At 35.5% G+C, this 72,089-nt stretch overlaps 3 protein-coding genes and 2 long non-coding RNA genes across 7 annotated transcripts; 4 read left to right on the top strand and 1 right to left on the bottom strand.

Annotated features, from left to right (window-relative positions):
- Positions 1-9,999: 9,999 nt before the first annotated feature.
- On the bottom strand, positions 10,000-10,773 carry LOC127150859 (uncharacterized). Its single transcript, XM_051089549.1, has 2 exons — positions 10,647-10,773; positions 10,000-10,532 (listed from the first exon to the last, which is right to left on the bottom strand). The coding sequence occupies exons 1-2, from the start codon at positions 10,771-10,773 to the stop codon at positions 10,000-10,002; spliced, it is 660 nt and encodes a 219-aa protein (XP_050945506.1).
- Positions 10,774-12,643: 1,870 nt separating this feature from the next.
- On the top strand, positions 12,644-15,822 carry LOC107991719 (uncharacterized). Of its 3 annotated transcripts, XR_007823601.1 has the most exons (6): positions 12,719-12,876; positions 13,063-13,183; positions 13,590-14,185; positions 15,004-15,070; positions 15,381-15,452; positions 15,673-15,822. It is a non-coding gene; the product is annotated as an uncharacterized LOC107991719 (long non-coding RNA). The 3 variants fall into 3 exon arrangements; XR_007823600.1 differs by lacking the exon at positions 15,673-15,822 and having other exon boundaries at positions 12,644-12,876; positions 15,381-15,464; XR_001763959.2 differs by lacking the exons at positions 13,590-14,185; positions 15,673-15,822 and having other exon boundaries at positions 12,699-12,876; positions 15,381-15,464.
- A 14,970-nt stretch (positions 15,823-30,792) lies between these two features.
- On the top strand, positions 30,793-32,602 carry LOC127150831 (transcription factor MYB20). Its single transcript, XM_051089519.1, has 3 exons — positions 30,793-31,099; positions 31,204-31,333; positions 31,875-32,602. The coding sequence occupies exons 1-3, from the start codon at positions 30,967-30,969 to the stop codon at positions 32,512-32,514; spliced, it is 903 nt and encodes a 300-aa protein (XP_050945476.1). The 5' UTR covers positions 30,793-30,966; the 3' UTR covers positions 32,515-32,602.
- Positions 32,603-36,597: 3,995 nt separating this feature from the next.
- LOC127150860 (uncharacterized) lies at positions 36,598-43,662 on the top strand. Its single transcript, XM_051089550.1, is given in 5 exon segments — positions 36,598-37,522; positions 37,607-37,675; positions 38,498-41,246; positions 41,249-41,601; positions 43,615-43,662. Coding segments are annotated over 3 exon segments (2,598 nt in total). The 5' UTR covers positions 36,598-37,522; positions 37,607-37,675; positions 38,498-39,049.
- Positions 43,663-43,774: 112 nt separating this feature from the next.
- LOC127150832 (uncharacterized) lies at positions 43,775-45,919 on the top strand. Its single transcript, XR_007823431.1, has 3 exons — positions 43,775-44,699; positions 44,784-44,852; positions 45,675-45,919. It is a non-coding gene; the product is annotated as an uncharacterized LOC127150832 (long non-coding RNA).
- The last annotated feature ends 26,170 nt before the right edge of the window (positions 45,920-72,089 follow it).

Genomic DNA, 72,089 nt, shown 5'->3' on the forward strand with positions numbered 1-72,089 from the left:
CCTTTTCAAATCTTTTTTAAACCATCAATAGCATACATGGAAATTTGGTCATTCGGTTTCCATTTGTTTTAAATTTCGAACATCATTAATCACATGTAAGTGATTTACTTTGAGTATTATTTTTTAAAATAATAAAATTTCGATATTAGAAATTTATTACGGGTCTTTTCAAAAATATAAAAAAGCAGCAAAATATTTACACTCTATAGAACAATTTCAAAAACGGAAAAAGCCCAGAAGCCCACCGTATAAAATGCCAAAAATGCCCCGTCAACTACGCCGTCAATAACGTGCGCGTAATATATTTGCGATCGTTTAGATATGGTTCAATATATAAGCGATCGTTTAGATATGACTATAATTTATACGCGATCGTTTAGATATGGTTATAATTTATACACAATCGTTTAGATATGACTACAATTTATGCGCGATCGTTTAGATATGGCTACAACGCGATCGTTTAGATATGGTTACAATTTATACGCGATCGTTTAGATATGACTACAATTTATACGCGATCGTTTAGATATGGCTACAATTTATACGCGATCGTTTAGATATAGCTACAATTTATACGCGATCGTTTAGATATAGCTACAATTTATACGCGATTGTTTAGATATGGTTACAATTTATTTTTTCAATTTTATCGTTTAATTTTGTTACATGATCGTTTAGATTTGGGGACCCAAATTTAAATGATTTTTTTAAAAAAATTTGGTACACGATTTTTTTAATTCTTTTGGTTCACGATCATTTAGATTTCTTTACACGATCAATTAGATTTATTTATACGATCGTTTACTTTTTTTACACAATCGTTTACATTTGGCTACTCCAATCCAAATGATTTTTTTTCAAGATTTTTTATACACGATCTTTTATTTTTTTACACGATCGTTTACTTTTTTTAAACGATCGTTACATTTGGCTACTCTAATCTAAATGATTTTTTTCAAGATTCTTTATACACAATCTTTTATTTTTTTACACGATCGTTTACATTTGTCTACTTCAATCTAAATGATTTTTTTTAAGATTCTTTATACACGATCTTTTGGATTTTGCTATTTTGTTGTACACAATCTTATACACAGTCGTTTAGATTTGGTTACCCAAATGTAAATGCGTAAAAAAAAAAAAAAGAAGAAAGACAATGGAAAGAAATCGCAACGAAAAAAGAAGAGGAAAAGTAGAAAGACGATAGAAAGAAATCGAAGCAAAAAACGAAGAGGAAAAGAAGAAAAACGATGGAAAGATTAAACGATATAAATAAAGAATTGAAAAATAAGAAAGATGATGGAAAGAAACCGCAGAAAAGAAAAAGAGAAAAGAAGAAAGATGAAATCGTAGAGGAAGACGAAATAACATAAGGAAGATGAATCGCGAGGAAGAAAAGAAATATGGAAGGGCAAACCTGGAATATTTAAAAATGGCTAACTTTATGGGCTTTGTTACACGGGCCGTAAATAGTTTACAGTTTTGTTATATTTATGTAAGTTTTCCAATTTATTATGGTTATTTAATATATTATATAAAGAGTTTTTTTTTTAAAAAAAATAACAAACCAGTAAAATATTTACATCTAGAGAACAATTGGAAAATAGGAAAAAAGTCCATAGATTCATAATGGAAGTACCAAAAATATCTCAGTCAACACGCGATTAATCGACCACACGTCCATGTGAGTAACCTTCTTCTAAACGATTGTGTATTATAGTCCTAAACAAATGATGTACGATCGTTTAGATCATGATACACAATCCTGTAATTCTTTTTAACGGTGGAAAAAAGACTTCAATTTTAAACGATCCTGTTGACCATGCTAAATTATCGTGTTGACTATGGTAAGTGATCATTTAGATCATATCAATATGATCGTGTAGTTCTTTTTAAACGATGGAAAAAATGCTTCAAATTTAAATGATAGTGTTGACCATGGTAAACGATGGTTTAGATCATGTCAAAATAATATTTAAATGATCTTAATATTCCCGAATATGAGGAAGATGGAGTAACTTCAAAGAATATTGATGAAAACAGTGAAGATGAAATAGAAGATTTAAACAGAAAAATAAATCATTTAAAAATGAAGAAAGAAAATGTGGAAGATGAGACGAAGAAATTTGGGAAGATAAGATGAATAAATCACAAATAAGAACAAAGAAAAGAGATGAATCGTTAACAAGATTCAAGCATAAATATGAAAATTATGAAAAATATTGTATCGGTTTCATGGGCATTTGCTTTTTGTTACATGTAACGTAAATATTTGTGTGTTTTTGTTACGTTTATAAAGAGGTCTTTTCAAAAATATAACAAAGCATCAAAGTATTTACACTGTATAGAACAATTTCGAAAATGGAAAAAGCTTAGAGGCCCATCGTGTAAAATACAAAAAATGCCCTGTCAACCACGCCGTCAACAACGCGCGTGTAATATATTTGCGATCGTTTAGATTTGGTTATTGTTTGGTACGCGATCGTTTAGATATGACTACAATTCATCTTTTAAATTCTATCGTTTAATCTTGTTACACGATCGTTTAATTTGGTTACGTTTAAATTTTGTTACACAATCGTTTAATTTGGTTACCTTTAAATTTGGTTACATGATTTTCTTTAATTCTTTTGGTATACGATCGTTTAGAGAATCTAAACGATATTTTTTTTTACCCAATCGTTTACTTTTTTTACACGATCGTTTACAAATGGCTACTCAAATCTAAATAATTTTCTTTTCAAGATTCTTTATACACAATCTTTTCTACACAATAGTTTACTTTTTTTACACAATCGTTTATATTTGACTACTTCAATCTAAATGAGTTTTTTCAAGATTCTTTATACACGATCTTTTATTTTTTTTACACGATTGTTTACTTTTTTACACGATCGTTGCCCAAATTTAAACGACGTAAAAAAAGAGGAAAAGAAGAAAGACGATGGAAAGAAATCATAGCGAATAAAAAGAAGAGAAAAAGAAGAAATACGATGAAAAGATTAAACGAAGTAAAAAAAGAATCAAAAAAGAAGAAAGACGATGGAAAGAAATCACAGCAGAAGAAAGACAATGAAAGAAATCGCAGGAAGAAGACGATGGAAGAAATCGCGAGGAGAAAAAGAAAGATGGAAGGACAAACTTAGAATATTTAAAAAATGGCCAACTTTATGGGTTTTGTTACGTGGACCGTTGATGTTTTGTTACATTTATGAAAGTTTTCCTTTATAAAATAACTTGTCTTTAATTATTTTCGTATTAGACAAACAAATAAAAAAATGGGTTGACAAGAAGAATAGCAAAATTAGATATTTACTTTGGATAAATGACAATTTTATTTTTAAATTGACAAAATAGCAAAATAGAAAATTTTTAAATAATAAATGGGAGAACAATGTCTTAAATGCCCCTACCTAATTGACAAATGTGATTTCTAAATACATTTGTAACAGAATTCACAAATACCCTATAATTAATACAAACTATACACCCAACATCCACAAATACCCTATAATTAATACAAACTATGCACCCACACTTGGGACATTACTGCTCGAGGATGGAAGTTTCTTTAACGACGAGGAGAGCACGCCCTGGTACGGCAACGTGCTGCGGAGAAGGATGGATGGTGCAACAAGCTCCATGCGAATGGGAGATCGTGACAGCGGTGACTGGATTCGTGGAGATGCGACAACTACGATCGGAGCTTCGTGGACAAACACTGGTTGGAGTAGACACAATCCACTCGCTTTAGATTTGAACGTCGCGATGCAGAAAAGATGGCCGACAGAAAGGGGAGCGACTCGGGGTGTGGCGGCTTGGGCTAGCGACGAACAGAAGCTTGACGGAGAACTAAGGTGACAGTGGCGGCTTTGACGGACGAAGGGAGATTATCACCGGAGATCTCGGTGGAGAGAAGAGAGGTAGGGGCGGCGACGACCGTGTGATTTCGAAGAAGAAGAAGATGAGAGTGGGGGGAGGGCGCGACTGAGATGAATAAGATGATGATGAATTTAGGGTTTTATAAAAATATATAATAATAATAAGAATAAAAATAATAATATAATTCATATTTTATATATATACTATATTATTACAAAATTTATATCTTTTTTTTTTTTATTTTTTCCTTTTCCTTTCCAAACTTAAATAACTTTAACACCCAACAAAATAAATTATCTAATATTAATGGGTTGTACATTATCTTTGGCATAATTTTAGGAATTCAACTTAAAAATCTAAAATTAATACACTGTATTTTGTATCCTAATAATCAAGAGATGTTAAAACTAATGACATATCTTTAGGGATTGTTCAAACAATATAATTTTTTTTATTTAGTTAAGAATTATTATTTACAAATACACTGTATTTGTGATATGTGATACTTTTTTTTTATTTTTTTATCTCAACAAATACACCGATATGACATAATCTTAAGATTCTAATGTTAGGAATGCAAAATTAATGATTTTCATAAATAATTTAGAAAATAAAATTGTTAAAATTAAGAAAATGTAAACTTAATTTATTATGTGTGGTTTTTTGGTAAATAATTTAGAAAATAAAAAATGATGTTGTTCTTTCCTCAAATCAATATCCTTTCCTCCTTTCTTTTCTCAAATCTCGGTTCTTTTCTCCGTTCTTTCCTCAAATCAATATCCTTCAAATTTTTGTTCGTGCGACCATGTCAAATTGAATCTTTTAATTTATTTTTCTTTAATTTCTTAATTTTTATCATAATAATTAATTATTGCATTATATTGGCATGATTTTAGGGAGGGGTTGAATTTTAAATTTAAACTTAACTAATTTACAAAGATAATTATTTGCATTATATTTGTCATGATTTTAGGGAAGGATTGGCATGTGGTGAGTAAAAAATTGAACCTTTTAAATTCTTTTTCGTTAATTTCTTAATGTTTATCCTAATAATTAATTATTGCATTATCTTTGGCAGGATTTTAGGGAAGGATTCAATTTTGAATCTATAATTTTAAAAAGAAAAAAATTGAATATTTGAAATTCTTTTTCGTTAATTTCTTAGTTTCTATCCTAATAATTAATTATTGCATTATTTCTTACATGATTTTAGGGAGGGATTCAATTTTGAATCTATAATTCAAAAAAAAAAAAAATTAAAGTTATTTTTCGTTAATTTGTTTATATTTATTGTGATAATTAGGGGATGTTGAAACTAATTGAATATGTTTAGGGATTGTTGAAAAAATATAATAATTTTTTGATTTAGTTAATAATTATCATAAGTGGGTGTGTTTATAAATACATTGTATTTGTGATATATGGTATTTTGTTTGATTTTTTTATCTCTAACAAATACACTGTATTTGTATATAGACAATTATCATCCGTGGAGGGATAATTTTAGGCCAAAAAAGTTGAAAAATATTTATGGCAGTTAATTTTACCATAAATCATAAAAAATAACAATTTGCTATTTTTCTATTTTCTATTCTCATATTTGCTGTTTCCACGGGTTCCCTGACAAATTTTAATATTTGTGCAACATTGGATTATATTTGGCCCGTTTGTGAAGAAAAACCAAACCATTTCGTAATATTATTGGATCATGGAAATGACCCAATATAAGCTCTTATTGGGTTGGGCTTAGGCTTCAAAGTCAAAATGGTTTTGCGTCCTTAATTTCTTTAGAGATGATTATATTTAGAAAGATTAATGGATTTAACCTAGTTTATAACTAATTTTTCATAAATTTTCTAAAACTCTTTTATATTTCATGACTAAATTTTGCCAACATTTTAGGACATTTTTGACATTTTGATATTCTCATATTTTAATGTTGTAAAATTTTTATTAAATAAAAAATATACAACTTTTCTTTTTATTAATTGTAAAAGGATTTTATTTTTTAAAATATCATTAATTACATTTTTGAAAAATGTCTAAACAAATGTCAATAAAAGACACGAATGTGAATTTAGGACAACTCTTTTTCTTTTAAACATTTTTTTCTTCCATGTATCAAATTTATGCACAAATTATGTATTTATAAATGATATCTTTTTAATATAAATTTGTGTTAATAATTGTGGTTGCTGTTTTATTAGAGGTGGAAAAGTACATTTATTTACTATTTCTTGAGAGATGAATAATAAAACTTGATCTGTAATTTTACTATTAATATTACTGTAACGCCCCAAAATTTAAGGTAATTTATATTGATTATCTTAAGTTAAAATTTTTGAAATCTTGGATGTTATTTAATTTCTGATATTTAATTGGAACCTATTAAATATTTTGGGAAAAAAATATCTAATTGTTTGTATTTGAGAGAATGTGATTAATTATGTTTGATTGTATAATTAAATGTTAATTGAAGTTAGAATAATTATGAGGTAGATATTATGTTTATGTAAGGTTAGTTGTTTTGGACAAAGAAATTTTATGGGGAGAGAAAAAGAAATTTAAAATAATAATTATATAATGGAAAATATAATTATTATTTGAGAAAAGATAATTATGATATTTATTTAGAGAAAGGTTATGTGATTGGTGGAAGTATTGGTTTAAAAAGGGAGATTTGGTGGGTTTTAAATGAAGAGAGAGAAGATTTGATTGTTTTGAAATAAAATAAAGAATCAAAAAAAGGGAAATTAATAATAGATTTTTTTTAATAGGCTTTGGGAACATCAATCATCTTCTTCATTGAGAAAAAGAAAAGTAAACCCTAAAATTTTTCAACCCTAGCCGCTGTTCTCCTCCAAGCATCGTTCAATTCTTCTCACTGAGCCAATCTTAGTTTTGCAGCCAATCCTTATGCCGCCCCCGTTTGTTCGTCCGCGTCTCCGCCATCTCTACCTCGGTTCGTCTTCGCCTCCATCACTCGTGAAGCTCCGTCGCTACCGTCGGTCTGTCCATTGATCGTCGAACGACAGCTGAGCCACGTAAGCCACCGCGTCTGACGGTCACCGGCCCTTCACCATCCATTCATCGCCGCCATCAATCGCAAACCCGAGTCGACCCGACAGCAAGCCGTCTCCCAACCACCCGAGTCGCACCCCCAGCCGCCAAGCCGTGCGTGCGCGAGTCGCGTTTTCCAGCCGCCCGAGCCGCCTTAGTCGAACCGCGCCTCCCCTCTGCGAGCCGCACCTGCCTCCCAGCCGAGCCGCCAAGCTTTTTGTGAGCCACAAGCCTGTTTTTAGGTCATTTTCACCTGTTTTAGTAAGTTTTGGGTATGCCCAACTAAGTTTAATTTTTGGACCTAAATAATTTAATTTTTTATTAAATTAAATTATTATTTATCCTAAAGGACCGGTTGGACCAATTGGAGTTTGGGCTATGGAACCCTTCTAGTTAAAGGAAATTGTTGCAACCTTGATATTGGGTAAGCTGATTCAACTTGAGTTTTTGGACCTTAATTCCTTGGGGGTCAAGTTATTAATTGGTATTTTCTAACTATTTAGGACTTCATTGCTTGGAAAACGTGTTCTACTGTTAAAATTCGACCGAGCTAATCTTCACGTAAGAGATTCTACTACTAGACCCCCGAGCTTTAATTAAAGAGACCACATGTATGCATGGTTATGTACCGATGATGGATAGACACATAATTTAAGGTTACAGACAGAGACTGACATTGTATTTATGACTGCTGGTTGACTTTGTGGCTAGAGCTGATAGTACGGTGATGTTATCACCTGTTATCACCTGTTATCACCTAAGTTTTTTTGATACGATATGACATGTTATGTTATGATATGATATGATGATGATATGTTATGTGCATGCTATGGATAAGGTGTATGTTAGCTTTATCTATTTAAGTTGTACCCACATGGGTGTCCCTCGAGATCACCACCTTTTTATGACTGTGTAGTCCGACGGGATTACCAGTCCATAACGACATTGACATTGAAATAGACATGATTTAATTGATTCGAGGGGATCACTTACAGCCCGATCGTCTTAGGTGTTCCTTTGGGTTCACCAAAGACCAGTTTTCCTATGGGATCACAGATTGCACGTGTTCGGGAACGTGCTAGTTCAGGGGTACCACTCTTCAGGACTCTAATAGAAAGTTAACAAGCACCTAGCGAGACTAGTAGTGGGTCTCTTACTGAGTATATTTTTGTACTCACCCTTTCTATTTCTATTTTTCCAGGTAGAGGCAGAGGCAAAAGTAAGAGCAAAGGCAAGCTGGCGAATGACCAGAAGTGACCGTGGCGAGCCATAGGGACACGTTTTCTTCCGCTTATGTCATGTGTCAGATTTCAGTGTTGATATTTCCTTTCTTTCCATTTCTGTTTTAGTTATTTCCTTGTTTTTTCCTTTAAAACTAGTAGGGTCCGAGATAGTATTTTGTTTTAATTTATTCCCATACACTCTATTTATGAATTTATTAACAAATTGCAGTTTTGTTTTATTTTCTATTTAATTTAAATAAACTTTATTTCTTTTCTTTTAAAGTAAAATCCTCTACTTAGTGTGAGAGGTTAGGTCTTTACAGTTACTTTAAGATAAAAATTACAAAGAAGTTCGAGCCCATAAATCTTCATTTAATTTGACGATAACGATGTTTAAAGATTTTATTATAGTTTCTATGAAGAAACTAACTATGGGATTCTTTGGAAAGACAAGGGAAGACATATTACACTTAGTTCACACAAGTTTTTGTTATTATAACTTATTTAAATTTTTCATGGAAGTTTCTAAATAAATTTAAATATCCAAAAGAGTATTTGGAAATTTTTTATCTTACTCATGAAAAGTATATAGATTCATTTTCAAATTTATAAAACTAAAAACTGAATAAGAACAAGTTTAGAGCATCTAATAAAATTTGTTGCATATAGATGTCTATGTTAATTCCCTGAAGAAAAAAATAACTTATACTAACCAGTCATAATATGACTAATTATAGTTTAATTAAGGGGTCTTTTAAAAAATATAACAAAGCGGTAAAATATTTACATATATATAACAATTTTGAAAGTGGAAAAAGCTTACAGACCCATGATAAGAAATACAAAAAATGGCCCCATGATTAGTTGGCACCTAGTACACATAGTATATTTTGTAAACAATCGTTTAGATTTAGCTATTCTTTGGTACACGATCATTTAAATTTGATCATTTAAATTTGGGTTGCCAAATCTAAACGATTTTTTCAAGATTTTTTTGGTACACATCGTTTATATTTAGTATACGATTATTTAAATTTGCGGCACGATCGTTTATATTTGGTATACGATCGTTTAAAATTTAATTGTTTAAATTTAGCCAAGTTTAAACGATTTTTTTTCAAGATTCTGTAATACACGATCGTTTAGATTTGACTATTTTGGTAACCGATCATTTAGATTTGTTTAAATTTGGATGGCCAAATCTAAACGATTTTTTTCAAATGACGTATCCTGAAATTTTGTATAGGGGGCACTATATAATAAACATACTAAAAAATGTAAAAAAAAAAAATATTAATAGATTCAAAGATTAATTAATTTAATACGTACTACAATTGTCCACTATGAGTTTTCATGTTTTGAAATTGATCCATGATAAGTTTATTATCTAACTTATCCAATAAATCTTTCTCAATGTAAGTTATAAGACAATCATTCATCAATTGATCTCCCATTCGATTGCGCAATCGAGTCTTCACAATATCCATAGCAGAAAATGTTCTCTCTATAGTAGCTGTTGCAACCTGTAAAATCAACGCTAATGCGAGCAACCGATAAACTAATGGGTAGACCTTATCTCTTTTCATAACGACCATTTTCACTGCAAGATCACCAATGCTTTTTAGTTCAACAAACTCTGAACGCATATCAATAATGTAATTTTAAAGGTAATCCTCAAGCATAGAGATCTCTAAAAGATAAATAATGACCAGAAATTTCTATCAAAACTGAGCAAGTCTCTAGAGTTCAATAGCTGAAAAGTCTCTTGGATAAAACTGAGCAAGTCGATTCAGTTTTTGTCTATCAAAAGTAGCAAATGAATTACTCGGATTCAAACAACCCATATAGAGAAGCAAATTTTCATGCTATGTTTCTCTCGTAGAATATCTCGATGTTTCACTGATGCTCCAATAACATTCACTACATTTTTAACAATAAAACCGACAATTTCTACATGATTTTTTGCAGTATTTACAAGAGCTAATTGAAGTTGATGAGCAAAACAATGAATGTAAGAAGCACATTCATTTTCTTTCAAAATAAGTGATTTCAAGCCATGGAACTCACTTTGCATATTACTTGCTCCATCATATCCTTGTCCTCGCAAATTGGTAATACTTAACCCATGTTGAGAGAAAAAATCATCAATAGCTTCCTTAAGTGATAGGGCACTTGTATTATTGAAATGAGTGATTCTAATAAATCGTTCAATCACATGACCTTCATCCACATATCGTAATACAACCGACATCTGCTCCTTTAAAGATATATCTCTTGATTCGTCTATCAAGATAGAAAATTGTTTGTCACTCACATCTCTTATAACTATATTAGCAATTTCTGTTGCAATGCAGTTTACTATATCTTTTTGAATATCAGGTGTAATCAATTTCAAATTATTTGGAGCATTTTTCAAAGTTGCGGCTTCAATATCCTTGTTATGGTTGCACAACTATTGCAATAGTTCAAGAAAGTTACCTTGATTCTTTGAATCATCAGTCTCATTATGTCCACGAAATGAAAGACCTTGTCGTAATAAAAATCGAGTACAATCAATTGATGCGCCTAATCGAGTTCGATACTCAGCTCGTACTTGGTCAGACATCCTATTTAAAAAAGTCTCAATATGTTGCTTTTATTTTAAAAGAGCCTCTCTCCAAGCTTGGTTGTGTGCACTATTAGGACCACCAACATGAGTTTTCAATCTCTCTTTTTTCTTCCAATTGGAAAATCCTTCACTAACAAAATATTCCCCTTCTGATTCTTCACTTACTTCTGGTTTGAACAAGTAGCAACATAAACAAAATGCAGCATCCTTAGAAATACTACATTCTAACCAATTGGGATATTCTTTAAACCAAGCTGGATTAAATCGTCTTGACTTTGCCCCAAACTTCTTGAATGGAAAAGTATGATTTCAAGGTTGACAAAAACCTTTTTGTAGATATGCTCTATAAACTTGATCTTGAATATTATAATTATATTCTGAAATTCTAGTTCTTAGACTAGGATCTTCAAGTAGTTCTCCTAAATTGATTTCTTTATAAGATCTATCAGAATCAGGAATATGTATCTTTATGATGACTCTATAGTTTCTACAATTGTTTTTCTTTTAAAATATCTCTCAATGTTGATATGTTAACTCTACAAAATTAGTATTAAACAATATAAGTATTATTATTTATCACATAGATTGAAAAAGTATTAAAACTAAAAATAGTAAGAAGAATTTGAACTTACTGGCGAATTGATATGGTACGTATATTCTAACGATGGACGAAATTTTTTTTTCTTCAAGCCTTTAATTCTGAAATAAAATAAAATAAATATATACATAAGTAATGTAAACGTGAATTTAAAAATTACATCAAAAAAAGAAAAGAAGAAAGAAAGAATAATACCTTTTTCATGGAATATTGTTGAGAGAGTGAAAGTTTAAATCACCAACTTTGTTGTATTTTTTTCTAAATATTTGTTAGATAACAAACGACGGCGGCTAGAAAATAAGCTATGATTTTATCTTAGTTAGGTTTTTTTTCCTCTTATTAATATTGACATTTGGAGAAATAAAATTATTGAGAATTGGAAAGATATTTGATATCTAGGGAAATAAAATTAATAATGTTTGGAATAAGATATATTTTGTGACAATTTAGGAAATAATTTGATATTTGGGAAATAAAATTATTGAACTTTGGAAAGATATTTAATATTTGGAAAAAAAATTAATGATGTTTGGAATAAAATATATTTTGTGCAATTTAGGAACCAATTTGGGAAACAAAAATATTGATATTTAGAATAAAAATTAATTAATAAAAATAATTGTAATTTGCAGGATTCAAACCTCTAAATTAGAGGTTAAAATGCAAGCACGTGCCCTCACTAGCCCCTTAATAAAGTCGCTCCTATTTTTTTTCAGATTCTAATCTTTCCAATATTCCATGACTTTTTCACGATATTTTATATTTGACACATTAAACAACCAAATAATAGTTTGAAAAAAAATAGATCTTTTATAGTTGGTATACGATCTTGAACCAAATAAAAGAAAAATTGAAGAAAAAGAAGAGAAAAAGACGATGGAAAGGAAAATAAAAATTGCAGAAGAAAGAAGATGGAATGAAGGACAAATCTGAAATATTTAAAAAAATAACTGGCTTAATAAACTTTTTGATTTTGTTACCGAAGCCGTAAATATTTTGATGTTTTTGTTATATTTATAAAAATTATCCATTAATTAATGTTCAATTATGAAAATTATGAATGATTACCGCTTTTTCAAAATATTTTAATCCCTATTTTGTGAACTCAACCGATTATTATCATTTGATTCAAAATATTATGTGTAGGTATGTAATTTGCAATTTGATTGTTTATTAGATCATAGACTAAAAATTATGGCATTGAATAATTTGAGAGAGATGAAGTGATATATATAGTTCCTTAGGCCCCATTTGGGGGAAGGAAAGAAAAAGGGGGAATTTATCCTTTCCCCGTTTGGTGAAAAGAGGGGGGGGGGGGGATGGGTTAAAAATTGTCCCCCCATTTTCCATCTCTTTCCCCTTTAATCATTCTCTTTCCCCTCTTTAATCCTTCTCCTTCCGTCGATTTCTCCATCTCTTTCTTGCATTACTGATTCACTTTCTTCTCCCCTCATCTCACCGATCCATACTCTTTTTTGTCTGTCTTCTCCATAGTTCAATCGGTAAGGTTTTGATCTACTCCTTCCCGATATTTTTCTCATTTGGTCGACACCTATATCAACCCCATTCCGTTCGATCAGTTGGGCCAAGAATGGTTTTCGATGCTTTGCTTTTCTTTTTCTCGATTTATCTCCTTTCCTTCACTAAATCGATCCGAGCATGACTTTTCTCTTCAATTTTCTCCTCAGATTTGAAGGGGTTTCAGTTTTTGTAATGCCTTACTGCTCGGATTAGCCATTGACCCTACATTTCGGTTGTTCAATGAGATGTTGATGCTACACGATCGTCGCCTAAGTTGATCCGAGAATGGTAGGGTTGAGATATACATTCTGACCCATTTTTCTAAATGTCGATGATGAGGACGATCTTCCACATATTTCTTTGTTGTTCTTAGTTGTCTATTCTGTTTACATGTTCCTGATGAAATTGATTTTATTTTCCTTATGATTATGTGCAAAAAAAATCGGTCATAGCTCAATATCCATGTGTTTTCTGTTGGGTTTTCGATTTTGGTATGCCTTTCGGTTTTTCCATGTGCTCTGTTTTACACAAATTATTTTTGCTTATTTCTGTCCTTTGATCTGGTTCTGTACTCCATCATGAGCATCATTTTGTGTTTTGTAGCGTGCATAGGTATTTCGTTTTGTGAAATTTTTTTAGTACTATGTTCTATTATACTTTTTCAAATTTGTGGTGTTTTTTTCCATTCGTCTAGTGGCTTACGGTTTATTGTCACTACAAGAAATTGGGACTTTTCCAATGTAAAAAAGGACGTCGGCACAAAAGACGTCGGCATAAAGAACGTCAGGAATAAGGGTATTCCCAATGCTGGACAAACGCGTTGTGAAAGCAGCGTCGAAGAAAATCCTATTCCCAACGCCATGCACAATGCGTCAGGATTGGTATCGAGAAAAAGGGTATTCCCGATGCGTCAAACATGCGTCGGCCAAACGGCATCGGAAATAAGGCCAAATTAAATTTAAAATACACCTTATCCCCGACGTCATGCACAGTGCGTCGGGAACGGCGTCGGGAATAAGGGATTTTTTCGACGCACTATTGCGCATCGAGAAAACCTTTTAATGAGCGTTGGGGATACCCTTATTCCCGATGCCGTAAAGGGGATCTCCAGACGTTTTCGTTCTGCATCGGGAGATCCCTTTATAAACCTTTCAGTTCTGTTTTACACAGAATTAAAAACGAAAGGGAAAGGGTGAGAGAAACAAAGATTTGTCGCCATCCGTAGCTCGCCACCGTCCGTTTCGTCGTCGTTGTCGTCCCTTGCCGTTTCGTCACCGTCTGCCACCTTAGGTAAGTTTAAATATAAAGTTTGTTTAGTTTAAATATAAGTTTTAGGGTTTTTTTTTAAGAAAATTGTTTTAGGATTTTGTTTTGGAATAGATTTTTGTTCGTTAAATGTATTTTTGTATAGAATGTGTGTAATTTGTGGTTGAATTGAAATTTGAACGGTTTAGGGTTTAGGATTTATAGTTAAATGGAAAATTGAATGGGAGGGGGTTTATAGTTAAATTGAAATTTGAAGGGTTTAGGGTTTAGGGTTTATAGTTAAATTGAAAATTGAATTGGAGGGGGGTTTAGTTTGTTGGTGCGGGTTCAACATACTGATGATTATGGATTAAATTATGAATGATATTGAGTTTTTGGTGGTTTTGGAACATCAAGTTTTTCTGCTTAAACCTTTACCCCAAGTCTATTGAGACTATGAATAACGATTCTTTCTTAAGTCTTTAGAAAAGTTGTTGTATTATGGATGCAATATACACTTCTCTTGTACATTTGGAACATTTTGTTATTATTGTTAACTATTACATAATTGAGTTCTATGATTGACAAACCTAGGGATGTAGGATTTAATCTTGATCCCTTACCATTCCATGTTAAGCACCACTTACCTTATCAAACTCATAAGCAACACACGATCTAATTAAAGCCATGAAAATTGAAGCAAATAAAGTTGTTCTTTTAATGTTCTACCTTCAGTTTGTTAATTCCCCAACATGGAAGAATTTTTTTTCCCAAGTTTTCTTAGATCTCAAATTTATGGATTTCATCTGTTTTTAGCTTGCTGTGAAGTTACGTGTGAGGTTCTCATTTTTTCTCTTCTGCAGTAATGAACAAGTTGCTAACTCATCGATGGATTCAATTAAGACATTGGCTACATTTCCACAGAGGATGGTAAATATATAATACTAATGGCTATTATTTATCTGCTCTATATGGTTAATCATCCTTTATGTTATTGTTAGGGTGTTGATATAATATTAACTTTACCTTCACTTCCAACTCAAGCTTTTGGGTCAATAACGTCGTTTACTTTCCATTTAACATTAATTTTTGCTTATTGGATTTTTCTTTCAAATTTCAAGCACACAAGTGAGAGGCAAGTGCTAGAGTATTGATCCATCATTTTAAGCTTTGTGTCAATCAATGATTTAAGAGTTACAATAAGTCTCTTTGCAAAACTAACTGCAATTTTTTTCTGTAGGAAATCATCATCCCATCGAATAAAACAGAAGCAACACACCTAGAGACTGTAGCTTCAACATGTTCATCTCTGGTATTGTAGCGAGTACTATGACTTCGCGATATTTATAGCACTTAATACTTGCTGAACTATTGTTCTTACCAAAATTCCTCCAATGTCCAATCATGTTCTCTTTTGCTATAGTTTATGTTTATTCATTGTTTCTTTTTAGCATCATTACTTATAAGAAGAGTCCCCCATCTTGTAGTTTACTTGATAGTAATTCGTGCTGATTGAGATTAAAATTTCTTAGGGAAGAGTTCGAGTCATGGCATTGGTAGTGAAGTTATTTTCAGTTTCTAGTTCTGTGGCATCGACAGTATACAATGCAAATTTACTAAGCCTACTGGAAAGTGAAATCAATAACCTACAGCCATTACTAAACGTTTTTTTGTATTATGAGAACTACTTTTTTTGTATTAAACTTACTAATATTTTTTTAACTTATTCGTATTATTAATTTTAATTCTTTTTCAGTTGTGTTTGTATTTCTTAATGTATTAATTTATATTTGAGCAATCCGAATGTCGTTGTAAATGTTTGAGCAAAATATTTTAGGGAAAAAAAATTAGAAATTACATATTTAAAAGAAATATATAAAAAGAAATTTCCGACGCAATGAAACGTCGGGACTAAGATGCATAAGGCACGTCGAGGAAGGGTTTTCCGACGCATAAAAGACGTCGGAAAAAAATGTCAAAAGAGGCATTTCCAATGCCGCGTCATGCGTCGGCATAAGGTCTGTCGGGAGAGGAACGCCCGACGCCACTTTGGCTGACGCATGTCACGGCGTCGGGAGAGGCATTTTCAACGCTGTGTTGGTATGGCGTCGAGAATGCCTCTCCCGACTCATTTCTCCCGACGTTGTTCCTGACGCCGTGAAAAACGTCCACATATCCTTTCCTGACATTTTTTTCACTTTCTCCGACATTTTTGTGCATCGGGAGTACCCTCGTCTCTTGTAGTGTATGGATGTTTATGTTTATTTTTTGTTTATTATGTTGTTTTTGTGTATTGGTTTACTGATTGTGTTTTATGTCGTTTTTCTTACGGATTAATTTGTATGTCCTTCCATATGAAATTATGTTATTTCTGTGTATTAGTTTAATCATTGTTGTGTATGTCGTTCCGTATGTTTATCATATTCTTTGTATGTATTGGTTTCTTCGTTTTTGTGTGTGTCATGCCTTTCATATCACCGCATTTGATGACATTCCGTATGAAGTTCAGTTTCCTAATATGAAACGTACTTCTTTCCTCTGAGGGAAAAAAAAACATAAATTTCCCTATTTCTATTCGGTTTTTCTACATAAGTCATTGTTGCACGTACGTTATAACAATTTCGTATGTCTTATGGTTACGCAACGGTAGGTCTTCAAGCAAAGGTATGTGACGAACTCCGTTTCATTTATTTAACATTTTCACCCATACATATAAACTACATTAACAATTTAGAATGAATGTTTCTTATTTTTATTGCAGTGCATGGGAGTACGTAGCGAGACAGAAATTAATGTTCTACAGTCCCTACGACCTCTCGCATAAAAAAAGGTCCTTATCGTGCATTTATGTCATTCCTTTGTTTTATTTCATATGTTTAAGTGCATAGACACGTTATAAAGATGTAGTCATGCTTCTGTAATGTACAAGGGACATTGACTTAAAATATTTTTTTTATTTACACTATGGTTTTCGTTGATGTTTTATGAATGTGTTTCCATTAATGCATGTTGCACAAGTTTCGATAATTCACCTTCCGTGGCACATTATGTTATTTACAGCAACAAATCGTCGAAAACAATAGTAAATGACCACTTCATAACTCAAAGCTCGATCATAACAAAGTTTCACAAAATACGTAATTGTGAACTTATTTAATATTTTGACCTAAAACTAAGTAAACATAGAACCAAATTTTAAGTCAATACACAAAGAATTAAAAAATATTTGTAACATAGCGAGTGTATTTGAAATTATGAGACGAAAAAAATTAAAAAAAACCGATCGACATATGTTTGATCACGTTTTTCAAATGAATAAAGGACAATAAGTTTAAAAATATACTTTTGAATTGTTATCCTAAATATATTAGTGTAAATGCAAGCGGGTTCTTAAAAAAAAAACAATGAGGAAGTATGTAATTGGTCTATTAATAAGATTCAACACTTCTTTTTAATAAAAAATACAAAACAAATGCGTTTTAAGTGATAGTTTTCTTAAACATATAAAAAGAAACCATTAAATGGTAACAAATGCATTTTAAATGCAAAAATGGTACAATAAGCTTACGAATGAATTGTATAAAAGATGATTTTCGATGTAAGAAAACGCGAATCCTAGTAGGTGGAACAAACTATCACATGTCCCTTTCTTTCACGATTTTTGACAATTAAGCATGAAAATAACCTAAATAATGGAACAACATAACTAAAAGTCTTAGAAAAATTAAGCATGAAAATAACCTAAATAATGGAACAACATAACTAAAAGTCTTAGAAAAATTAAATCCAACAACTTGAGGGTAGCAACAAGGCAAGCTTTGTAACAAGCAATAGAGTCATTAGTATTATACTTTGTGTAAAAGACCCACTTACAACTAACAATATTCATGTAAAGGGATTTGGTTACTAAGGACCAAGTACCTTGTGCTTAAAGAGCATTGAACTCGTCGGTGATTGTAAAGTGCCAAACTCAAAAGCGTGAAGCTTCGATGTAAGAAATTGGATCAATGTGTGTGCTAGTGTACGCACAAGTTCAATAGGAAGGGTTTAAATACACTTGACTTGGCTTGGGTCTAGATGGCGTGGTTACTGATAGGGACACGTTGGTCAGGTTGTATAGGCAAATAAAGGGCTAATAGTGGTGAAATAAGTGGAAAGTTTTGATATGGTACACCTTTAGGCTACACATATATTTTGTTTATATCGACGTAGATGGAAAGTTTAGGCTATTGTTAAAAGTTTGGGTTGCACATATATATGTTGTAATTAAGTATGTAATGACCAACTTATATATGTATGGTTCATTGATATATATATATATATATATATATATATGCAATTTCTTTGATGGAAAGTTTGAGTTGATTTCAATTGTTCAATTAATGTGTATTTTAATGTTGTTGAACTTCAAAACATGTGCATGATAAATTGTATGGATATTTTAAAATATATAATTTTTCATTTGAAAAAAAATGACATGCAAAGCGTGTCAATAATAAACAAATTCTTGACATGTAGAAAATGTCAACAAACCTTATATACTTGATACTCATAAACTGTCACGTATAATTTCACTTGACGCGTAAAAACTGTAAAAAAAAAATCCTTATTCTTGACACCGGATTACTTAACGCATAAAAACTGTCAAGTATAATTATATACTTGACGCTTTTTACCTGTCATTATACTTGACGCTTAAAAACTATAAAGTAAACTTTCTTATTCTTGACATTGGATTACATGACACATTGAAAAACGTCAAGTAAACAAATACTTGACAGGTAAAAAGCGTCAAGTAAACCAATTTTATAGTAGTGGGTGTAGAATATTCGTCCAGAGTTATATGATATCCTATAACACAAAAGACCATCAGGAGTTTGTATTTTTTTAAAAAAAGAAACCTTTAATTAGTACTTTTATTATTATTTTTTTAATCTTCATAACCTAAAATTTTGAATCCAAATCAATTATAATTAAGCAAATTGTACTCATCATTCAAATGCTCAAACTTGTATCATGACAATTAAAATATTAAAAGTTCTATCTCATAATTGAAATTTTGTAATTCATTACGTAACACATTTGATTACTTCTAGTACAATAAAAAAAGTCACAAAGTAATTTTTCCATATAGAGTGTGTAAAACAAAATAGAAGATTCACCAAGCATTTTAATGATTAAAGTAATGAGTATAAAATTCCAAGGCCAAGTGAGTTGTCATCTTTTAATGGACATTAGAAAATCTTCGATGTAACCTTGAAGATATTTTCAGTGAAAATTTTCCCTACCTATCTTGACGAAAACCATAGAATTCAAGTCATTCCAAATTTAAAGAAGGCTCGAAAACCTTGAATCAAAGTAAATATGGATAAAGAACCATGCAAGATCAAGAAAAGACTATCAACAAGCTCCTTCTAGTCATCAAAGTCCATAAGGCCTCTAGCATTGTCTTCAGTTTTGATCGCTATCAACATTTATATATATGAATATTTTTGTGAACATATTTTCATATTTCTGTTGAGTTATATATATATATATATATAATAAAGCAACTTATATAAAAGAAATTAAAGCAACAATTAACCAAGTAAAGTGTTAGATCCATATAACTTATTTCTGATTAGCAACGACTTCTTCAACGAAATCTCTAATTTGTTGAAACTTGAAAAGTTGTTGAGTCCTTAAGAAGAGGAAAAATTTATTTATTGGTTAATTAATTAGAGAAAGAATGAGCAAATGACAATTTTCATCCAAATAAAAATAGAAAAGCAATAAAATTAATTAAAGAAGCAAAAATAGTTTGGATCCACAAACAAGAGTTTAGAAGTGTTAGAGACAATTCTAAATCAATTCAAATTTAATCCAAAAAGAATTGAGAACATTATTGTTTAATTTAAATCTTAACCAAAAGAATATCTAAAGTGTTTAAAGCCTTTCAATATGAAATTTTGTGAGGTAATGAAGTAATTGATGTAGTTAGAAATGGATATGAAATTTATTCACAGGAACTCTTAGCTATTATCAAATCTATACTTAAAGTTAAAGGAGAAAAATGATAATAATCATCTTTGCCACATAATAAACTCAAAAAATCACAACTACAAGCAAGAAAATACAACTCCAAATTAAACTACTATATAATTGAAGCTAACTATAAAATTAAACAATTACATTATCAATCTACCACATTTGTTTCTCTAACTCAAAGTGACTTATTTATTGAAAGCAAGAGAGAGCTTATCCATTGAAAGTAAGAAAGAAGAAAGAAATCGTTCACTTTACTAACATTGATGAGTTGCTTGAGCTTTGCAATTTCTCATTTGATCAAAATCTAACAAAATAAATAAATAAATAAATAAACACTGGTTCAACAGATGAACTTAGGAATTAAAGTATCTATAAAAATAGTTTTAATAACATTTAAATATGAATTAAGAATAAAAAACGTAAAAATTGCCCGATGGTTTTTTTAAAGCAAAAGGCCACAAGTCTACCTAACTGTGATTAAGCCTTCAATCCTCAGGTTCTTATGCTAAAAAAATCATATTTGAATTTAAGCTTTCTAAACGGATTTCAAATATGAACAAGGAAGCAAGTAGCGTTAGAGAAAAAACCATACACATACAAATGGAAATAAACAAAATGACAATGAAAAAGTAACTTACAATTAGAATGAAACTAAAAATCAAGTTCTGAAAGTGCACAAAAGAAAATAAATGTAAAAATAAAACATGTAAATGAAACAAAAATGAAAAGCCAACAATACCACAAAGGAAAAGGTTGTGACAGAAAAGAAGAGGGGGGAGTGGTAGCGGTAGGAGGAGTGGTGTTGATAGAGGAAGAGGAGGAGCGATGAGGGGTTGGTGTGCGAGTGAACAGTGACGACGTAATTGTGAGGGGAGATGGAGATTGAAAATTTAAAGTTAAAGCCGTAAGAAGGAAATGAGATAAAAAAATCTTTTAGATTTTGTAGGGGAACTCGGAACTCTTGACGTCGTTAAGATATGTGTCAGGAGTTCCCCTACAAAAACATTTTTTCTTAACTAACTTCTGATATCATTGTACGACATTGGGGGTTATGGCTTACTTCTGACTATAGCTATAGTCCGTCGGGAGATTTCTCTTGACGGTTGTTTTATGGGTAGGAAAATTGCTTTTTCCTTGAAGTGTCATATGAAATCAACCGAGGCAAACTAGAGCAACTGAAGCGTTTAAAGTGAAAAAGAAGCCAAAAGGCTTCTACCTTGCAGCGTTGCGATGCCCTACGTTGCCTCGCGCAATGCTGAAGGGCAGAGAGTTGTCTTGTTGGGAAAAGGCCCAAGCATCGTGATGCTCCAAAGATTCAATGTGTGTGCATGTTCGTCAGCAACGCAGCACTGAACCCTTTCTATAAAGCCTTTTTTCCGTGCCTTTTCTCTCCAGTTTTCTCCTAGGTTTTTGAATCTTTTTATGTTGTTTTTTTATCTCAAACATCTTCTCATCATCTAGCATGTATATGAGAGGCTAAGGTCACTACAAGAAATCGAGGTTTTCTCGACACATAAAAAGGTGTCAGAAGAAACAATATCGAGAAATACGCTTTATCCCGATGCCACTTTTCACACGTCAGACAAAGGATCTTTTCTCAACGTCGTAATAGAGTCGTCAGAAAAGAGGAAAACATATCAGACACCTAGGTGTATGTCGTCAGAAATAATAACTTATCCTGACACTTCATGCACGCGTCAAGAACTATCGGTCAGAAATTTTCAAACATTAATTATGTCATATAAAGATTTCCGACATGTCTTGCATGGCGTTGGGGACGTTGTTGGGAGTAAGGGAAGCTTCCAACGCCATTTTTGGTTCGTCGAAAATGGCATCGGGAGTAATAGGAGATTCCAATGCCATTAGTGATTCGTAGGAAATGGCGTTGGGAGTAAAGGGAGCTTCCGACGTTTTCGTACTACATCGGAAGTTCTCCCATAAAATAAATGTTTTGGTTTTGTGAAACACAAAATTGAAACGAAAGAGAAAAGGGAAGAGAGATCTATTCCACCAGCGAAACGAAGAGAAGAGAAACTTTCGGCCGTCGCCGCCGTGAGCCTGCTATCGTGCCTCTCCCGCTATCTGCCATCATACATCCTTATTTGAGGTAAGTTTAAAATCCTAGATCCTTAAGAATGTTAGTTTAGGTTAGGTTTATTTAAGTAGTTAGGTTTTTGTTTTTAAAAATTAGTTTTAGGATTAATGATGAATTAGTTTTACGATATTGTTTAGGAATAGATTTTGGTTTTTGAAGTTGGAATTTTGAATGTGGGTTGAAAGGGGGGTATTTGAGAAATTGATTTGGAGAATTGAAATTTTGAATGTGTGGGTTGAATTTGAAGAGGGGGAGTGAGATTTAATTGAATATTTGAAAGTTGAAAATTAGAGGGGGAGGGGGTTGAATTGAAATTTTGAAGAGGTAGGGTTGAATTGCAATTTTGAACGGGGGGTTGAATTGAAAATTTGAAGGGGCGGAGGTTGAACTGAAATTTTGAAGAGGATTGAATTCAAATTTCGAAGGGGGTGGGGGGTTCGAATTGAAAACTTGAGGGATTAGAGTTGAAAATTTGAGGAGGGAGGGGGGCGATGGCTATTATTGTGTTAAAAATTCTATAATATGTGTTAAGATTCGTTTTGGCTATCCTGCAGTTGTGGTAGCCTTTAGTTCAATTCTATTAGTTTATTTCTTAGTAATTTTGAATAATTTTGTTGTTGATTTGGGATGACTATTCTGCAGTTATGGTAGCCTTTTTCGTTTTGAATTTGTTTGTATTTTTTAGGGTTTGAAGGGATGGTAGTAAGATAGATTGTAAGGTAGTGTTGTTGGAAGGGGTGGGTAGGATGCGAAGGTTGAAGTTGTTTGTGGTTAATAATTAGGTTGTGTTGGCTATCCTGCAGTTATGGTAGGCTCTGTAGTTTGAAGTTAGTTTTAGTGAAAATTTTGAAAGATTGTATATTCAGAGGAGAGGATGTGAGAGGAGAGGAATATGTTTCTAATCAAACCTATTTATGTTTTAGGGACTTAAACGATGGACAAAGGTTGATGAAACTTAGGAATAAGTTTTTCCTTGAGTATAGAGAGGGAGTGACCCAATTTTTAGAATTTGTCAAGTTTCACGTTGATGCTTATGGACGAATTAAGGTGTCCATGCGAGAGATGTATGAATTTAAATTGGAACTCACTAGAGGGTGTGGAATGATATCTACTGACTATTGGAATATCCCCTACTACACAGAATGGGTGTATCATGGAGAGTCATTAAGCTTTAGAGGTATAGAAAACTTTAAGGAAGGAACTAGTAGTAACCCTTTTGATGAAGAAACTAGTAGTAGGCAGTTTGATGAAGAAGACGATATGTTTGGTATGTTGAATGATTTAGAAGTCCCGATTGAACAGGAAGAGAAAACGGAGGAAGGCCGTTTGGAAGATGAAATGCCGAGGAATATTAGGGTAGATATAAATGAAGATACAACAAACATATTTCAAAACTTATTGAATGAAGCACGTAATGAGTTGTACCCTGATTGTTCTGAATTTTCGTCCTTGAATTTTTTGGTTAGTTGATGCATGTGAAGGTTCTAAATGGTTGGAGTAACAAGTCGTTCGACATGTTGTTATAACTCTTAAGAGCATCATTTCCAATGTGTAGTAGAACTATCCCTAGTTCATTTTATAAATCCAAATGAAAACTTCGTGACTTGGGCTTGAGATACGAGACTATTCATGAGTGCAAGTACGATTGTGTATTGTACTGGAAAGAGTTTGCTGATTTGCAACATTGTCCTGCATGTGGCGAGGCTCGGTACAAGGTTAATCATAACAAAGGGAAAAACTTCTGCATAAGGTATTGCACCACTTTCCTTTGGTACCAAGATTACAGGGCTTGTTTGTATTGCAGGAAAAGTCCCTTGACATGAGATGGCATAGGGACGTGCCAGAAGTGGATGATGTTGAAAATGAGCATCTGAATGTACTAGAAATCGTTGTCAGTCATTGAGTGAATGAGCACATCGAGGATGACATTCTATGCAGGACTAACGCTGATCCCACAATCGTTGAAAGACCAGTTGTGTGTCATGTCATTGACAACTACATCGACGATGTGGATGAACATTTTTCACCTGAAAGTGGAACAAGCAACGACGACGAATTATAGTGACGAACCACGTATCCACATATTTATGTAGTTTATATATTTCGATTCTAGCTATGTGTTCGTATTTGCTTATTGAATGTTTGTTTTCTATGTCCACAGACACTATGTCATTATTATTAGGCGCTTTGCTCGAGATGGATGTCATATTCCTCGAGTTTGTAGAGGATCTAGATAACCTTGCAGGAAGGATCATCATCGGTGAACGACAATTCGGGTGAGTCTAATAATGGTATACATTTTAACTTAGGATTATATTATTTCAAGTTTTTTTCTAACATTATATGTTCTTATAATTTATTGAGCAGGTACTTCTCAACCATCTACGACTTCGACTCCTAGGAGATGTACGCAGTCTCGACTCTTAGAGTTGGAGTGTTACATTGCAGCCAATGGGTGGATTCCGATGATGATCGCCCCTGGTGCGGAGAAGCCTATTTCCCCATACACCGTTCGCTTCAGCCAGGTGATAGGCATGTGTGTGCGAAAGACATTTCCCATCCGCTACCTTAAGTGGGCAGACGTAGGCAGAGAATACATCGAGGTCGTCAAAGCAACCTCTAGGTAAGTCCACTACACATTTATGATTTCATTTGAAACATATTTAAGTTAACCAAGCTAATGTGTTATTTTTATAATGTGTAATGGTTTTTTGTGCTTGATTTCAATGATCAAGTAATAAATAAGTTCGTTGAGCATCAGATGCTCAACACCTTTAAAGCATTTTGGGGCGACTGTCAAAGGCACTTTAAAAAGTTTAGCGACCCCGAGGAGGCTCGTGGCAACCCACCACACCTATTGATGGGACATTATGAGGATTGACACTATCTATATGACCACTACATGAGTCGTGCATTCCAGGTCAACAACTAAACCCTTTGTCATGGTTAGTTATGATTTCAACTTTTAATATGTATAAGAAATAAACAATATAATTACTTTCATATAGAAGCAATCACGGACGAACAAGGCTGCTAAACAAAAGCAGCCTTAGAATCATAGCATCGGATCAAAGTCGTTTCTACAACGACAGCATGAGCTTGCTGAGCAAAGAGGAGAGTCAGTCAACCGTGTGGAGTTGTTCCGGCAAATACACTTTCGAGACAGGACGTTCGTGTCCCAAGCTGCGAAGGATGCACATGTAAGTTATCCAAGCAACACTTATGTTCTTATTTGTCCTCTTTAATATATAATATATTTTTTACTTACTAAGATAGTTTCTAAATTTGTTGCAGTGTCAAATGCTAGAACTCCAATCCCAGCCTACCCTAGAGGGTAACCAGCCACTCTCTGGGGACGAGATATGCGAGATCGTGTTGGGTAGACGATCGGGTTACTCAAAAGGCCTTGGTTGGGGACCCAAGCCCAAGGCCCGCAAGACGACCAAGGCGAGCAGTTCCATGACGTCATGTCGGCAGTCTACAGTAGAGCTTCAATTACAAGCTAAGCTTGATCAAGCTTTGCAACATATTGAAGAACGGACAAGAAATCACAAAGCGTTAGTTTCAGAAGTGGAACAAATGCGGAAGCTCATAGCTGAAGACATGACTCAAGCACATCAAGGACCACCACATGATCCCTAGCTTTGGGGTACGTATATATGTTTTCATTATTTTTAAGTTATTGAAATGACAATATATAGTGATGATATGAATATATATGTACTAAACTTAGCCACTTTTGTATCATTGTAAGACCCGCGGTGTAAAATGGCGTACGAGGCTCATTAGGAGATGTACATTATGACTTTCTTTGTGCTTTTTTTTTTAACAAGGAATATTTTTTATTTGTATTATGAACGTTGTTACATTTCTTGAACTTCTTTGTATTATGAACATTTAATTTTTTGTTGAATTTATGTTTGTATTTCATAATTTACTAATTTATTTTAAATTTTCTTTAATTGAATCGAAAATGAATGCGAATATTTCGAGAAATAGATCTTACAGGAAAATAATACTGAAAAGTATTTTAGGAAAAAAATAAAAATTACATATTTAAAATATTTTTCGACGTAGTACAAACATCGAAAATACTAAATATTTGTACTACGTCAGGAATATAGTGCAAATGTCAAGTCGGGGCTGACACATGGCCGACATCGGATATAAAAACGTTGAGAGTAGTTATTTCCGACGCATAGCTGACGTCGAAACTATGGACGTCGGGGATGGCTTATTGCCAACGCATCGAAGACATCGGGAGAAGATTATTCTCGATGTTTTATTGGTGTCGCGTGGGGAATCGGTCTCTCGATGCGTTTCTTTCAACGGTCTTCTCAACGTTCCTTTCAATGTCGAAAATTCGTTTTCCGACGTCTTTACCACTTATGTTAACGTTTTTATGCGTCGGGAGTCTCCCCATTTTTTGTAGTGGGGTACTTTTTTCTAACTTGGGTTTCTAGATTCTTCCCTTGTCGTATGAATTTGTGAGGGTTTAAACTTGTTATTATATAATCTTTGGATTAATTCTATTTTAGAAATGAAGTTTAGTTATATGCTTAGACGCAAGAAAAATATATATAACTCTTATGCTTTGCATAGAATCCTTGAGTTGTGACAATTATATAGAATTTGGTTAGAAGGAATAGGTTGTTAGGTTAGCATGTAAATCTACATCAATGCACATTGATTCTAACCAATTTATAATTCAACCTACTGAGAATGTCAATTAGACACTGGAAAATTAGCATTCAATCTAAGGGTACTTAATGTTAATTGGGAAATCCGATATTGCATGTTATTGGATTAGAACAATTAAAACTTTATGACAATTTAATTGGCAATTCCAACTAAATTGGTTAGATGAAGATGACATGTAATTAAGTAATGATAGCTCGATGAATGAATTCTTTGGATAAAAAAGAAATCGAATAACCCAAGCTAGATCCTTTTGTCACGAATTTTCTTTGTCTTTCTCTTTTTCAATTTACTTTCTTGCCTACAATTTCTACTCAAACACCACCTTCGATTTTCTTAAGGGTTGGAAATTAGTTTGTTTAAGAATAAGTGTGCTCCCTGTGATCGATTCGGATTTGTCACTAAGGCTAGTTCTTGGTATGGATTCAGATTATTTGGCACAAATTTGGGCGACGAATTCGATTCGACCAGTAGATTTTCAACAAACAAAATAATTGTTTTCAAAATAGTATGAACGTCTAATTTGTGAGTCATGGAAAACAACAAAGTGCATGTGCATACTAAATCATGAACAAAACTGATATAATAACGTAGTTTTTTATTAGAAATAACAAGAGAGGGTCGTCATGCATTGTTATGCACTAATTGAAGTGTTGTATTGGAAAAAGAATGTGACATGGAAAAAGATAGCTTTTGTATTTTTGCATGGAGATAACTAACACAGGAACAAGTGGAAAATGAAACTACGAGAAGAAATATGTAGATGAGATAAAGAAAACTATGCAAAACCTTAAGGGAGGGGTGACCTAACTTATGAATTCCACAACAAATTCTCACGAGTATGTATCTTACAAAAGCAAAAATCTTTAGATGTAATTTAGAAGAAGACTTGTTAGAGAAGCTTGGGATGGGATACATGTCTGTTAATGCATTCGTCTATATAAAGAGTTCGGCCAATAACTTTGAATGGGGAACTTATCAGAATAATAAATAATTAAAGAAGTAGTTATTATCGAGACAAAATTTGCTAACAGAAAGAAATTTAGAGGCTAATTGTGGAGCATGGTAGATCTAGAGAGATTAAAAGAGTTGAAATCAGTTGAAAAAACCAAAAAAATACCACTACTATTGTGTGTAATATTCAAGGATTCGTTGTACCATTGTCAAGAGCAACCATCTCCTCACCATTATAATTGTCCTTAAAAGTTCAGGTTGGCTAAGTCATTGGTGAGGTGAGCGCACTACAACCACTACCAAAGAGCCAAAAATTACCAATATTAGAAAGTGAATTATGTGAAGACATTGTATTGGCAGCCGTATAGTAGGCAACTGAGCAGGAGGATGCCAACCTTGAAAGACAATGTTCATACCGTTATGGCCGGGTTTGGTACAAATTTGATAAAAAAAAATTCTACCTCCTTACGGACCTGCATTATTTAAGTTATTAGAACCAAAAAATTCACCCAATACGTTGGGTTGTTGGCTAAATCATTCATTGTAAGATAAATTATTAGAAGGAAACCCACGAGCACCGATGGATTTAGTATAGGTCCATGAGAGCTCGAGCCCCCTCAACTTTATCGTTTTTATATAACATATATAAAGAAAACTATTTAATATTTAACACTTGTAAGTAACTCAGTAGTTATTATGTTTGTCAATCTTCTTTCCAACCTAGAATCTCTTCTATTTTTTTTTTCCAAATTACAACTATTTCCATCCAAGAAATAAAACTCATTTTCAATATATTTTCTGGATTTGCTACTATCCACGAGTGAATGGCTCATTAGAATAAAAAGGTGGAAGAGATTCTTTAAAAGTGCTCTAAAACGATGTATTGACTAATCACTCAATTTCTACTAAATGAACAATAAAGGACACGAAAGTGAATATACCTATGTGTGTCTGTGTGTGTATCTAAACAAATGACACAGAATTCACCTATGACGTCAAAGTTAATAACCTATGACGTCAAAGTTAATAATCTTCGACTCATGGTGTATTTGGATTACATTTTCAAGTGTTTAATCTAGAAAATAAGTTATTTGAAAAAAAAAATTAAAGTGTTTGGAAGCTATTCAAAATAGATTTCAAAGTGTATTTTAAACAATCTTTTGGAAAATGAGTTTTTTAAAAAACATTTTTTTTTTAATTCAATCCAAACGAACCCTTAAATTGCATAGCCTAGCTATGACTACAAGCATAAAAAGTCAAAACATGAGCCAAAGATTAATATTTGTCTTTGACTAGTAGGCAGTTATAAATTTACCAAAACGTAATGAAAATTGATGTAATCATAACAAAACTTCATTGATGGATTAATGGTAATGAGTTTGAATCATGAACGTGATTGAATTGTTTTTTTTATTGTGTATGCTTAAATTTATGAAATTTGTAAAATTTATTGTTATTGTTACCTTTATCTCTAACTCTGAGAGAGTTAAGCTGTATCGATATCGATAACGATAACTATAAAGATGTCAAAATAGAAAAGTTTTCAACTATAACAATTGTAACAATAATGGTAGCCGTAATGGTAACGATAAGATGTAATTCTCAAACGTAATCGGATTAAACACCATCAACTCATTAATCAGATTGCGATATTTTAATATAGATTTGGATGTGGCCGGTCTCGTGCATATGTTAGTATAATTACATAACACACGTGAACAAGTAATAAAATGGAACTCTTTTTTTTTTTTTTTTTTTTTTTGTTATTATCGGTCTTTTATGTTTCTGAACGGAGTAAACTTAACCTAAAGGACATTGAAAAAAATACAAATAAATTGAACAAAAGGTAAACAAACCTCATTAGCATAATAAATTTTTCCTTATTAACGTGAATAATATATACAACACACTAAAACACACATATGTTTACGAAGAGTGTACACCAATATATAAATTGATTTTTGTTCCTGAGTAATTGATTTCTTAATACATATTTAACTATGATCCATTACATGTGTCAACTCTGATCAGTACAAGGTTAAGACAATGTCTTCAATAGAAGAAAGATCCAATAAATTTAAATCTCTTCCTATTCCACTGATTGTTGAGTTCTTTCATATCATTAATCCACAATAAAATTAATGATTATATTTACTTCATAAATTAATGAAATCTATTATTTGTTTTAGTTTTAGTAAATGGAAGCTAAGTAAGAAATTAACTCTCATCTTTTTAAATACTACTTAGTATATGTACTCAATTTCAAAAGTTTCATTTTATTCATATACTATCATTTTTCGCTTCACTTTACTTGAAAAAAAAATCCATTTTCTACATTTTCTAATGAATCAATATAGTAAGTTTTTAAGAGCTTAAAGATGAAAATAAACTAAAATTAAAAAATTGAAAGGATCAAAATGAGTATTTTAAAAATAAAGAACCTAAACAAACCAAAATTGAAAATATATGGATTGAAGTTAAATATTTTTTTTTTAAAAAAAAAGGATCAAAATAGACTAAAATGAACTGAAATAAAATGTATAATAAAAATAGTGTTTATAAACCCAATTCTAGATATAATAAAAGGATGATGTGAAGTAGAGTAGAAATTGCTTGAAGTAAAAGCAAAAATAGAAAAGAGAAAAAAAAAAAAAAGGAAATAAATGGGGGGCGAAATTTCTGGAAATGACATCACACGACTTGGTATACGCGTAAATCTTCATATTTATTTCACAATGTTCATACATCCCAATTCCTGCAAAACAAAATTCCAAAAATAATATATATATATATATATATATATATATATATATATGCGTATATATAAGTAAAAAAGGTAAATGCCAGGTGGCTACGATATAATTTAGCTCAAGAAAAATAAAGGCGAAGTCTCTCTATCTCAAACTAAGTGGCTTCCTTCCACATTCCATCAATCCCTCTCTCAATATATATAAATGTTGGTTCCATTGAGAGTTTTATAATTCTATTCTCGCCTTTTCTTTTCTCTTCTCTCCAAGCCTAAGAAATTAAATAGAGGAAACTTTTCTAAATAATGGGAAGGCAACCATGTTGTGATAAAATTGGGTTGAAGAAAGGGCCATGGACTGCTGAAGAAGACAAGAAGCTCATCAATTTCATACTCACCAATGGCCAATGCTGTTGGAGGGCTGTCCCTAAACTGGCAGGTCTCCTCTCTTTATCCTTCTCTTTTCATCAACACGATGGCCTTAAAAGATGCTAATTAATGTCTGTCTAAACCTAGTTGAATTATGTTCCGAGATTTTTGCAGGATTGTTGAGATGTGGGAAGAGCTGTAGGTTGAGATGGACAAATTACTTAAGGCCAGATTTAAAGAGAGGCCTTTTGTCTGAATATGAAGAGAAAATGGTCATTGATCTTCATTCTCAACTAGGCAACAGGTTTGTTTTGTTTTTTATTTTATTTTATTTTACTTTTTTTTTTTTTTTGGTAATTTTTTGGAACAATTGGAGGCTCGAGCCATGTGGTATAATCATAGTCATGGAAGAAGGTAATGTAGTCTTTTTTCTCAAAAGAAGGGGCAATTTTGACTTTTTACATTTTCTAAAAAGGGGAATAGAAAGAGTGAATATTTCTAACTACTCACTAAAACTCACCCCTGTTTGAGAACTTTTTAAGTGGCCTGACATTGCCAACCTAAAAATATCATTACTTTCATCTTCATTAATTTGGAAATATATATATATATATATATATATATATATATATATATATATATATATATATTTGTTTGTCACCCATTCTTATATTTTGTCAAACTAAAATGGAGAGACTTTTTCTTATTTAATAAATTTAAAACAGAATATAGTGGTAGACAGTAAGTATTTTCTTTTATAGTATTATTTTTTATCATAAGTTGAACTTCCTATTTAAATTATCACCATACACTAGTAAATTGATAGTATTTTTTTTCTTTTACAGATGGTCAAAAATTGCTTCACATCTTCCAGGAAGAACAGATAATGAGATAAAAAACCACTGGAACACTCACATAAAGAAGAAACTAAAAAAAATGGGAATAGACCCTCAAACTCACAAGTCTATTTCTCAGTCTTCTGATAACACCCATTTGTCTGACAAGGACAAAAAACAATCATCACAAACTCCATCACCACCAAAAGAGCATAAGAAAGAGGCAGCAGGGTCCGAAACCGAGATAATAGAAACGAACATATCAGACTTGATTATGGATGGGTTTTGCACAGAAGAAGTTCCTCTAGTTGAGCCACATGAAATTCTAGTCCCTTGCGCTTCTTCATCTTCAACAACCTCAACTTCTTATTCTTCTTCATCTTCCTATTCTTATTCTTCATTTTCATCAAATTCAGAATCAGCAGCCAATTTGCTTCAAGATTTGATGAATGAGTTTCCTGAGTTTGAGTGGCCAAATATTTGTGAAGAAAATGGCATAGTGGAGGAAGGGCTTTTGGAAGATGATTTTGGTAGTAGTTGGGATTTTGTTGTTAATAATTATGAGGGAGGTAATGCCAATAATATTGGGAATGATCCATTTGTTGGTTTGGAATTGGATAATTCTCAGTCTTGGGTTTATGGGTTGTAATGAATCATGCACATCATGTCATGTCAAACTTTATATTATGTATTCAAATTATATATCTCGTAATTAATCATATATATTATGTAATATATATCGAGAGACTTTGGTTCTTTTTTCCTTTACATAGATTCAATAAAGTCTACAACATATTTTGGGGATAACCCCAACTTTTGTTGTATTGTAAACATTTTTCCTTCTATTTTTACTTTTACTTTAATTTAATGTATATACTTGTACCCGTAGATTGAGAAATTGTCTAATAAAATTAAAAAAAAAAACAACGAAGTTATATATAAGTTTAGTAGTTGCTTTTATTAGACATACATCTTCTTATTTTATTTTCTAATGTTTGTGAAGAGTTTTATTTTAATTTTATTGTACTCCATCATTACCATTGAGACCGTGTTTTATAAGATAATATATGACAAGATTTTTATTTTTAGATCTTAGAAAATGAAGAACGTTTTTTAACTTTTGAATTCGTAGGTAGTCTTATTTTGACAACCAAATTATATTCTGCTTAACTAATTTTGTTAATAGAATTTTTGCGCTAATTATTTTTCCTAAAATGAAATTTAAGAAATAAAAAATGATACTATCCAAGATATAGTTAGAAAGGATTGACAAGAATGAGGAGATTGAAGTCTCAAACATTTTAGTAAAGAATATACACATATATCAATTTAATTATGTTAGTTGGATTTAACAAAGGTTGTAATATTCACCCAAACCTAACTTGTCACAGTGACGAATAAGGCAAAGTTTTATGTGAGTTGGAACCTTACGTATGGTGACGTTAAGATTTTGCTTCCTTTTATGATTATTAAACTTAAATTATAATGCATATTTTATTTCTGAACTATTGAAAGAAGAGAGAATAAACGCTGGATTGTTTTTCATAAATATACTAAAATATTACCACTTGAAGAAATCAACTCTTTATTAATTGTTTTGACTAAGTTTTGTTGTTTGACCCGTAAATAAAAATGTAAATTAATGATAGAAATTTTGTGTTTTCTCCTTAAAAAATCGAGTAATGTCATTATTTTTCTTTTAAATCAAACGGTCAGCAAACGTGAATGGAATAAGGATTTGAACCATGGACATCAGAACCACTAAAATATGGATTGTTGATGCTCATTTTGACATATTTTTTAGATAATAGTCCTTACAAATAATATGAATCAGCAAGAAATGAAGTTAAAATATGAAAATTAATACCAATTCATAACTTTTTTTTTTTTTTAGTATAGTGGCGATCAGAAGGAATCAAACCACAAATTTTTTAATTACTAATACACTTGTATGTTATTAATTTGAGCTATGCTCAATTTTTCACCGCTTTAATAATTGTTTGGTATAAATTTTGATTTTACTTTTCTATTTTGAAATTTATGTTGGTTTTCTCAAATTTCTCCAATTTTCGTTTTAATCTTTATCTTTTATTGAAATACTTATTTCTTGTAAAATTTTAAAGTACGTTTTGAAAAATACATTTTTTAATTTTTAGATTTACTAAGGATCTGTTTGGTAGAAAATCTGAAAATTTGAAAACAAAAGATTCAATAAAAAGAGAGTTGTATTTTATATTTTTATATATATATGTGTTTAATACAAGATTAAAAATTGAATTCTAATTTTTAAAAAATATGTTTACATGTGTTTGATAATATATAGTTATAAATAATAAAACTAGTTTTACCTAGGGTTTTTTAAAAAATATAACAAACTGCTCGTAAAATATTTACAATATATAGAACAATTTTGAAAACTGAAAAAACTCATAAACCCACAATGAGAATACCAAAAATACTTCAGTCAACACGCGACACGCAAGTGCGAGAAATCTTCTTCTTAACAATCGTGTACTACAATATAAACAAATGATCTACGATTAGTTCTTTAATTTTAAACGGTGGAAAAAAAACTTCAAATTTAAACTATTATGTTGACCATGATAAACGATCGTGTTGATTATGGTAAGCAATCGTGTAGTCAAATGTAAATGATTGTTAAAAAATTCAAATACAACGATCGTGTTGACCATAGTAAACAATCATGTTAATAATTTATAATGATATTTAAACGATTTTGATATTTTCGAATATGAGAAAGATGAAGAAAAATATTTAAACAATTGTGAAATAGCTTCAAAGAATCTTGTCGAAAATGATGAAGATGAATAAATCAAAAAGAGGAAGAAGAAGTGATGAATCGTCCCGTAATATTTAAAGGCAAATATGAAATTTATGAAAATATAATGGTGGCTTCATAGACTTTTATTCTTGTTACACGGACCGTAGTAAATAGCTTTGAGTATTATTACATTTATGTAAATTATCCTTCTACTTATCTACTAAGATTTAGTTGACAATAAGCTATAATTAATTTTTTTGTGACTACTATTAATATTTAGAAAAGTAGTTAATTTACAAATTTAGTCTCTATGGTTTGAAAAAGTAAGATTTGTCTCTATAGTTTGATAAAACCTCATATATATAGTTGTTATGCTGTAAAATTTTTTCTTAATAGTCCCTACAAAAAATGAAACTATTGTTTGTAGGAACTATCTTTTTGAAATCGTACGACCTTATTTGTAATTTAACATAAAATATTTATATAATTATCATTGTGTAATATTGTATAATTTATAATACATTACATGCTACACGTTATTTATTATTAATCTGATATAGTCATAGTGTATTTTTGTATATGTTCTTTTTTTATATATATATATAATATAATATAATTTTATATTTTAAAATATCAAGTTTAAATTCTGGATACAACAAAAACATAGTAAAAATGTTGTTTTTAAAATTCATATGAAAATATCAAGTTTAAATTCTGATACAACAAAAACATAGTAAAAATGTTGTTTTTAAAATTCATATGACCCAGATCACAAAATTTAAAAATAGTTTTTAAAAGCACATTTTGGAATTATCCATAAAATGCATATCTATACTAAACTCACTAAATTGAAAACATAAAGTAAGATTTGGACTTTTTACAAAGGGACATTTTCCTAAATATAACAAATTAGTGAAATATTTACCGTCGGTGTAATAAGGCTCATAAAATTAGTCATTTTTTTAAATATTACAGATTTGTCTTTCCATCTTTTTCTCCTCTATGCTATTTTTTGTCTTCTTCCTCTGTACTATTCTTTTTTTAGTTGCGATTTCTTCCATTTTTTCGTTTTTAGATTTAAGTAACCAAATCTATTTCTTTCTATCGTCTTTCTTGTTTTTCTCTCTTTTTGCAGATGCGTGCATGTCTTTCTTCCTCTTTTTTTTTTTCATTTACTGCATGCATCATATCGTCTTTCTTCTTTTCTTTTTTTTTTTTACGTTTAAATTAGGTAACCAAATCTAATGGTGTATAAGAATCTTGAAAAATTGGTTAAAAAAATTGGTTAGACATTTAAATTAGAGTAATTAAAACTAAAAGATTGTGTATAAAGAATAATGAAAAAAAATCGTTTATACCAAATTTTGAAAAAAAAAATTGTTTACTGATCGTATAGCCAAATCTAAACGATTGTATACCAAATTTTGAAAAAAAAAACATTTAGATTTGGAATCTAAACAACCGTGTAGTCAAATTTAAACGATCGTATACCAAATTTTGAAAAAAATGGTTTAGATTTGGGCTAGCCAAATCTATACGATCGTGTAACAAATTAAACGATATAATTGGAAAAATAAATCTAAACGTTCGTATACCAAATCGTGTTACCAAATATATTACGCGCACATTGTTGACGGGGTATTTTTTGGTATTTTACACGTTGGGCCTCTGGACTTTTTCTATCTTCGGAATTGTTCTATACAATGTAAATATTTTGCCGCTTTTTTATATTTTTGAAAACACCCTTATACAAAATAACCCTTAGTTTTTTAAAACGGTAGTTGAAAATGGACAAGAAAATATGAAAACTAAAATACGAAAACTAATTATGTTGAGATTTGTGCTTTTTTTTCTTTTAAGAAAAAAAAACATTAATGTAACGCCCCAATGATCTTGTATCCATTTTTCTTAGTATTATTTTTTATTTTATTTTATTTATTTATTTATAATTAAATAATGGAACTTATATCATTAAGATTTGGATTTTTCTTTTTTAAAGTATTAAGTAAACTCCAAATGAAATTATCTTGGTATTTAAGATTTTTATACGTATTTAAAAGTTGAGGGAAAGGAGGGATTTGTTGAGAAATTGGGTGAAATTTTAGAGAGAGAAGGGTGAAACTTGGAATTAATCAAAGAAGAGAAAAGAGGGAAATTATTTTATAAATAGGAAAAGAAAAGGAAAAGAAAAGGAAAAGAAAAGGAAAAGAAAAGAGAAGAGGGAGAGAAGAAAACCCTAGCCGCGCCGCCGCCGCCGCCGCGAGCCGCCGCCGCCGCCGTCGCGAAACCCTAGCCGCCTACCCACGCCACACGCACAGCCGCGCCAGAATTCGTCCAAGCTTCCTCGCACGCCGAAGCCGAGTCGAAGCCGTCCATTCACGCGTCTGCAAGACGACTGGAAGCCGAAGCCACCCCTCGCGCCGCTTCGATCCGAGGCAGATCAGCCGAAACTCGTCGCGCCCCGAAGCCGAGATCCATCTCCACGTCGAAGCCGCGTCGCCAGCCGAACGCGTCTGCAAATCGGAGCCGCGAACGCGCCTACACCCGAGCCGCACCGAAGCCGCGAACGCGCCTGCCTCCAGCCGACGGACGAAACCGAACCCGGAACCACCACCCGCGCGTCCGAACCCGGAACCGCCCGCGCGCCCGAAACCGAAACCCGCGTCCGCGCCACACGTGCCCAGCTCTCCCCGCGTGCAGCCGCGCCGCGCCGTGCGTTCCGCGTAGCCGAGCCGCGCCCCCTCCCTGTAGCAAGCCGAGCCGCACGCGAAGTCCCTGTACCGAGCCGAGCCGCGCCTACGCCAAGCCGAGCCGGTCCTGTCTTCTTCCAGTCGAGCCGCCAAGCCTGTTTTGGCTCCTTCCACCTAAATTTTTGGTAATTTCCAAATTCCCTAGCCTGCCCAGTAATTAAATGAGTTAATTTGGAAATTTAATTAATTTAATTACTTTCCTCAAGAAGCAAATTGGACCAAATAGCTGCTGCAGCTTAGGACTTCCTCAGTAGGAACCCATCTAGCAACATCTCGAGGTAAGAGATTTCTACTACTAGCCCCATGTGAGAATTTGATGTTGCATGTTCCTTCAGTGACATACGATGATGGTTGGGCTTACGATGTATGATAATATTTTATCATGATCTGACGAATGACATGGCCATACTTCGGCATAATATTATAGTAATGAGAACCCTCGAACCATATGTGACTGTATGATAAGACTGATGGACTTATGATGTATGTGACTGTATGGTAAGATTGATGGACTTATGATGTATGTGACTGTATGGTAAGATTGATGGACTTATGATGTATGTGACTGTATGATAAGACTGATGGGCTTATGATGTATGTGACTGTATGATAAGACTGATGGACTTATGACGTAGGTGACTGTATAATGAGAACTATTAGTGACTGTTTGATGATAGCTGTAGTGGGGGATGAGATGGTGGTTATTTTCTGATGATAATTTGATGACGTATGCATATGTATGTTGGGATTGGGGTATCTGTTAACTTCTCCTATCTGAGTCGTACCTGCATGGGTGTCCTTCGGGATCACCACCTATTTAGGACTGTTAGGCTCGACGGGGCGCCAGTCCAGCATGACTATAGATATGACTCGAGCGACTCGACGGGGTCCTCGCATCCCGACGGTCCTAAGTGTCCCCTGGACACCGAAGACCAGAGTTATGTCCCTACGGGGCGCATGTTGCACGTGTTCGGGAGCGTGCCAGAGATTGGGTACTAGTTTCAGGACTCGATAGGAATGTTAACAGGCACCTAGTGGGACTAGTAGTGGGTCCCTTACTGAGTATTTTTATACTCATTCTCTTCATTTCATGTTTTCAGGTAGAGGACGAGGTAAGGGCAAGGGCAAACTGGCGAGCGACTCGAAGTGAGACCGTGAAGGGCCATAGGGGCTACCGCTTCCGCTTACCTTTATTTCAGATTTTCGCACTTGAGTTCGAGTACTTTCATTATTTACCATCTTTATGTAGATAGGGCCCGCTTAGGGATTTTAAACTTAACTCGTATTTCTACATGTTACTTTAACTATCTTTCATAAATAAATTTGCTAGATTTCTTTGCATTTATTTACACCAGATTTTATGACTTAAACACTGATCCTAGATTTAGTAACCACTTCGATTCAGCATAAAGAGTCGGGTCGTTACAGTTGGTATCAGAGCGCAGTGTTTTAGGTCCTGTAGACTGACTTATGATGTAAGTCATTTTGTTTTGATTTTACCTCACCCTATGGCTATACGGTCCTTCGTCACTCGCCAGGTATGCCTAAAGCTTTACAAATATTAAGATTATAATGTTGCCTGATTAGATTAGACTTAGAGAGAGAATATTGAGCTCTAGTGGTGAAAAATTTGTTGGTGAATTTTAGGAAGAATGCCGCCACGTAGAGGTGCACGTCGAGGAGGTGGCAGGGGAGGCAGAGGAGCCGGTCGTGGCCAACCGGCGGAGCAACCTGCCGCGCCGCCAGTCAACCCCGACGTACCAGTCAACCCTAATGCACCGGTCACTCAGGCGGATCTCGCCGCAATGGAGCAGCGTTACCAGGCCATGCTGCAAGCTGCTCTAGCGCCGTTCCTCGCTGCTCAGCAGAACCAGGCCGCCCCTGTTCAGGACCAGCCTGTAGTCCCTCCAGCCCCTGTTCAGGACCAGCCCGTCATCCCTCCAGCCCCGGTGGAAGCTCAGCCGGTGCCAGTACAACTGTCAGCTGAGGCCAAGCACTTGAGGGATTTTAGGAAGTACAACCCGAAGACTTTCGACGGATCCTTGGACAACCCCTTTAGAGCCCAGCTGTGGTTGACATCCATAGAGACGATCTTCAGGTACATGAAGTGCCCAGAAGACCAGAAGGTGCAGTGTGCAGCTTTCTGTTTGGAGGATAGGGGGACTGCCTGGTGGGAGACTGCTGAGAGGGCGCTGGGAGGAGATGCCAGCAAGATCACATGGGAGCAATTCAGGGAGAGCTTTTATGCTAAGTTCTTCTCTGCCAACGTGAAGCACGCCAAGCTCCAAGAGTTCCTAAACTTGGAGCAAGGCAAACTGAGCGTGGAACAGTATGATGCCGAGTTCGACCTGTTGTCCCGTTTTGCCCCTGATGTGGTAAGGGATGAGGCCGCCAGGACTGAGAGATTTGTTAATGGCCTCAGGTTAGACCTCCAGGGTTTTGTACGAGCTCTTCGACCAACCACTCATGCGGATGCTCTACGCATAGCACTGGATCTGAGCCTGCATGAGAGAGCTGGTCAATCTAAGGTTGTCGGCACAGGGTCAGCCTCGGGACAGAAGAGGAAGGCGGAGGCGCAGCCCGACGTAATACCACAGCGGACTCCGAGGTCAGGAGGTGTCTTCCAGAGACACCGTCGGGAGCTGGCAGCAGCTGGGAGAACTTTGAGAGAGCTACCCACTTGTACTACCTGTGGGAAGGTCCATGGAGGACAATGTTTAGCTGGGAGTGGAGTCTGCTTCAGGTGCAGGCAGCCGGGGCACACCGCTGATGCGTGTCCTCGGAAACCCTTAGAGACGACGCCACGTCAGCCTTCTGCTCCCCAGCAAGGGAGAGTCTTTGCCACGAACCGGCAGGAGGCCGAGCGAGCTAGTACGGTGGTGACAGGTACGCTCCCAATCTTGGGGCATTATGCTTTGGTACTATTTGACTCGGGGTCATCGCATTCATTTATATCCTCTATTTTTGTCAAGCATGCGGGTTTAGAAGTAGAACCGTTGGGTAGTGCCTTGTCTGTCTCTACTCCTTCTGGAGAGGTCCTTTTGTCTAAGGAAAAAATAAGGGCATGTTGGGTAGAAATAGCAAACCATACCTTGAATGTAACTTTACTGGTGCTAGATATGCAAGATTTCGATGTAATTTTAGGCATGGATTGGTTGTCAACTAACCATGCAACCATAGACTGTTTTAATAAGGAAGTAGTCTTTAACCCTCCTTCCGGGGATAAGTTTAAGTTTAGAGGAGCAGGCATGGTGGGTATACCCAAGGTCATCTCAGCAATGAAGGCGAGTAAGCTACTTAGCCAGGGTACTTGGGGTATCTTGGCGAATGTAGTAGATATGGCAGAACCAGAAGTTTCCCTATCTTCCGAACCAGTAGTAAGGGAGTACCCTGACGTTTTCCCCGACGAACTCCCAGGACTTCCGCCTCCCAGGGAGGTAGACTTCGCCATTGAGTTAGAGCCCGGCACCGCCCCTATTTCTAGAGCTCCTTACAGAATGGCCCCAGCCGAGTTAAAGGAGTTGAAAGTCCAGTTACAGGAGCTGTTGGACAAGGGCTTTATCCGGCCCAGTGTATCACCTTGGGGAGCCCCAGTGTTGTTCGTGAAGAAGAAGGATGGGTCGATGCGCCTTTGCATTGACTACCGAGAATTGAACAAGGTGACAGTTAAGAACCGCTACCCCTTACCCAGAATCGAGGACCTGTTCGACCAGTTACAGGGGGCCACCGTCTTTTCCAAGATCGACCTGCGATCAGGCTATCACCAGTTGAGGATTAGGGACGGTGATATTCCCAAGACGGCCTTTCGTTCGAGGTACGGACACTACGAATTCATAGTGATGTCCTTTGGTTAACTAATGCCCCTGCAGTGTTCATGGATTTGATGAACAGGGTGTTTAAGGACTTTCTAGACCAATTCGTCATAGTCTTCATTGACGATATCTTGATCTATTCCAAGACTGAGGCCGAACACGAAGAGCACTTGCACCAAGTCTTGGAGACCCTTCGAGCTCATAAGCTATACGCCAAGTTCTCCAAGTGTGAGTTCTGGTTAAAGAAGGTGACATTTTTAGGGCACGTGGTTTCCAGTGAGGGAGTCTCGGTGGACCCAGCTAAGGTCGAAGCGGTGACCAACTGGCCTCGACCGTCTACAGTCAGTGAGATTCGCAGTTTTCTGGGTCTGGCAGGATACTACAGGAGGTTTGTAGGAGACTTCTCACGCATAGCCAGCCCATTGACCCAGTTGACCAGGAAGGGAACCCCTTTTGTCTGGAGCCCAGCATGTGAGAGTAGTTTCCAAGAGCTTAAGCAGAAGCTAGTGACGGCACCAGTCCTGACAGTGCCTGATGGGTCGGGAAGTTTTGTGATCTATAGTGATGCCTCTAAGAAAGGACTGGGAGGTGTCCTGATGCAGCAAGGTAAGGTAGTTGCGTATGCCTCACGCCAGTTGAAGAATCATGAGCGGAACTACCCTACCCACGACTTGGAGTTGGCAGCTGTAGTCTTTGCACTGAAGATATGGAGGCACTATCTGTACGGTGAGAAGATTCAGATTTACACCGACCACAAGAGCCTGAAGTATTTCTTCACTCAGAAGGAGTTGAACATGAGGCAGAGGAGGTGGCTCGAGTTGGTGAAGGACTACGACTGCGAGATCCTGTACCATCCAGGTAAAGCAAATGTAGTGGCTGACGCGCTGAGTAGGAAGGTTGCACATTCAGCAGCGCTAATCACGAAGCAGACCCCCTTACTCAGGGATTTGGAGAGAGCCGAGATTGCAGTCTCAGTAGGTGAGGTTGCCGCACAGTTGGCTCAGTTGACAGTTCAGCCAACCTTGAGGCAAAAGATCATTGCTGCTCAGCTGAGTGATCCTTACTTGGCAGAGAAACGTCGTATGGTAGAGACGGAGCAAGGTGAAGAGTTCTCTATATCCTCTGATGATGGCCTTATGTTTGAGGGACGCCTGTGTGTGCCGGAAGACAGCGCAGTTAAGACAGAGCTTTTGACTGAGGCTCACAGTTCCCCGTTTACCATGCACCCTGGGAGTACGAAGATGTACCAGGACTTAAGGAGTGTCTATTGGTGGAGGGGCATGAAGAGGGATGTAGCAGAGTTCGTCAGTAGGTGCTTGGTGTGCCAGCAGGTGAAGGCACCTAGGCAGCATCCAGCAGGGTTGTTGCAACCCTTGAGTGTGCCAGGGTGGAAGTGGGAGAGTGTGTCGATGGACTTTATCACGGGACTGCCCAAGACCATGAAGGGCTACACGGTGATCTGGGTTGTGGTCGACAGACTCACGAAGACAGCCCACTTCGTGCCAGGGAAATCCACGTACACTGCCAGCAAGTGGGGGCAGTTATACATGACGGAAATAGTAAGACTGCACGGAGTACCAGTATCCATCGTTTCAGACAGGGATGCCCGTTTCACTTCGAAATTTTGGCAAGGGCTCCAACTTGCATTAGGTACGAGGCTGGACGTCAGCACGGCATTCCACCCTCAGACTGATGGTCAGACAGAGAGACTGAACCAGATTTTGGAGGATATGCTGCGGGCCTGTGTGCTAGAGTTTTCAGGAAGTTGGGACTCCCACCTGCATCTAATGGAGTTCGCCTATAATAACAGTTACCAGGCTACCATTGGTATGGCTCCGTTTGAGGCTCTGTATGGCAAGTGCTGTAGATCCCCTGTCTGCTGGGGCGAGGTTGGAGAGCAGAGGATGCTAGGCCCCGAGTTAGTGCAGACTACCAATGCAGCCATACAGAAGATCCGAGCTCGTATGCTGACCGCACAGAGCAGACAGAAGAGTTACGCTGATGTACGACGTAAGGACCTCGAGTTTGAAGTGGGAGATATGGTCTTTTTGAAGGTAGCACCGATGAAGGGCGTTCTGAGGTTCGAGAAGAAGGGGAAGTTGAGTCCACGTTTCGTGGGGCCATTTGAGATACTGGAACGGATTGGCCCTGTGGCTTATCGTTTGGCCTTGCCCCCATCCCTCTCAGCAGTGCATGACATATTCCATGTCTCCATGTTGAGGAGGTATGTCGCAGACCCGACGCACATCGTGGACTTCGAGCCCCTACAGGTCAGTGAGAACTTGAGCTACGAGGAGCAGCCTGTCGAGATCTTGGCAAGAGAGGTCAAGAAGCTTCGTAGTCGAGATATTCCACTAGTCAAAGTCCTCTGGCAGAACCATGGAGTTGAAGAGGCCACGTGGGAGAGAGAAGAGGACATAAAGGCCCAGTACCCAGAAATGTTCGAGGATTAGAGCTTTCGAGGACGAAAGCTTTCTAAGGGGGGAAGTATGTAACGCCCCAATGATCTTGTATCCATTTTTCTTAGTATTATTTTTTATTTTATTTTATTTATTTATTTATAATTAAATAATGGAACTTATATCATTAAGATTTGGATTTTTCTTTTTTAAAGTATTAAGTAAACTCCAAATGAAATTATCTTGGTATTTAAGATTTTTATACGTATTTAAAAGTTGAGGGAAAGGAGGGATTTGTTGAGAAATTGGGTGAAATTTTAGAGAGAGAAGGGTGAAACTTGGAATTAATCAAAGAAGAGAAAAGAGGGAAATTATTTTATAAATAGGAAAAGAAAAGGAAAAGAAAAGGAAAAGAAAAGGAAAAGAAAAGAGAAGAGGGAGAGAAGAAAACCCTAGCCGCGCCGCCGCCGCCGCCGCGAGCCGCCGCCGCCGCCGTCGCGAAACCCTAGCCGCCTACCCACGCCACACGCACAGCCGCGCCAGAATTCGTCCAAGCTTCCTCGCACGCCGAAGCCGAGTCGAAGCCGTCCATTCACGCGTCTGCAAGACGACTGGAAGCCGAAGCCACCCCTCGCGCCGCTTCGATCCGAGGCAGATCAGCCGAAACTCGTCGCGCCCCGAAGCCGAGATCCATCTCCACGTCGAAGCCGCGTCGCCAGCCGAACGCGTCTGCAAATCGGAGCCGCGAACGCGCCTACACCCGAGCCGCACCGAAGCCGCGAACGCGCCTGCCTCCAGCCGACGGACGAAACCGAACCCGGAACCACCACCCGCGCGTCCGAACCCGGAACCGCCCGCGCGCCCGAAACCGAAACCCGCGTCCGCGCCACACGTGCCCAGCTCTCCCCGCGTGCAGCCGCGCCGCGCCGTGCGTTCCGCGTAGCCGAGCCGCGCCCCCTCCCTGTAGCAAGCCGAGCCGCACGCGAAGTCCCTGTACCGAGCCGAGCCGCGCCTACGCCAAGCCGAGCCGGTCCTGTCTTCTTCCAGTCGAGCCGCCAAGCCTGTTTTGGCTCCTTCCACCTAAATTTTTGGTAATTTCCAAATTCCCTAGCCTGCCCAGTAATTAAATGAGTTAATTTGGAAATTTAATTAATTTAATTACTTTCCTCAAGAAGCAAATTGGACCAAATAGCTGCTGCAGCTTAGGACTTCCTCAGTAGGAACCCATCTAGCAACATCTCGAGGTAAGAGATTTCTACTACTAGCCCCATGTGAGAATTTGATGTTGCATGTTCCTTCAGTGACATACGATGATGGTTGGGCTTACGATGTATGATAATATTTTATCATGATCTGACGAATGACATGGCCATACTTCGGCATAATATTATAGTAATGAGAACCCTCGAACCATATGTGACTGTATGATAAGACTGATGGACTTATGATGTATGTGACTGTATGGTAAGATTGATGGACTTATGATGTATGTGACTGTATGGTAAGATTGATGGACTTATGATGTATGTGACTGTATGATAAGACTGATGGGCTTATGATGTATGTGACTGTATGATAAGACTGATGGACTTATGACGTAGGTGACTGTATAATGAGAACTATTAGTGACTGTTTGATGATAGCTGTAGTGGGGGATGAGATGGTGGTTATTTTCTGATGATAATTTGATGACGTATGCATATGTATGTTGGGATTGGGGTATCTGTTAACTTCTCCTATCTGAGTCGTACCTGCATGGGTGTCCTTCGGGATCACCACCTATTTAGGACTGTTAGGCTCGACGGGGCGCCAGTCCAGCATGACTATAGATATGACTCGAGCGACTCGACGGGGTCCTCGCATCCCGACGGTCCTAAGTGTCCCCTGGACACCGAAGACCAGAGTTATGTCCCTACGGGGCGCATGTTGCACGTGTTCGGGAGCGTGCCAGAGATTGGGTACTAGTTTCAGGACTCGATAGGAATGTTAACAGGCACCTAGTGGGACTAGTAGTGGGTCCCTTACTGAGTATTTTTATACTCATTCTCTTCATTTCATGTTTTCAGGTAGAGGACGAGGTAAGGGCAAGGGCAAACTGGCGAGCGACTCGAAGTGAGACCGTGAAGGGCCATAGGGGCTACCGCTTCCGCTTACCTTTATTTCAGATTTTCGCACTTGAGTTCGAGTACTTTCATTATTTACCATCTTTATGTAGATAGGGCCCGCTTAGGGATTTTAAACTTAACTCGTATTTCTACATGTTACTTTAACTATCTTTCATAAATAAATTTGCTAGATTTCTTTGCATTTATTTACACCAGATTTTATGACTTAAACACTGATCCTAGATTTAGTAACCACTTCGATTCAGCATAAAGAGTCGGGTCGTTACAATTAATATATATATTGTGTATAAGCTTGATTCTAGAAAACTAAAAACAACACAATAATCTATAGTATATAAAAGGATGGAAGTGGAGAAACTTTTTGTTCCCAATCTTATCCTTACTTTTAGTTCATTTATTTGTTTCTTACTTTGGTTTTTAGTTGACATTCCCTTTTCATATTAACTCTTTTATATTTCTTTTAACCTTTCAAATTCTTCCTTTTCAAATTTTTGGGTATAAATATCTCATTCATTTTTTTTTCTCATTCTTGTTGACAAGTCACAACAAAATGCTATGAGTGAAGAATAAATCAAATCATGTTTTTCTATTTTTTTTTTTTATCGTTTATATTTTTATATAGAAGTATACAAACTTGTATATTCCTTCATTTATAGGTTTTTTTAAGTACACAACATAAGTTAGGAAAACTTGAACCACAAACTTCGTGATTAATATGTACATATGTTTATGTTCTTTATGTTTATGTCATGTAATATTGAGAATTTTTTTTTAGTGTAATTGGGAATGTTGCTCATGTTTTTTTCTTCATTTAATTTTTTTATTAAAACCATTTTATTAATGAAATGATTGAGTGACTTATACTTTGATTTTGTTAAAACAATGTTGTTGGAATTTATTAAGTATTGATAAAGGTAAATAAAATGTGTAAAACAAGGAATATTAAAGCCTTTCCTTTTAATTTTTTTTTTACCTACAAAATCATTAAAAAAATTATGATTTCACATTTACAATTTCTTAATTTTAAAAGAAATATGATTTTGGTGGATGTTTTACCCTTTCATTATAACTTTTTTTAGTCTTGCTTTCGTGGCAACTTTATCATTCACATAAATTTAATATTGTTTGTGGTCATTTTCATATTCAACAAGATAAAAGTTATACACTTCATTAACTTTTCATCTTATTATTAAAAAAAAAAAGTTATGATTCTATAACTGGTATTAGTTATTGCTATATGTTATTAAGGCCATAATGTAACTTTTTCATCTTCCATAACTGATATTACATAATGTTATATGTTAGTACACAACTTAACAACTTTTCAATCTTCCACTTTATTTGGATATATATAGATTAAATGGTTAAGTTTGCAACATATAAGCTTAAGATGTTTAGAAATGAAATTTGAATTGTGCAAACAAATCAAATTCAAAGATACATTTGAAAGATGACACAATTGTCTTTTTACTAAATAAATTTATTTTCCACTCATTACGATGTGAATATAAAAAGAATATAAATATGCAAATATTAAAATGATTGTTCCAAGTTTATAAAGTTAAGTTAAAACTATAACTTTTCTAGGTGTGATTTTCACGTGCATCGTACGCGTTGCTTACTAGTTTTTTTAAATGGGTCTTAAACTTTAGTTTTCAATTTGAAATTATTTTAATGTTTTCTCTTGGTTTTTGTTCTTGTAAGGAAAAACAACATAACATTCATTTTTTTTTCCTTCTAAACATGATCTTGAATTATAGAAATACTCGTAAGCAGTAGAAACCATATTTATAAGTTTAATTAATCCTTAAAATATCAAAAATTAAAAAGTCTAAGCTCACTTAATTTGTTAACATTTGGTATTTTGTTTTTTAAAATTAAATTTAATAGAAACAATATCCACTTATAGTTTTATATTTTTTTTTCTTTCACTTTTTAAAATTTATAAAACAAAGATAACTTTTAAAAACTTGTTTTGGTTGGTAGAATGTAACTATAATTTTAATTTTTAGTGTAATAAAATTAAAATAGTAATGGAAAAATTAGTAAGAAACAAATTTTAATTTAAAAAACAAAAGACAAAAGCAAAGGCAAGATGGTTATAAAAAAAAAAAAAAAAAACGGATGAAATGATTATTCCGATTGGTTTCAAATAAAATATTGAGATTAAGTTTTGCTTAGATTGAAATATTTAATTGGATAAAATGTTTAAAAGTCATAAATTGATTGAGTTTAAAATCTTATTTATAAAGATTATATTATATTTTAAAGAACACTATATACTAATTTTCTTACTCTCCAAAAGTCTTTCTTTTCGAAGCTGTCGATAAAAGAAACTTTTGAAATGGGCCAACTCTTTAATTAATGAGAAATCCTTAAGACTCTTAAATACATGTGCTTCATAACTGACGTTGCCTCTATTTCAAGAAAAATATAAATAACACTTGAGCTGAATTTATATTGACATAAAAAATACTTCATTTGGATTATTTCTTTTTACAATTTCTGTAAAATCAAATAAACAAAATTGTGAAGATGAGAAATAAAATAGGCATGCATCTCCATCCATGTGTCTTATATATGTTAGTTTCAATTTTGTAAATTTCGTTCACAGTGATAAATGATCATGGGAAGTAATCTCAATGGTTAGAAGGAATTTTACTTTTAATCTTAAAACGGTAAAAAACTTTTAAATCTAACTAAAAATTTAGTGGTTCCTTCCGTAATTTTAGACTATTACGGTGTATCTTTGTTATTATTACAAACATTTTTAAATATAACAAAATAAACCAAAAAAATTATTTATAAAATATTGCAAAATTTCATAAAATTATGATAATCGTTGACCACATTGACAGAAAATCATAGAAACGTTTTATTATTTGTCAATGACAATTATCATCTTTGATAGAATCTAAAATTTTATTAAATATTCCAAGTTTGTTCTTTTCTTTTTTTCCTCGCGATTCGTCTTTCTCCTGTTATTTCGTCTTCCCCGTCTTCCTTGCGATTTCGTCTTTATTCTTTTTCTCTTTTTCTTTTCTGTGATTTACTTTCCATCGTTTTTCTTCTTTTCCTCCGTTTTTTTTTTCACTTCGATTTCTTTCCATCGTTTTTTTTTTACGCATTTACTTTTAGGTAACCAAATCTAAACGACTGTGTACAACAAAATAGCAAAATCTAAAAGATCGTGTATAAAGAATCTTGAAGTGTATAAAGAATCTTGAAAAAAATCATTTAGATTGGAGCAGCCAAATGTAAACGATCGTGTATAAAAAATCTTAAAATAATCATTTGGACTGGAGTAGCCAATGTAAACGATCGTATAAAAAAAGTAAACGATTGTGTAAATAAATCTAAACGATCATGTAAAGAAATCTAAACGATCGTGTACCAAAAGAATTAAAAAAACGTGTAACAAAATTAAACGATGAAATTGAAAAGATAAATTGTACCCATATCTAAACGATCGCGTATAAATTGTAGTCATATCTAAACGATCACGTATAAATTGTAGCATATCTAAACGATCACGTTGTAGTCATATCTAAACGATCGCGTATAAATTATAACCATATCTAAACCATCGCCTTGTAATCATATCTAAATGATCGCGACTTGTAGCCATATCTAAACAATCACGTACAAATTATAGTCATATCTAAACGATTGCGTATAAATTGTAGCCATATCTAAACGATCGCGTATCAAACAGTAGCCAAATGTAAACGATAGCAAATATATTACAGGAACGTTATTGACGGTGTGGTTGATGGGACATTTTTGGTATTTTACACGATGGACTTGTAGGTTTTTTCCGTTTTTGGAATTGTTCTATAGAGCTTAAATATTTTACCGCTTTTTTATATTTTTGAAATGACATCTATAAATAATGTAATTCATTTTGTTATACCTTTATTATTTTAGTTATACCAATTTAAGTCTAAAAATAATAATTATATTTAACATATGTGCATTTTGTTTGATCCCTGATTATTAAATTTTAATTTATTCCGTACTTACTTTTAGACTAACTGAGATAAACATATTTAATAAAATCACCATATGACTGCTCTCATAATAACTAGGACATTTAGATTTTTAAATATGCATGCCCTCTTAAATAATCACTCACAATATACAAATTTGAGATATTTTCAAGGTTGCTCTTTCATAGACGTTTTCAAATCAACCAACACACCTTACCATTCCTAATTGAATAAGGAATTTCTTATGCAATTAGTTTTAATATTGACAGTATGGATCGAATAGAAAAATTAAACCTACAACTTTAAAATCAATAACAATTTTATGAATTATTTTTATTTTAGATTATCAATTAAATCGTATTTTTAATATATGTATTTTTTCTAAAAGATTATTTTATTTAAAAATAAAAAACAATCCATTAATAAAACAATCCAGCTCAATAGAACCAAAAGAATTTAAATTAGTTTACAATCAAATTGAGATGAATCGGCTAGAATAACATGATCAATATTATTATTTTCATGCAGCATACACTAATGTAATGAATCACTTGGCGCCTAAGTCTTTAGATATATATATATATATACATACATTAATTAAAGGTGCTTATTAAATACCCATCGTCCATTAATGACACATGTGAGAGTTACAAAATGAAAAAGATGTCCAAGTGCTCAAGTACCAAAAGAGAGAAGGGAAATTAGTAATAAAGCAGTGGTTTTGTATTGAAAGAAAAATAATTTCCAAGATACTTATATTTTTTATTAGAAATTTATCTTTAGTAGTACAAGTCAATGTGAAAGCTTGGATTAAGTAGAATATACCTCAAAGAAATTTATCATTTTATTTTGTTTGTATTATGGTTGACTTGGACCATTCTCATAACTTTATGTCTTGACCATTCAAACATTCAACCAAATAACAAACAAAAACAAAAAGGATAATTATTGTACATTATTTGATCAATGGAATATATAATTTTATTTGCTCCTCTGAATGGGTAAGTTCCAATCTTCAATTTAGTTTCATAAAGGGACAATTTTCTTTTCTCCATATAATTTTATAATTCTATAAAATATTAAATATCACCTACCATTTCCGGACATCGTTTAATATTAAGTTATATATTATTTTAAAAAGAAAAAAAGTAGTCTATAGTATCGCTTTTTTACTTATTACAAATATGACAAATATGACAAGTAATCAGATATATCCTACGGCTATTAAATGGTTCTCCGCTTTTAAATTTACTACTTTTACAATTTAGAAAATGTAGTGACATAGACTTTATTATCATAAAAAAAATTCTATTTTTGCAAACGCCTCTTTTGAAAATGGTTGCCTCTCTATTTATGTAACACTCAAAAAAATTTAAGGTAATTTTGTTACTTAATTATCTTTAATAATTTATGACTAGATTATTGTAGGTGTTACATTAATTGGAACTGGGAGCTAACGAACTTATTTGGGAAATTGTATTGGGTGGCACAATAAAAATCTAATTTAGCAATATCAGCACTAACCTTTTCAATTTTGCAAATATAGCAACTTTTTAATTTTGGTTGATATTTCTTATTTTATTTTTTTTTCATTATTCCAAAATTGTCATTCTCTGTTGTTTTCTCTTCCTCTTTCGTTTCTTTCTTTATCGTTCTCCTTCATTCTTCATTTTCTTCTTCTCTTCTTCGTCGTTCTTCTTCACGATTTCTCCTATTCACCTACTTCTCTTCTCCTCGTTTTCTTCTGCCTCTTCTCCACCGTCCTTCTCTTTTCTCTTCAGTTTCTTTCTTTTAGATTTCTCCCTCTTCGTCGGTTTTTTTTTTTTTTTTTTTTTTATCATCTTCTCCTTGTCTTCTTCTCCTATTCTCCTCATTTTTTCTCAAGGAAAACAAGAATTATGTATGTATTTCTTCCCTTTTTTTGAAGCCCTAATATTATTTCTTTGAATTGCTCATATATTATTTATTAAAATTAGGGCTATGATTTGTTCTTCCTCGTCTCTTTTATTTGTTCCTAATATCTTTTATCGAAAGGAACTTCGTAGATCAGTTTGGTTTTATTTAGTTACGTTCGGTTCTGTTTTTTTTTTTTTTTAATTTGTATCAGTTTTTTATATCAGCGGTATGATATACTTATATTATATGTATTAGTTGACTGATATACTTACTATGTGTTTTTTATTTTCCCAAAATTGTTGCAGTTCATTATAATTATGGTTAAATTGGCTCTAATTGTTTTTTAGAGTGGTCAATGGGATGGGCAACATTACTACGTGGATTACAAAACAAATTGTGTTTTGGTTGATGGAGTGATATCATCATTTGATTCTTTTGTGAACTTGATTCATACTAAAATTCAGGTTGAGTCATGTATTGAACTTTCAGTTTTAATTTGTTGACTATAGGCGATAATGATGTTCAACATGTTATTAAGATTGTAAACATACCATAATAACTATATCGACAATACATAAAGTGTATCATGCTTAGTGCATCAGATGTATTTAATTGATTGAGTGTATCAACAACATATCAAGTGTTTCAAACTAATAATATGTATCAATGAAGTTTAACAAGTGATTAAGTGTATTACGTCTATCAAATGTATCAGCAAACAAACAAATGTATCAACGATATATAAAGTGTATCATTCTTAGTGCATCAAATGTATTTAATTGATTGAGTGTATCAACAGTTGAGCAAGTGTATCAACAACATATCAAGTGTTTCAAACTAATAATATGTATCAACGAAGTTTAGCAAGTGATTAAGTGTATTAAATCTATCAAGTGTATCAACAAACAATAACAACTGTATTAACGATATATAAAGTGTATCATTCTTAGTGCATCAAAGTGTATTTAATTGATTGAGTATATCAACAGTTGAGCAATTGTATCAACAACATATCAAGTGTATCAAACTAATAATATGTATCAATGAAGTTCAGCAAGTGATTAAGTGTATTAAATCTATCAAGTGTATTAGCAAACAATAACAAATATATCAACGATATATAAAGTGTACCATTCTTAGTGCTTCAAGTGTATTTAATTTACTGAGTGTATCAACAACATATCAAGTGTTCCAAACTAATAATATGTATCAGTGAAGTATTAGAGAGTAAAAAAAAGTGTACGAGCAGTACATCAACATAACAAATCAGGTGTATTAATGGTATATATTGGTGTATCAACTGGTAAGACGGCGACAATAGAGGGTTATCTTAGAGAAGAAGATGAAAACCCTTTTTTTTCTTTTTCTTTTACTTTCTAACTTAAGCATTTCAATGTTATTTATAGACCCAAATAATAACAATAATATTTATTATTATTATTTCATTTTCCTTTTAGGATATATATATATATATATATATATACATATAATACCAAATATATACATATATCTTTATTCCCATTATCTTTTCTAAATAAATGCCTTAAATACACAAAATCTTAAGCATTTATAACCATTAATAACAATAATAATAATACTTCTTTATTATTATTATTTTTCTCTCACCAAAATCTATAATAAACATATATATTTATTTAAACCATCATAAATATTTATCTTTTTTTGTCCAATCAAATCAACCATCTCTCTCCTCATGGATTATCTTCTTTTCCAAACAAATATAATTATATTCCATCATATAATTAACTTCATTTTTCCAAATTATTAATTAAATATATATATATATATATATATATATATATATATATATATATATATATCCATATATATAGGGAAATTATATTGGGTGGCACAATAAAAATCTAATTTAGCAATAAAAGCACTAACCTTTTCAATTTTGTAAATATAGCAACTTTTTAATTTTGGTTGATATTTCTTATTTTATTTTTTTCATTATTCCAAAATTGCCCTTCTCTGCTGTTTTCTCTTCCTCTTCCGTTTTTCTTTATTGTTCTCCTTCATTTTTCGTTTTCTTCTTCTCTTCTCTGTTGTTCTTCTCACCATTTTTCCTATTCACCAACTTTTTTTCTCCTCGTCTTCTTCTGCCTCTTTTCTACCGTTCTTCTCTACCGTCATTCTCTTCTCTCTTCAGTTTCTGTAACGCCCAACATTTTTCGGTTTCCTTTGTTATTTTGGACCACTAATAATATTAATCCTAAGTGTGTTTATTATTGGTATTAAACTAAAGTTTTTATGGTTTAATTATGAAGTTAGGGGGGTGAAATAAATTATTGGCTTAACAAATAAATGGCCTTGGAAAGGGTCAAAAGTGGTTATTGGAGGAGAGAGGAAAGAGGGTTTTAAAGATTCTTTTATTATTTTTATTATTTTTATTTCTTTTAAAAAGAGGCCTTGGGACTCGTGCGTAAAGAGGAAGAGGAAAATTTTCAAAGAAAGAAAAAGGGAGAAAAAAAAAAAAAAAAAAAAAATTTTCCTTTTGAAACCCTAGCCGCCGCACGCCGCCGCCGCCGCCGCCGCCGCGAACCCGAGCCGCCAAGCATCCTTCTCTGTTCAGCAGCGCAGCCGAGCCGCAATCGCGACCGAGCCGTCGCCGAGTTTCCAGCCGCGCCGGGAGATCGTCCAAGCCGATCTGCGCAGCCGAGCGCCCGTCGGACGCCGAAGCCGAGTCGAAGCCGCCTCCGTGCGTCCGCAGCCAACCCGTCAGCCAGCCGAGGCGCGCCGCTCCGATCCGACGCAAGCGCAGCCGAAACGCCAGTCGTAGCCGTCGCCGAGCGAAGCCGCGGTAGCCGGACCACCAGCAGCCGCCGCGCCACCCGAGATCCGGAAGCCGAAGCCTCGCGCGCAAAGGTCCGACCGAAGACCCGCCCCGCGACCCGAACCGACGCGCGCCACCCTCCGGAAACCCGACCCGCGCCCGCGTGCACCCGTGCGTGAGCCGCGCCCGCGTGTGAAGCCGCGCCCGCGTGTGAAGCCGCGCCGCGCGCTTTTGTGTAGCCGAGCCGCGTCTCCCTGTTGCAAGCCGAGCCGCGTCTCCCCCTGTTGCTAGCCGAGCCGCACGCGAAATCCCTGTACCGAGCCGAGCCGCGTCTGCCCAAGCCGAGCCGGTCCTGTCTCCTTCCAGCCGAGCCGCCAGGACTAAATTGGCTCCATCCACCTATATTTTGGTAAGCCAATTAATTTTTGTGGTCTTCCCGGTAAGACTCCATGCTCGGACGTTAGTTAAATTAAATCGGGTCTAAATTCAATTATTTTTCTCAAGGGACGTCTTGGACCAGGAAATTACTGTAGCGCGGGATTTCTTCAGTAGGGGCTCGAGCACTGCAACCTCCTTCTAGGGTAAGTTATTTCAATTTAGTCTCGAACCGTTAGTCGTTGGCGACCTATTTACAATTTTGACTCATTAAACAGCCAGGACTTCGTCGCTTGGAAAGCGTACTGCCTCGCGGTTAGGACTCGACAAGTAGATCTCCAGGTAAGAGATTCTACTACTAGTTTCATGTTTGAAGTATGAGACTGTGTATGCCCTATGTTGCATATTGAGAGTTTGACAGTATGATGCCTGAAATAAATGTTAGTATGATGCAAATGACGATATAGTTGTGCTATAGCCTGTTATGCGTGGCAAGATTTATTATAGTTACGACGAATGTCGGGACGGAGAGTGTAGAAATGATTTATGTGACATGTTATATGCTGATGCCATGTGTATGTATACTGCAAATTAGGGTACCTGTTAGCTTGATTCTGTTAGAGTCGTACCTGCATGGGTGTCCTTCGGGATCACCACCTATTGAGGACTGTGTGGTCCGACGGGACGCCAGTCTAGCATGATATAGACATGACTCGAGTGACTCGACGGGGTCCTCGCATCCCGACTGTCCTAGGTGTCCCCGGGCACCGAAGACCAGAGTTACGTTCCTACGGGAGCGCATGATTGCACGTGTTCGGGAACGTGCCAGAGATTGGGTACCAGTTATCAGGACTCTAACAGGAAGTTAACAGGCACCTAGTGGGACTAGTAGTGGGTCCCTTACTGAGTATTTTTATACTCATTCTCTCCATTTTATGTTTTCAGGTAGAGGACGGGGCAAGGGCAAGGGCAAGCTGGCGAGCGACCCGAAGTGAGACCGAGGAGGGCCATAGGGACTACCGCTTCCGCTTATTTCTTATTTCAGATTTTAGCATTTGAGTTTGAGTACTTTTTATTTTTCACTATCTTTTATGTAGATAGGGCCCGAGTAGGATTTCAGAACGTTTTTACATTTTTGCATGACTACCTTGTTTATGTTTTTATAAATGAATTTCTTGAACCGTATGCTTTTAATAAAATTTTTAGACTTAAACCACTTGTTCTATATTTAGTAATGACTTCGATTCAGCATAAGGAGTTGGGTCGTTACAGTTGGTATCAGAGCACAGTGTTTTAGGTTCTGTAGACTGACCTACGATGTAAGTCATTTTTGTTTGGTTTTACTTCACCCTATGGCTATACGGTCCTTCGGCACTCGCCAGGTATGTCTAAAGCCTTGCTAATGTTAAGATTACAATTTTGCCTGAATAGTCTAAGACCTAGATATAGGGTGTTAAGTTCTTGTGGTGAGAAGTTTGTTGGTGAATTTTAGGGAGAATGCCGCCACGTAGAGGTACACGCCGAGGAGGTGGTAGGGGAGGCAGAGGAGCCGGTCGTGGCCAGCCGGAGGCGCCACCTGTTGCACCGGCAGTCGACCCAAACGCACCGGTCACCCAGGCGGATCTCGCCGCAATGGAGCAGCGTTATCAGGACATGCTGCAAGCTGCTTTGGCGCCTTTCCTTGCCGCCCAGCAGAACCAGGCCGCCCCTGTTCAGGCCGAGGCCGCCCCTGCTCAGGCCCAGGCCGCCCCTGTTCAGGCTCAGGCCGTCGCTCCTCCAGCCCCTGAGGAAGCTCAACCAGTACCAGTTCAACTGTCGGCCGAGGCGAAACACTTACGGGATTTCAGGAAGTATAATCCCAAGACCTTTGACGGATCCATGGACAACCCCACAAAGGCCCAAATGTGGTTGACGTCCATAGAGACCATTTTCCGGTACATGAAGTGCCCAGAAGACCAGAAGGTGCAGTGTGCAGTCTTCTTCTTGGAGGACAGGGGCACCGCCTGGTGGGAGACCGCGGAGAGAATGCTAGGGGGCGATGTAAGCAAAATAACATGGGAGCAGTTCAAGGAGAACTTCTATGCTAAGTTTTTCTCCGCCAATGTGAAGCACGCCAAGCTGCAAGAGTTCCTAAACTTGGAGCAAGGCGACATGACGGTGGAGCAGTACGACGCCGAGTTCGATATGCTGTCCCGCTTTGCTCCCGATATGGTAAGAGATGAGGCTGCCAGGACGGAGAAATTTGTTAGGGGTCTCAGGCTAGACCTTCAGGGCATTGTCAGAGCCCTCCGCCCAGCCACGCATGCTGATGCACTACGTATAGCACTGGATTTGAGCCTGCCTGAGAGAGCCGATGCGTCTAAGGCTGCCGGCAGAGGGTCAGCCTTGGGACAGAAGAGAAAAGTTGAGACGCAGCCTGACGTAGCACCGCAGCGAACACTGAGGTCAGGAGGTGTCTTCCAGAGACACCGACGGGAGCTTGCAGCAGCCGGGAGGACTCTGAGAGAGCTACCCGCTTGTACTACCTGCGGGAGAGTCCACGGAGGTCGTTGCTTGGCTGGAAGTGGAGTCTGCTTTAGGTGCAGACAGCCGGGGCACACTGCTGATATGTGTCCTCGGAAACCCTTTGAGACGACACCGCCCCAGCCTTCTGCGGCCCAGCAGGGGAGAGTTTTCGCCACTACCCGGCAGGAGGCCGAGCGAGCTGGCACTGTGGTGACAGGTACGCTCCCAATTTTGGGGCACTATGCTTTTGTGCTATTTGACTCTGGGTCATCCCACTCGTTTATATCCTCCGTTTTCGTTCAGCATGTGGGTTTAGAGGTAGAGCCTTTGGGTAGTGTTTTGTCGGTTTCTACTCCATCTGGGGAGGTCCTGTTATCCAAAGAACAAATAAAGGCATGTCGGGTAGAGATAGCGAATCGTATGTTAGACGTGACCTTGCTAGTGTTAGACATGCAGGATTTTGATGTGATACTAGGCATGGATTGGCTATCAGCCAACCATGCAAATATAGACTGTTATGGCAAGGAAGTTGTCTTCAACCCTCCCTCCGAGGCTAGTTTCAAATTCAGGGGGGCAGGTATGGTATGTATACCCAAGGTCATCTCAGCCATGAAGGCCAGTAAACTACTCAGCCAGGGTACTTGGGGTATTTTGGCAAGCGTAGTGGATGTGAGAGAGCCAGAAGTTTCCCTATCTTCCGAACCCGTGGTAAGAGAGTACCCCGACGTTTTCCCAGACGAACTCCCAGGACTTCCGCCCCCCAGAGAGGTAGACTTCGCCATCGAGTTAGAGCCGGGCACTGCTCCTATCTCGAGGGCCCCTTACAGAATGGCTCCAGCTGAGCTAAAGGAGTTGAAGGTCCAGTTACAGGAGTTGTTGGACAAAGGCTTCATCCGGCCCAGTGTGTCGCCTTGGGGAGCCCCAGTATTGTTCGTGAAGAAAAAGGATGGGTCAATGCGCCTTTGTATTGACTACCGAGAGCTGAACAAGGTGACAGTCAAAAACCGCTACCCCTTGCCCAGGATTGATGACCTGTTCGATCAGTTGCAGGGAGCCACCGTCTTCTCCAAGATCGACCTGCGATCAGGCTATCACCAGTTGAGGATTAGGGACGGTGACATCCCCAAGACGGCCTTTCGATCGAGGTACGGACATTACGAATTCGTTGTGATGTCTTTCGGCTTGACTAACGCTCCTGCAGTATTCATGGATCTGATGAACAGGGTGTTTAAGGAGTTTCTAGACTCGTTCGTCATAGTCTTCATTGACGACATCCTCATTTACTCAAAAACTGAGGCTGAGCACGAGGAGCACTTACACCAAGTTTTGGAGACCCTTCGAGCCAACAAGTTGTATGCCAAGTTCTCCAAGTGTGAATTCTGGTTAAGGAAGGTGACGTTTCTTGGCCACGTGGTTTCCAGTGAGGGAGTTTCAGTAGATCCCGCAAAGATTGAAGCGGTGACCAACTGGACCCGACCGTCCACGGTTAGTGAAATTCGAAGTTTTCTGGGCTTGGCAGGTTACTACAGGAGGTTCGTGGAAGACTTCTCACGTATAGCCAGCCCGTTGACCCAGTTGACCAAGAAGGGAACCCCTTTTGTCTGGAGCCCAGCTTGCGAGAAGAGCTTTCAGGAGCTCAAACAGAAGCTAGTGACTGCACCGGTCCTGACAGTGCCCGATGGTTCGGGAAACTTTGTAATCTATAGTGACGCCTCCAAGAAGGGACTAGGTTGTGTCCTGATGCAGCAGGGTAAGGTAGTTGCTTATGCCTCCCGCCAGTTGAAGATCCATGAGCAGAACTACCCTACCCATGACTTGGAGTTGGCAGCTGTAGTCTTTGCACTGAAGATATGGAGGCACTATCTGTACGGTGAGAAGATTCAGATTTACACCGATCATAAGAGCCTGAAGTACTTCTTCACCCAGAAGGAGTTGAACATGAGGCAGAGGAGGTGGCTTGAGTTGGTGAAAGACTACGACTGCGAGATCCTATACCACCCAGGTAAAGCGAATGTAGTGGCTGATGCGCTAAGTAGGAAAGTTGCACATTCAGCAGCGCTAATCACCAAGCAGACCCCCTTACTCAGGGACTTTGAGAGGGCAGAGATTGCAGTCTCAGTAGGTGAGGTTACCGCACAGTTGGCTCAGTTGACAGTCCAGCCAACCTTGAGGCAAAAGATCATTGCTGCTCAGCTGAATGATCCTTATCTGGCAGAGAAGCGTCGCGTGGTAGAGACAGAGCAAGGTGAAGGCTTCTCCATATCCTCTGACGATGGCCTTATGTTTGAAGGACGCCTGTGTGTGCCGGAAGACAGCGCAGTTAAGACGGAGCTTTTGACTGAGGCTCACAGTTCCCCGTTTACCATGCACCCTGGGAGTACGAAGATGTACCAGGACTTAAGGAGTGTCTATTGGTGGAGGGGCATGAAGAGGGATGTGGCAGACTTTGTCAGTAGATGCTTGGTGTGCCAGCAGGTGAAGGCACCTAGGCAGCATCCAGCAGGGTTGTTGCAACCCTTGAGTGTGCCAGGGTGGAAGTGGGAGAGTGTGTCGATGGATTTTATTACGGGACTGCCCAAGACCCTAAGGGGCTACACGGTGATCTGGGTCGTGGTCGACAGACTCACGAAGTCGGCCCATTTCGTGCCAGGGAAATCCACTTACACTGCCAGTAAGTGGGGGCAGCTATATATGACAGAGATTGTGAGACTACATGGAGTACCCGTATCCATCATTTCAGACAGAGACGCCCGTTTCACATCGAAGTTCTGGAAAGGACTTCAACTTGCATTAGGTACAAGGTTGGACTTCAGCACGGCATTCCACCCTCAGACTGATGGTCAGACAGAGAGATTGAACCAGATTTTAGAAGACATGCTGCGAGCCTGCGTACTAGAGTTTTCAGGAAGTTGGGACTCCCATCTGCATCTGATGGAGTTTGCCTATAACAACAGCTACCAGGCTACTATCGGTATGGCACCGTTCGAGGCTCTGTATGGCAAGTGCTGTAGATCCCCTGTCTGCTGGGGCGAGGTTGGAGAGCAGAGGATGCTAGGCCCCGAGTTAGTGCAGACGACCAACGCAGCCATACAGAAGATCCGAGCTCGTATGCTGACAGCCCAGAGCAGACAGAAGAGTTACGCTGATGTACGACGTAAGGACCTCGAGTTTAAAGTGGGAGATATGGTCTTTCTGAAGGTAGCGCCTATGAAGGGTGTTCTGAGGTTCGCGAAGAAGGGGAAGCTGAGCCCACGCTTCGTAGGGCCGTTCGAGATATTGGAGCGGATTGGCCCCGTGGCTTACCGCTTGGCGCTACCCCCATCGTTTGCTGCAGTGCACGACGTATTCCATATCTCCATGCTGAGGAAATATGTCGCAGACCCAACACATGTGGTGGACTTCGAGCCACTGCAGGTTAGCGAGAATCTGAGCTACGAGGAGCAGCCTGTCGAGGTCCTGGCAAGGGAGGTCAAGAAGCTTCGCAGTCGAGAAATCCCACTGGTCAAAATCCTTTGGCAAAACCATGGAGTGGAAGAGGCAACGTGGGAGAAAGAAGAGGACATGAGAGCCCAGCACCCCGAGCTGTTCGAGGATTAGAACTTCCGAGGACGAAAGTTTTTTTTTAGGAGGGAAGATTGTAACGCCCAACATTTTTCGGTTTCCTTTGTTATTTTGGACCACTAATAATATTAATCCTAAGTGTGTTTATTATTGGTATTAAACTAAAGTTTTTATGGTTTAATTATGAAGTTAGGGGGGTGAAATAAATTATTGGCTTAACAAATAAATGGCCTTGGAAAGGGTCAAAAGTGGTTATTGGAGGAGAGAGGAAAGAGGGTTTTAAAGATTCTTTTATTATTTTTATTATTTTTATTTCTTTTAAAAAGAGGCCTTGGGACTCGTGCGTAAAGAGGAAGAGGAAAATTTTCAAAGAAAGAAAAAGGGAGAAAAAAAAAAAAAAAAAAAAAATTTTCCTTTTGAAACCCTAGCCGCCGCACGCCGCCGCCGCCGCCGCCGCCGCGAACCCGAGCCGCCAAGCATCCTTCTCTGTTCAGCAGCGCAGCCGAGCCGCAATCGCGACCGAGCCGTCGCCGAGTTTCCAGCCGCGCCGGGAGATCGTCCAAGCCGATCTGCGCAGCCGAGCGCCCGTCGGACGCCGAAGCCGAGTCGAAGCCGCCTCCGTGCGTCCGCAGCCAACCCGTCAGCCAGCCGAGGCGCGCCGCTCCGATCCGACGCAAGCGCAGCCGAAACGCCAGTCGTAGCCGTCGCCGAGCGAAGCCGCGGTAGCCGGACCACCAGCAGCCGCCGCGCCACCCGAGATCCGGAAGCCGAAGCCTCGCGCGCAAAGGTCCGACCGAAGACCCGCCCCGCGACCCGAACCGACGCGCGCCACCCTCCGGAAACCCGACCCGCGCCCGCGTGCACCCGTGCGTGAGCCGCGCCCGCGTGTGAAGCCGCGCCGCGCGCTTTTGTGTAGCCGAGCCGCGTCTCCCTGTTGCAAGCCGAGCCGCGTCTCCCCCTGTTGCTAGCCGAGCCGCACGCGAAATCCCTGTACCGAGCCGAGCCGCGTCTGCCCAAGCCGAGCCGGTCCTGTCTCCTTCCAGCCGAGCCGCCAGGACTAAATTGGCTCCATCCACCTATATTTTGGTAAGCCAATTAATTTTTGTGGTCTTCCCGGTAAGACTCCATGCTCGGACGTTAGTTAAATTAAATCGGGTCTAAATTCAATTATTTTTCTCAAGGGACGTCTTGGACCAGGAAATTACTGTAGCGCGGGATTTCTTCAGTAGGGGCTCGAGCACTGCAACCTCCTTCTAGGGTAAGTTATTTCAATTTAGTCTCGAACCGTTAGTCGTTGGCGACCTATTTACAATTTTGACTCATTAAACAGCCAGGACTTCGTCGCTTGGAAAGCGTACTGCCTCGCGGTTAGGACTCGACAAGTAGATCTCCAGGTAAGAGATTCTACTACTAGTTTCATGTTTGAAGTATGAGACTGTGTATGCCCTATGTTGCATATTGAGAGTTTGACAGTATGATGCCTGAAATAAATGTTAGTATGATGCAAATGACGATATAGTTGTGCTATAGCCTGTTATGCGTGGCAAGATTTATTATAGTTACGACGAATGTCGGGACGGAGAGTGTAGAAATGATTTATGTGACATGTTATATGCTGATGCCATGTGTATGTATACTGCAAATTAGGGTACCTGTTAGCTTGATTCTGTTAGAGTCGTACCTGCATGGGTGTCCTTCGGGATCACCACCTATTGAGGACTGTGTGGTCCGACGGGACGCCAGTCTAGCATGATATAGACATGACTCGAGTGACTCGACGGGGTCCTCGCATCCCGACTGTCCTAGGTGTCCCCGGGCACCGAAGACCAGAGTTACGTTCCTACGGGAGCGCATGATTGCACGTGTTCGGGAACGTGCCAGAGATTGGGTACCAGTTATCAGGACTCTAACAGGAAGTTAACAGGCACCTAGTGGGACTAGTAGTGGGTCCCTTACTGAGTATTTTTATACTCATTCTCTCCATTTTATGTTTTCAGGTAGAGGACGGGGCAAGGGCAAGGGCAAGCTGGCGAGCGACCCGAAGTGAGACCGAGGAGGGCCATAGGGACTACCGCTTCCGCTTATTTCTTATTTCAGATTTTAGCATTTGAGTTTGAGTACTTTTTATTTTTCACTATCTTTTATGTAGATAGGGCCCGAGTAGGATTTCAGAACGTTTTTACATTTTTGCATGACTACCTTGTTTATGTTTTTATAAATGAATTTCTTGAACCGTATGCTTTTAATAAAATTTTTAGACTTAAACCACTTGTTCTATATTTAGTAATGACTTCGATTCAGCATAAGGAGTTGGGTCGTTACAGTTTCGTTCTTTTAGATTTCTCCCTCTTCGTCGACTTTTTTTTTATCATCTTCTCCTCCTATTCTTCTCATTTTTTCTTCAGGGAAAACAAGAATTATGTATGTATTTCTTCCCTTTTTTTGAAGCCCTAATATTATTTCTGTGAATTGCTCATATATTATTTATTAAAATTCGGGATACGATTTGTTCTTCCTCATCTCTTTTATTTATTCCTAATATCTTTTATCGAAAGGAACTTCGTAGACCAGTTTGGTTTTATTTAGTTACGTTCGGTTCTGTTTTTTTTTTAATTTGTATCAGTTTTTTATATCAGTGGTATGATATACTTATATTATATGTATTAGTTGACTGATATACTTACTATGTGTTTTTTATTTTCCCAAAATTGTTGCAGTGCATTGTAATTATGGTTAAATTGGCAGTAATTGTTTTCTAGAGTGGTCAATGGGATGAGCAACATTACTACATGGATTACAAAACAAATTGTGTTTTGGTTGATGGAGTGATATCATCATTTGATTCTTTTGTGAACTTGATTCATACTAAAATTCAGGTTGAGTCATGTATTGAACTTTCAGTTTTAATTTGTTGACTATAGGCAATAATGATGTTCAACATGTTATTAAGATTGTAAACATACCATAACGACTGTATTGACAATACATAAAGTGTATCATGCTTAGTGCATCAGGTGTATTTAATTAATTGAGTGTATCAACAGTTTCGCAAGTATATCAAAAACATATCAAGTGTTTCAAACTAATAATATGTATCAATGAAGGTTAGCAAGTGATTAAGTGTATTACATCTATCAAATGTATTAGCAAACAAACAAGTGTATCGACGATATATAAAGTGTATCATTCTTAGTGCATCAAGTGTATTTAATTGATTGAGTGTATCAATAGTTGAGCAAGTGTATCAACAACATATCAAGTGTTTCAAACTAATAATATGTATCAACGAAGTTTAATAGCAAGTGATTAAGTGTATTAAATCTATCAAGTGTATCAACAAACAATAACAAGTGTATCAACGATATATAAAGTGTATCATTCTTAGTATATCAAAGTGTATTTAATTGATTGAGTATATCAACAGTTGAACAACTGTATCAACAACATATCAAGTGTATCAAACTAATAATATGTATCAATGAAGTTTAGCAAGTGATTAAATGTATTAAATCTATCGAGTGTATCAGGAAACAATAACAACTGTATCAACGATATATAAAGTGTATCATTCTTAGTGCTTCAAGTGTATTTAATTGATCGAGTGTATCAACAACATATCAAGTGTTTTAAACTAATAATATGTATCAGTGAAGTATTAGAGAGTAAAAAAAAAGTGTACGAGGAGTACATCAGCAAAACAAATCAGGTGTATCAATGGTATATATTGGTGTATCAACAGTATATATTGGTGTATCAACGGTATATATTGGTTTATCAATCGTATATATTGGTGTATCAATCGTATATATTGATATCAGTAATGACTGAAGGGTAGCTTCGTAATTTTGTATTTTTAAAATGCGGGTTGGACTTCAATTTTGCTATTTTTGCAAATATAAAAATGATGTACTATGGACCTAATTTATGATACTATAATTGTCATATTTGCAAGAGCCCCATATATATATATGCTCAATTAAATCGAATTCCACCAAAACCAACTTTTTCCTCCAAAAATCTCAAATTAACTTCAATCCTCAATTAATTTAATCAATCAAATCTTTTCCAATAAAGTACTTATAACTTCCAACATGAATTATCTTAACCCAACCCAACAACTCCACTCCATAAACAATATTTATCTTTCTGCAGAATAATTAATTATCTTCCACAATAATTAATTATTATTTGTCTTTCTCCAAAATAATTAATTATCTTCCACAATAATTAATTATTATTTATTTTTCTCCAAAATAATTAATTATCTTTCACAATAATTAATTATTATTTATCTTTCTTCAAAATAATTATCCTTTTACAAATAATTATATTTTCCAAAAATATAATTATTTTACTTTTTCTCCCTTACTAAATATTCTTTCTCCAAAATGCAATTATCTTTTCCTTAAATAACTATATTTCAACAAATATAATTATCTTTTTCTTTAACATAATAATTATATATATATATATATATATATATATATATATATATATATATTTCCACATATACATATAATTATTAAATCTCCAACAAACTGTTTACTCTACAATTTAATTAAATAACATCCATAATTATTTAATTAAATTCAACTTCAACAACACTAAAAATCCACAGCTTTACTTAATTCTCTTAACCTACCATTTAATCAAAAACTCAACAAACACCACATGCCAAAACCTCTAATTAATTAAATATTCATCCAACAAATATTTAATTAATTTCAATTCCCACATAAATCAAATTCTTCTCATTAAATGAATTCAAAATAACGCCCACTAAATTAAATCTAATTAAACAAAATTAAGATAATTAACTCTAAGATTATCTTAATCTTTGGGCCGTTACAATCTTCCCTCCTTTATAATCTTTGGGTTGTTACACTTCTGATGTTTGAATTTGTATCCTTATTATGTCTTGATTAATTTTTTGTTCTTAATGTCATTATTCTCTAGGCATCTATGTGAATAAAAATTTGAGCTTAGACAACATTCAGGTGTATGGTTTTGACTATGATTACACTCTTGTGCACTACTCGACCAATTTAAAGAACTTGGTTTATGATCTTGCCAAAGAACATTTGGTTATTGAGGTTAGTCTATGTCTTCATTTTCATATCTTTAATTAAATACTTGATTCTTTAAGTTGAGATATCCTGAATCTTGCGTGAAGTTCAAGTATGATCATACCTTCCCCATTATAGGCATTTACTATGATAAACTTAAAGGTTGCCTCTTGAAGTTAGATTTTTTTGGTTCTATTGAGCTGGATGGTTGCTACTTTGGTTGTCGGAAGGTAAGTCTTGAGGATCTAACAACTTTTGATCAAATAAAGTCTTCTGCCTTATTGGTTCATAGTATTGAGGATCTCCATATTATGATTATTTGCATAATATAATATTAAAACTGAAAAGGAAAAGTGGGCTTAAAGGAGAGAGAATAACAAAAAAAAAACAGTTTCTTCTCAGAGTGGAAGGAACGCGTTAATTGACAAAGAAATTGTAGCATATGCAGACCATTCTAATTTTGGCTTTGTATTCCTATTATAGCCTTAAGAGCTAAAGTTGGATCCATTTAAATAAATGCATACTTAACCAAAAGAAAATTCAAGCTGGAAGGAAAAAAAAAAAGAGATGAGGGAGTTAGGACAAGAAATCTTAATTACTGTATCTTCTCAATATTAAAATATTGCTCACTAAGAATTAAAGTTAATATAGATTTGCTTTTAAGCCTAATTAACCTAAGTCCACATAGTTTTGTTTCTTAATTCCTCTATAGAGATATTGTTCTTACTTATGCACTCTAGATCTCTAACAACTTTTACAAATCCTATTATGTGTGATAATCTTATAGCTTTTGATTCACATAAAGTCCTTGAGGATCAATACTTTTAGTTGTCTTGCAAAGATTTTATCCACGTGAGCTATGTTGAAAATTCATTTATTACATATGAGGAGTTTTTTACGGTTCTACAAGAGTATGGTATTATCTATCTTAGATTATGGCTCATGAATTAGCTTTTAGATAAAACAACATTTTTTTTTATTATTCAAGAACTCCCTCACTAACCTTATAATGTTTTTTATGTAATATCAACTTTGAATATGAACTCATAGTACATTGACAATAGTAAATTCATTTTGCTTATTAACTAAATGAATTTGTAATTTGTATGTTTGTTGAGAAATGTATTCACGACCGCTTCATTTACAGAATATCAAATTTTTGTAGTAGTGATTTTAAATTGAAGCTTAGTAGTTGAGGATAATATTTTCGTTGAGGATAACACGTGTTTGCAGTTTGTATCTTTTATTTTTTCCTTAGACAATCAATTATTAATATAATGTACAATTTTTGCTTTTTGACTTGTTAAATACTTCATTTATGATTGTCCTTGTCTTGCTTAGGTACTTTCTAATGTGGTTGTTAAATATACTTGAGAGATGGTTGTTCTAATGGTTGACTAGAGGATTCCTCATAGTATAAAGGTTAGTACAACATGTACATTCTTAATGTGCGACCCTTTCATAGTGTATCGTTTTATATGTGTATGTGTTTAGATGATTGGACTACAAACTTTTAAAGATGAATTGTTTTTCTTTTTTGGCTAAAACTTGCTAAATTTTATTGTAGGTTGTTGCTTCAAGAATTATTTGGTGAAACTTACTATGAGGCTTCATGAAGAATTAATACTCGAAAATACGTAATTATTGAGGGTCAGAACATAATTTAATGTTTTAAAGTCTTATAGTTAGTAATTTTATTTATCGGTGTAAATTGAGAGTAGTTTGTAGAGAGACATGAATAGTCATACTGCTTGTATAATATTATTGTAAATTATATATACATATGACTTATTGTTCAAGAATGAAATTATTGTTGATTTGAAGGTTTATTTTGTTGATGAATCTATATTTATTTGAATGAATGTAAAACAAGAAATGAGAAATGAGAAATGTAAAAAGTATCAATTATACTACCTTACTTGACATATAAAAAGAATCAAGTATACTATCTTACTTGACGTGTAAATAGTGTCAAGTATACTATCTTACTTGACGTGTAAAAACTGTCAAGTAAAATATCGTACTTGACATGTAAACAACGTCAAGGATACTATCTTACTTGACACGTAAAAAGCATCAAGTATGATATCTTAGTTGACATGAAAATAACGTTAAGAAATATAATACTTGACAGTCGATTACTTGACGCTTTTTAAAATGTTAAGTATAGGTTTACTTGACACTGTATTAAGTAATCCAAATTTTGTAGTAGTGCTTTGGCAAAACTTGAGGGTTTAATTGGTGAATATTTCCATCAAGGTTGGAGAAGATTTTTCAACCTCCTTTTGGTGAGTTGGTAATGTCACGCCCTGCCATAAAAATGTCACTATATGCGACCAAGCGGAGGCGTGACTGCTTAGACATTGTACACGAGTCTCTCCATGAGATGACACGCAAAACACCTAGCAAGTGGATTAATCACAACCAACAAGCTGAAATGCGAAATGAGAACTCAATTGAATAACAAGACTTTATTAATGTTTAGCAACAAAATATATTCAACAGTTAGTACAAGATTCCTTCCAACAGAACTCAATACAAACTCAAAATAGCACTTTAACTCTTCTTACCTAGCTTCTACATGTTATGCGAGTTAACAGTGACCACTACCAAAATGATGCTTTTTACGTATGGCACAATAAACGATAAAGGCTGCAAGTTCAACGCTGGATGTCTTTTGCTGCCTCAAGGGAAGGGGGAGAGAGAATAAAACAAAACATTTGAAAGATTAGACAAAAATATCTAGTGAGTGGGGTCGTCTATCAACACCTTTAATACATCAAATTCATCCTTCAAACATTATAAATCATACGATACAAAAAATTATTCGTTGCTATAATAAAACATTAAGTCTTAAACCAAATCATTTCAATGTGCTAGGCAATAAGCACAATTCAAATCTCATCATCAAACATTTCTAAATCACATGATAATCAATTCTTTTAATTCATACATAAAAGGTTCACAATGCATAGAAATACATTTTTCATCAAGTCATTATATAGTCATAACGCAAAACCACTTTGCATAGTTAATTACATCTTTGTTCTCTTTCCTCAGCTCAAGCGTTTACCAAACTTTTTTACCAAGTTGCAGCCATGAAGAGTAATCTCAACACATATAACAAGTTTCCATCAATTCCATCATGCATAACACGTCTTCTAATGCCAAATCAGATAACAAACAAAGAGCATCTCATACCAGATGACATAGCAAATATGTGATATTTTATTCCATATCACACAAGAAGAATAGACCATCTTATCCTAGATCACACATCAAAGATAAGGCCTCCCACACCAGAACACAGCAACTGTGAGGAAATCGCATCTCATTGCATAGGGTACACAAGACTATCTCATTTCATCATTTTAGTTCATATTAAATTTCATTCATTTATAAATCACATGCATTTTAAGACATGGAAAGACATAAGAGAAATCATGTAACTCAAGGTTTTCATAGAAATACATTTTAAGGATTTAAACATATTAGAATTTTTTTTTGAACATTTTTGGGAAGACAATCAATTAGCTCCCTCGCCTAACTTCCTTTGCCAAGGTTTCCTTGCAATTCTTGCCAAATTCAAGCTTGTGATGAATCTATGAAAATCTTGAAGTTCTCTCGATTCTTTCTTAAAAGTGAGCATAAGGTAAAAGCAACTTCAAAATGGTCGAAATTTATTTATTTATAAGCCTCCCCAATAACACTTTCCATGTAAAAATGATTACTTTTCCCGACAGGGTGAAAATCAACCTATAACAAAACGCCTCGTGTCGCTGTCATTTCCTTATCCTGAATTTGGATTGGGCGACAACGTCAAATCAATCATCGACTTTCTTACACGAGGATGATGTCACTACTTCCTGATGAAGTAAGCTCAAACGCATAATAGTCCCTCGTGTAGTTACTTCTCGTTGCGTAGCAGTCTCACCGCATAAGCCACTCTTGTTACATGAAATCTTATCGCGCAAGGTAGAACGCGATTCCTTATAGGTAACGCAAGGTGAATTAAATTAATAATTACTTACAAAATTGTTAATTTAATTTTAGTTATGCATAGGATGAATTCTGATTATGTTTGCAGCAAGGAACTTAGCATAACCTAAGGTAAGGGTTCTACTACTGGATCTCCGATTAAACGTTGGATTACTGTGTGATAATGGTGATACAACTATATCCATAGCATGTCATGTGTTTGTGATGGTGAATTATATGAATAGCCTAAGGTTACTGTTAAACTATAAAGGGTAGTCATTGGATTAGGCTAAGGTGTAAAAGATAATTATTTGCATATATTATTGTAGGAATTGCCCATGCTTACTATGAAGTATGATGACTGTTTACATGCCTATTATGGATTATTGATATGATATGTTGTGAATTAGATAGTGATGGTTTACTACAAGCTTATTAATGATGAATTATTTGTTTAGCTTATAGGTTAGTGTGATAACTGTTATGGAGAGTTATTCGCAAAGTTTATGGGTTACTGTAATAATCGTGATGGATAACTATTTTTTTGCAATGTTTAAAGGGCAATTATTTGCGTAACCTATGGTTACTTGGGAATGCTTACTGTGTGAAAAGTATGATGACTGTTTACATGCATGTATTGGATTACTGTTTGGGCATAATAAATACAATTATTAATTATTTTTCTTACATATGCTTAGGTTAATTTGTGGTTTAATTTGCATCAAGGAATTTTGCAAAGGAGTTTAATTATATTTTGAGGTAAAAGATTTTACTACTGAACTTCCGAATTAAAATTTAAGAGTGTTGCATGTATTGACTGATATGACTGAAATGTATTTTTATGAGATCACCCGAATGATGGGTGTTCCTATGAGATCATAAGACTGATGTTTGTTCCTTCGGGACCACAAGACTGATATGACTAAGAATACTTTCTAATGAGAAGTAATGACATAGTAGGATCAGTAGTATGTCTCTTACAGGGTATTTTTATACTTACTATTTTCTATCTTTTATTTTTCTAGCAAAGGTAAAGAGAATGACAAGCAGAAAAGCGACAAGAAGGGCCCGTGACTAGACATATGAGAACTACTTGGTTTATGCTTTCGCTATTATTTTTAAAATGTTAAGATAATTAGTAAAAAAATATTGTGTCGTTACAATTTTAATGAAAGGAAAATGTTAAACAAAAAGATTGCACATATTAGTTTCCATTCTTATAATATGATTTTTTTTCTCTCTTATCATTTTGTATGGATACTTTAAAACTTAAAATTATGTCATTCGAATGAGTAGGTATTTGAACTAGAAAACAATTTATCATTTTTATTTTTCTCACTTTTCATTTTTGCAAAACATATAACATAAATGAGAATCAAAACGTACTATGGGATATATTTGCACCTTGAGAAGATGATGGTCTAGGTTGAAAGCCCAAACCAACCTCTTTGTCCTCCATTTCTGCCAAGGATGAACTAGAATGAGGTTGAGACCAACTTTCGCTGTTTGATGAACATAACGTATTATGACCTATTTGGTCCTTGAAAAAGTAATGGTTTAGATCAAAATCTCAAACCAAACCTCATCGGCTCAATCTTGGTCGAGGTCGAGTTTTTAAATTTGATTATAAGCTAAAAGGTTGAGATGATGTGTCAAATGCATGCAATGATTCATTTAGCTTAAAAGATAACCTTCCTTACCTGGAATTAGGAAACTCATATCTTAATTATAGTTGAACAAAAGATAAACTCTATTAAATCTTTCTATAAGTATATCATTATATTTCCATACGAGGTTTTTAGGAAATTTCTACTTTATCAATAATTCAATTTTCTTGATGATTGAATTCTCTTAATGATTTGAATGTCAAAATCATTTTACTTTGTTTTACGTATTCTCTTCTCTATATTATAAAATTTATATAATACGGAAAGGTCAGATGTATTTTTTTTGTGTGGTCAAAATTTGACATATAACTAGAATAATCTACCTTCTACCAGCATCAACATCGTGGAACTCTGACTTATTATTTTCCACCCGCCTATAGCATCACCTAACAAAATTCAAGAAGCGAGAAAAATAGTCAAAAAATTACTTTTGTTTTTAAAAGTACATTTCGATGTGAAGAATTATAGACTGTTATTTGTATTTTCATAAATTTATGACAATTTTTGTGCATGGAAATTTA

The sequence above is a fragment of the Cucumis melo genome, chromosome 9, assembly GCF_025177605.1.
Source record: "Cucumis melo cultivar AY chromosome 9, USDA_Cmelo_AY_1.0, whole genome shotgun sequence".
NCBI classification, from domain to species: domain Eukaryota; kingdom Viridiplantae; phylum Streptophyta; class Magnoliopsida; order Cucurbitales; family Cucurbitaceae; genus Cucumis; species Cucumis melo.

Coding starts and splice junctions, on each gene's coding strand:
- LOC127150859 (XM_051089549.1), bottom strand. CDS start 10,773: ATGTCTGACCAAGTACGAGCTGAGTATCGAACTCGATTAGGCGCATCA. Junction 10,533..10,646: donor TGATGATTCAAAGAATCAAG/GTAACTTTCTTG, acceptor ATATTCAAAAAG/ATATAGTAAACTGCATTGCA.
- LOC127150831 (XM_051089519.1), top strand. CDS start 30,967: ATGGGAAGGCAACCATGTTGTGATAAAATTGGGTTGAAGAAAGGGCCA. Junction 31,100..31,203: donor GGCTGTCCCTAAACTGGCAG/GTCTCCTCTCTT, acceptor AGATTTTTGCAG/GATTGTTGAGATGTGGGAAG. Junction 31,334..31,874: donor CATTCTCAACTAGGCAACAG/GTTTGTTTTGTT, acceptor TTTCTTTTACAG/ATGGTCAAAAATTGCTTCAC.